The 72,089-nt window shown below is 42.2% G+C and overlaps 1 protein-coding gene and 1 long non-coding RNA gene across 5 annotated transcripts; one reads left to right on the forward strand and one right to left on the reverse strand.

The window, feature by feature from the left end:
- Nucleotides 1–25,982: 25,982 nt before the first annotated feature.
- Nucleotides 25,983–34,384, forward strand: LOC120909078. Of its 4 annotated transcripts, XR_005741222.1 has the most exons (7): nt 25,983–26,312; nt 26,402–26,509; nt 26,904–27,061; nt 29,843–29,965; nt 31,206–31,277; nt 32,194–32,300; nt 34,060–34,384. It is a non-coding gene; the product is annotated as an uncharacterized LOC120909078 (long non-coding RNA). The 4 variants fall into 4 exon arrangements; XR_005741221.1 differs by having other exon boundaries at nt 25,983–26,509; XR_005741224.1 differs by lacking the exon at nt 31,206–31,277 and having other exon boundaries at nt 25,983–26,509.
- On the reverse strand, nt 28,998–34,842 carry LOC120909077. The gene is made up of 5 exons (XM_040320720.1): nt 34,456–34,842; nt 34,054–34,223; nt 33,851–33,919; nt 32,207–32,266; nt 28,998–29,506 (listed from the first exon to the last, which is right to left on the reverse strand). The coding sequence occupies exons 1-5, from the start codon at nt 34,695–34,697 to the stop codon at nt 29,130–29,132; spliced, it is 918 nt and encodes a 305-aa protein (XP_040176654.1). The 5' UTR covers nt 34,698–34,842; the 3' UTR covers nt 28,998–29,129.
- Nucleotides 34,843–72,089: the final 37,247 nt, after the last annotated feature.

Genomic DNA, 72,089 nt, shown 5'->3' on the forward strand with positions numbered 1-72,089 from the left:
AACTAACCCTCCCCCTGTCCACAAGTGTATAGCTACATGCATCCCATTGTTGTTGCCGGTCACAATCTTCTGCTGCTGAAATCTTCTTTTGGCTGTGCTTGTGCAGTCATATAAAGAAAAGTTTTTAATAATTGACTGCACAGACAAAGCCAGTTGAAAGATGGAATTTTGAAGATTGCATTGGGTAAGAAAGTGGCAGTGTGTTAAACCCCTTAAAGGTGAGGTTCTGCTTTTTGGGTACCAGGCAACAGGTCTGTCACTTTGAAGATAAATGTATATGGAAGGTTACACCTACTGGGCTCTTTCTGGGTTAAATGGCACAATGGACCCCTGACTATTTTGCAGAGGGAACAGTCTATAGACTACAGGGGCTTTTTACTATGGGAAGGAGCTCCCCTACAGTGCTCACATTTGTGTTACAGTATCTCACAAAAGTGAGTACAACCCTCACATTTTTGAAAATATTTTATTATATATTTTCATGTGACAACACAAAATTAAAGAAATTACACTTTGCTACAATGTAAAGTAGTGAGTGTATCTTTTGTGTAACAAAGTGTAATTTCTTCAGAGTTGTCACATGAAAAGTTATGATAAGGAGGCGTGACCTGAAGTGAGCCGTGCAGGGCACCTCAGAGAAGAGCTCCGTTATCCCCAACACTTCATCTGCATCCATCCGTGTCTCTCTACGCCTGGAACAGGTCTGGACCCCACAGTTTTGTTAGGCATCGCCCCCTGTACCTGCCCATACCACTATTGTGCTGATTTGGTACACATTGTGGTCTCCGGCCTAGTCCGCGGGCCGCCACCATTACAGCCGATCATGGTGCCATCCTCAGGCTCACAGGGACACATACCTGCCATCCTCTACCCAGGCAGCACTGCATCTTGCCTGCCTTCCTCCCCGCTGTGTAGGAGAGCCTCCGGAGTGAGTGGTCTAAAGCTGAAGCCAGCTCTCCTCTCAGTCACAGCTCGAGGCCAGCCGCCATTTTAATTCAATCCAGCTCAATCCTCAGGACACAGATTAGTGTTAACACTCCATCCTTCTACCAAACTCTGTCACATCATTCCCTGCCCTCATCCACATTGTATGGGAGAATGATCTGTAAATTTGGCAGAGAAATTAAAGTTACCCAAGGCGCACGCACGGTGGCTCCTAAAATGGCCCGTAGTCCGGGAGCTCCGCTCTTCTCCGACACACAATCGCCCACATGGGCATGCAACCTGTCCCATCACCCAAACATCAGGCAGCCCTGGATAGGTGACAAGAGCGGTACCACATACGGAAACCAGGAATGGTTAATAGGCCCCCAAAGGCACAAATATCTCCCGCTGTGGATTCTCCTTAGGGAACCAAGATGGTGGCCGCAACCCAGCCTCCGGCACGGGATAATCAGGGTGAGTTCCCATGCAGCACAGCCCTGAATTCCATACACTTTAGTCCTCTCCCAGTAGCATCAGAGAGCACTCACTTAATAGGGGCTACTTCCCCTGCATCCCCGGAATCATTGATAGGGCACACTATGGAGGACTTTTTATTATCCCCTATGGAAAAAAGCTCTGTACTCCCACATTAAAAGGAGGATCACCATGTCCTCCAGCCTGAAATGCCTAATAACATAGCGGACTTGTTCTCCAGGTTCTCACACATGCTGAGCATTGGACTTTCTCAAACAGCTGCCAAAATTACTGGGGACATTAAAGCGGAACTCCAGACCATAGGATCCTGCATAGAAACAATCGAATCACACCTGGACATCACGATCACCATAACGAATCAAAACACTGATCGTATACAGGACCTTCAGGACTAGCTTGAGATGGCCATGTCTAAGATAGACGACCTTGAGAAAAGATCTCGCAGATATAACTTCAGAATCAGGCTTCCGGATATTCACCCCAGCAAATTGGAGTTGGACAGGGCTCATAGAGCTCTGGGACCCCCCCCCCTGTTCAGACGGACTCCCAAGAGACATTTTGGTGAAACCACATTATTATTATATTAAGGAAGAAGTTCTGCAGCGGACATGTTCTACCACAAATCTCAAGATCAAGGATCATCCTATTCAAATCTTTGCGGATTTATCCCAAATCTACCATCCAAAAACTTGCTTAAATCACTCCTCTCAGTGCTTGCTTAATCTACCATCTGAAAATCGCTTAAATCACTCCTCTTGGTGCTTTCTCAAAGGCACATAAAATATTGGTGGCTATTTCCATTCAATCTCAAGTTCTCCTTCAAGAACAAGTCGTACACCTTCTCCAAGCTTCCGGAGGGAGAAAAACCACTGCTTTGCGGCCTTTTGGAGGCGCTGCTCAATTGCTTTCAATGGGCAGGAGCGCTGTAGGAGCGGTATATTCACCGCTCCTATAGCGCCTCAAAGATGTGGCTGGCAGGACTTTTTTTACCATCCTGCCAGCACAACGCTCCAGTGTGAAAGCCCTCAGGGAGGTGGTTATGCAAATATTTGGGCAATAAATGTGGGTAACATACTGGTTAGTATAACAATAGGTTAGAAATAAATGTGGTTAACATGCTGGCAATTGCAACAATGTTGGCAATAATATATAGTCAATAAAATGCAGATATTCCTTGAATCCCAATCTGCCTTCCCCTACCGCATTGCCTTATATTCCAGGCCCTCCAGCTAGTTACAGATACATCAAGGAAGAATGGATCCGCTGCTCCAGGTGTGCATAATGATCCAAGTAGGAGTGTTAGCTTTGGCCTGCCTCTGTGGAATGCTTGAAAAAATAAGAATTCAAAGGTTCCAAACATCACCCCTTTATTAAAAATCACCAGGATTCACCAGTGACACCAGATATTTAGTCACATAGACACATTTCACACATCTAACCACAGGTCCTTGGTGTATCCTGGTGATTTTTAATAAAGGCACGTTGTTTGGAACCTTTGGATGTGCAGCCATTCTTCATTTTTTAGTTACAGGTACATTTACTCTTGATCTTGGCAGTTTTCTCATACATACACCTGATATACATCACATATCTATGATTGAACTTGCACTTCTCTGTAAAAAGTGATTAAAAAGAAAATAACCTATATATCAAATAACCGATTTCCAGGAAAACCTTATTTGTTTAAGAATCCATTGGCTGTAGCTTAATAAAGGTATATGCTATTACAGATTGTCCTTTTTAGCATTTTTGGTTAGACTCCCTGATTACCTAAACAGCAGTGTAACTATCCCACTGTGGTTTGTTGGAAGATTTTCAGCAATTAAAAAAAAAGGAAAAAAGCACATGGTTACTGGGGTAAAAATGTATGTGTTAATCTCCACCAATGATAGGCCGCATGTGTACATTTAGTCATGACATTGTTATAAACCCCTGGGAGGTACCGTAGCATGTGGATGTATTTTTTCACTTATTGAAAATGTACTTTTTTTTTATATTTTTTACTTTTCTATACATTTTCATTAACAAGATGTAAAAAAAAAATACATGGTCTTGTCCCATCACTAACTATATTGTACAAGTCTATAACCATGACCTAATCTTCTGAACATGTGTGTGGGAAAGGTCCTTACCTTTCCCACACACATGTTCAGAAGATTAGGTCAAGATTAGGCCTTCCTGTTTGTTATATTGCCTCCCTGTATCTGTTCATAGAATACACTATTTTTCGGACTTGTTCCCACAGACAATTAGCCTTTTCAGGTAGACCAAGCTCATCAGCTATTATTTCCATGCATGAGCAGTTTCCGGGGGTTTAGAGAATAGAGCTGTTCTAGTGAACACTGGTACTGAGCTGCATCTCTGTTAACTTTGCTGATACAACTAGAAGCTTATTCAAGTCTGTAAAACTTTTCTCATCATCTTCCAGGCTACTTGATATTGCTCCCATTGACTTCTAGTGACTCCACATTAAACTCAAGTTCATTTTAAGTGGATAGAATTGTAAATCTGCAACATTGTGCCCTGAATTATATTTAGTTGGATTTAGATAAAAAAAAAAAAAGCAATTGCATTCAACCTTGTCAAAACAATATACAGCATAATGACCCTAGATTTCTATATCTCCTAAAGCTGAACTCCAGGGAAAATCATGTTTTTCCTATGCAGTGTTGTTGTACCCACACTGAATGAGTTCACTGCTTGTTATTTTTTTCTCTCCAGGAGAGGAGAGTGGAAAATACTTACTTAATCCTCTGATCCTCCCAGCACAAGATCGGTTCGGCATCCCTGCGCTCCAATGGTCTTGAATAGTGGACTATATCTTGATGTCAGCTCATCATGCCCAGAGTAGGTTCCATAGACCAGTGGTCATCAACCCTCTCCTCAGAGCCCACTAACAGGCCAGGTTTAATGTATTACCTTAGGGAGATGCAGACTAGAATACTGCAATCACTGAGCAGCAAATGATATCACCTGTGATGGATTTCAGTTATCTTACAAACTTGGCCTGTTAGAGGGCCCTGAGGACAGGGTTTATGACCACTGCCATAGACAAGGAACAGTCCACCCCTGGACCACAGAAGAGTGCAGTTTTTTGGAGGATTGAAAGACCAGGTGAGTATAAGAATTCTGCTCACCCCTAGACAACATGAGCAATTATTCCATGCAGTATGGGCATAGCCAAATTGCATGAAAGAGAAAAATATTGTGCCCGGAGTTCAGCTTTAAAATACCCCAATGGTGAAGTTTCTCTCTTTTCTCATCCTCATCATAACCCTATATTATCCTTCATATAAAGAAATATATTTTTGAGTAATTCAACCCACTGCAATTTATTAAAAAAGTTAATTGTTTTGGTCGGCATAACTATTAAAATTCCAAAATATTTCCCACACCTGTAAGTCCAGTATGAGAACATAAAATAGGGTTTTTGACTTAATCTTGGTGTACAGTCAGGGACATGCTGGCCATAGTGCATCCGAACCTCCTAGGCAGAGTAGATACGCATGCACAGACATGCTCCTGTAGGTTCCCATCTTTCCGGGCATAGGCTAATGCAAAATTTTGCGCGCACAAACGCATACGCGCATGCATGCAAATATGTGTGCCTGTTATTGCTGGCGCCAAATGGCCTATATAAGGGCAGCAGCTGCCCGTATTGAGAAATATAACGTGAGTAGGATTCTTCATTTTTAATAAAGCATTGGATTATTTTAATGGATAACACTTATGCCGCGTACACACGATCATTTTCCGGCATGAAAGAAAACGTGGTTTTTTAGCATGTCCAAAAAACGAAGTTTTTCCAATTTCATCATATAAAACGACGTTGCCCACACACCATCGTTTTAAAAAAATGATGAACAAAGCGCGGTGACGTACAACGGTACTCTAGAGGGGAAGTTCTATTCGCCTTTGGGCTGCTTTAGCCGATTCCTTGTTAGTAAAAGACGATTCACGCTTTTTTGTCTGTTACAGTGTAATGAATGTGCTTACTCCATTATGAATGGTAGTTTTACCAGAATGAGCGCTCCCATCTCACAACTTGATTCTGAGCATGCGCAGGTTTAAAACATCGTTTTAGCCCACACACGATAATTTTTTACTACCAGAAAAACAACATTTTTTAAAACAACTTTTAAAAATGCAGCATGTTCGAATTTTTTTTGTCCTTTTTCAGAAACTGAAAAACGATGTGCAGCCCACACACGATCATTTTAAATGACGTTTTTAAAAACTACGTTTTTTTTCATGCCGAAAAATGATCGTGTGTACGTGGCATTAGCTCTCTTTTTATTCGTATTTCTCTGGTGTATTGCTTTGGAGATCTGGACCACCGACTCCTGCTGTACTTTACCCTTTTGAGGGATCTGTGCTGTTGACGTCTGTTAGTTCAGCGGTCCATTTCATAAGGTGAGAGAAGCAAGTATTTTGGGGGTGGAGGGACTGTTACTTCATATCTGTGCTCACAGATTCCTTTTCAACACGTGGATACTTTCTTCCGGTGCTATCTGGGACTTGTGGTTCCCCTTGCCAATATATGGACTTTGTGCTAGGTTCATTTTTATTTTATTGCGCTGCACTTTATTTACTATATACAGAGTTATGTGAAGATCTTTCAGTGTTTAGCTGGCATGCCTTTTTTAGGAATTTTTCATACATGTATATCTTTCATCTGCATGATATCCTGTTGCCAACTTCTGCCTGCATCTTGAATATTTTCTCCCTGCTGTTTATGCTTATACCTGATCCTCCATTGCCAACCTGGCTTGTATGACCCTGCATCCAGTTATTCATCTGTCCTGCTCTGCAAAGTGCCTGGTTATGCTGGTCATGCTGGTCGTACACCTGCTGTGTACCTGCATCTGCTGTTCCTGTTGCCATCTGCTGCTTCAGCCCAGCTCAGGTGATGCATCTGTCACACACTTCTGCAACCAAAGTAACACTTTTGCAGGCACTCTTACCTCACCTGCGCTCTCGCAGCCACAGTCGCAACACCCGTGGCCCTTGAGCCGGGGCTGTACAAGAGGTCTTCCTCTACATGTCAGGCTCTGGCACAAGGTACGTGACATGTACACTGCGAGACACAGGCCACACCAGCCTACTCTAAGCCACTCCCAGTCCATACAGATAAAAACAAACAGGCCTAGCTTCCAGCTAGGCCTGTTTAAATTTACCTGCACTGACCAAAAATCTCACTTCTAGCACCTACCTAGGTAGAGGGTGCTACACTTGAAGTTCTTTTTTTTCTTACATTTTGAAAAACTGCAATTTCACACCTCTGATAAATTGAAATTAAATAATAATAATACAAAATAAAAAAATAAAACATTTATTTTCTTATGTTAGTGCTCTTAATATAGAAGTGAGTTCTACAGAGTTTCCATTCACATATAAAATTATAGCTTTGCTTAGAGTGATATCAAAATGAGCATCAATTTTCCTAATTGTTCTCCCTTTCCTTTTGACCGTGCAGTAATTCAAAAAGTTAGTTCTGTTGCATCTGACCAGTACATTAGCTGAAGTAGAAAAGGGAAGTGAAATTGCTGATTATTGTAGCTGGAAAAAGCTTGAGAACATAAAATACCATATAATAAGCCATGTATTTGTATTATAATCACTGAATTAACTAGATGGTTTGTACGGTACAATATAGAAGCTAAGTGCATTTGATTTAGCAAGAACCACTATGAAGCATGTTCCAGTGATTGGAAAATTCACTAGACTTTTGTGTCCTCCAAGAGACAAAAATGTTGGTATAAAAGCACCGTCTCTGATTTAATGCATTCTTTATTTCATCTAGTTTAGCGGTGTGCCAAATTGTGTAGTGATAATATAAATAATTCATAAGTAGAAAGCCAATGACTATTCTGTAAAGTTATGTCTTTGCATGGGACATTTTAGTTCAATTCCAGTTCCATTTAAATAAAGCTTTGGAGGATTAAGAGGCTTTTAGACAGACATCTCTTCATCAAGATAAGAACCATTCAACTATAGTAAATAGAGATTTAGAAATGCTTACTTTGGCTAAGATGAAGAGTATCTCTATAAAATCATTGCCATTTATCCCTAGCTCTATATGTACAGAAGCTTACTGTAGTTGAGAAGCACATGTACATCCAGCTCATGACTTTCACAATGAAAGTATCACTAAACCCACATCATAAAAAAAAAAAAAAAATACTGTACAAAGGAGACCCACATATCCTGCCCCCCCATGTGAATTGGTAACGGAGTACGTTGTACCCTTACCATTTCCCAAAAAAGTGTAAAAAAAAAAAAATGTACATCCATTCTAGAGCGGAGGATACGGAGAAAAAAAAACGCAGACACGATCCGCTTCCATGGGTGGTTCCCGTTGAATGACACTACACCCGCCGTGACAGCTCTTAAGTAGCAAGTGCGTGGGTTGTGGGGATGAGGCCCTTGTCCCCATTAACAAGGGGACATGGTGCTTTGGGGTCCAGACCCCAAAGCATTCTCCCAATGTTAAGGGCATGTGGCCTGGTACGGTTCAGGAGGGGGAACACTCTCTCTCGTCCCCCCCTCTTTTCCTGCGGCCTGCTAGGTTGCATGCTCAGATAAGGTCTGGTATAGATTTTTGGGGGGATCCCCACGCAATTGTTTTTTTTTATTTTGGCGTGGGGTTCCTCTTAAAATCCACACCAGACCTGAAGGGCCTGGTATGGAATTTGGGGGGACCCCCATACATATTTTTTTATTATTTTGGTTTGGAGTTCCCCTTAATATTCATACCAGACCCAAATGGCCTGGTAATGGACTGAGCTGGAACCCATGCCGTTTTTTTCAATTACTTTTACCTGTATTACCGGGACCCGACAATTGCATTTCATGCAAGTATTAAATTTAAAGGAATATTTCACTTTTATTGTTTCACTTTAAGCATTATTAAAATCACTGCTCCCGAAAAAACTTCAGTTTTTAAAACTTTTTTTGCATTGATACATGTCCCCAGGGCAGGACCCAGGTCCCCAAACACTTTTTATGACAATGCATATTAACCTTTAAAATGAGCACTTTTTATTTTTCACGTTCGTGTCCTATAGATGTTAATGGTGTTTGCGTGTTCGAACAAATTTTTTCACCTGTTCTGCTACGAACCCAACCGGGGGGTATTTGGCTTATCCCTAGATATGGGGGTAGAGAGGGGAACAGGGCAAGGGAGGTAAGGTTTCCATATGGTTAGGTTTTCCATTCCATAAGGCGTCAGAGGTCATGCACACCTAGTTAGACCAAAAGCTTGGAACACTCATCTGTTGTGGTAAAGTGGTGCCAGCAGGACCAATGTTTGTTGAATTTGAAGAGCCTCCTTTGCTTGATGGGCAAGCTCCCCCATTTCCGTGGTTCTTTTTTACTTAGATGTTTTTTATCCAAATAATAACAGTGCCACCATCCATAAACAGAAATAGAAGTAACAATGTAAATTAAACCATGTGTGTTTATTATCACTTTAAAGTCAACCAATTTGAATACTTAATCTGCATTGCCCTTTTCAACATGTTTTAGGCAGTTGCTCTGAAAATAATCTATTCAACTCTAGATTCAACTACTGTCTTTACAATAAAGTCGTTTTGGCAAGGAACCAAGTACAGTGAATCATGTGATCCTCATGTTATCTGGTTTTCAACCTAATTAGGCATATTACTGGACTGCACAGAACATGCTATCCTGTAAAAACAGGAGAACTTACGGCTGCAGATTCTATTGCCATTTTTTTTTTTAAAACATGTTTTTCCTTATCATGTTCACTTGGTAAACTGATTAAAGAATAATTGTACTTTTTGTCACAGTCACAATTCAAATTACCCCCACCAAAGTCTTAAATCCATCCGTCCTTGCTTCTGACTAATCCTCACTCAAATGAGTGGGTAAGGGCAATTAAAGGATAACGGCCCTAAAAGTATTGTTATCCATTAAGAGGACACAAGAGCTTTAAAGGGTAAATCCACTGTGGATAGAAATTGCACAGGTGAAATACTAAATCAAAACAGCAGCTGGCAATTACACAATTACCAGCCGGATGATGTCAGTTATGACGAAACTAGTAGGATGGAGTTATACTAATTCTCACCACGCTACTACCTATGTGATCTGAGGATCATTTTTTACCTTGGAAACTTTTTTATCCTTGTCTGTTTGGACTTATGCTACCTCAATAAACCATCACAGTTTTATGCTATGTTGGCGTTCTTCTTCTCCTTTCTTTTATCATTCTTGGGAGCAAAAAAAAAGAGGAGCCACCTGTGTTGATACCTCTATCATCCTGTTTGTATCCAAAGGATGGATCATCTGTATTACACCACGCTTTCCTATAACGTGGAGTCTAGTCAACTCGTAAGGGCACAGCCTTTCTTTTTTCATGGTGGAAGGTGCACTTTTCGTGTTCAATCGTTTATCATCACTGAGACATGAATATTTAACCACTTGCCGCCCGCCAATGACATATTGACGTCGGCAAAGTGGTTGTAGAATCCTGACCGGACGTCATATGACGTCCTCAGGATTCTCAGCCGCTGCGCGCCCCCGGGGGCGCGCATCGCGGCGATCGTTGTTGCGGGGTGTCAGTCTGACACCCCGCAACACCGATCTCGGTAAAGAGTCTCTCACGGAGACTCTTTACCACGTGATCAGCCGTGTCCAACCACGGCTGATCACGATGTAAACAGGAAGAGCCGTCGATGGCTTTTCCTCACTCGCGTCTGACAGACGCGAGTAGAGGAGAGCTGATCGGCGGCTCTCCTGACAGGGGGGTTCGCGCTGATTGTTTATCAGCGCAGCCCCCCCTCGGATCGCCACATGGACCACCAGGGATGCCCACCAGGGAAGGGCAAAACAAAAAAAAAGTAAAAGTAAAAAATAAAAATAAAAAAAAGTCTGAAAAAAAAAAAAAAAAGATGCAAGAAAAAAAAGATGCAAATCAGTGCCCACAAATGGGCACTGACTGGCAACAAGTAAATCAGTGCCGCCCCACAGTGTCCATCAGTGCCGCCCCACAGTGTCCATCAGTGCCGCCCCACAGTGTCCATCAGTGCCGCCCCACAGTGTCCATCAGTGCCACCCCACAGTGCCCATCAGTGCCACCCCACAGTGCCCATCTGTGCCGCCTATGAGTGCCCAGTGCTGCCCATGAGTGCCCATCAGTGCCGCCCATGAGTGCCCATCAGTGCCGCCCATGAGTGCCCATCAGTGCCGCCTATGTGTGCCCATGAGTGCCGCCTATGTGTGCCCAGTGCCGCATGCCAGCGCCGCCAATCAGTGCCACCTCATTTGTGCCCGTCAGTACTACCTCGTCGATGTCCATCAGTGCCATCTCATCTGTGCCCATCAGTGCCACCATATCAGTGCCCGTAATTGAAAGAGAAAACTTACTTATTTACAAAAAAATTACAGAAAAAAATAAAAACGTAATTTTTTTCAAAATTTTCGGTCTTTTTTTAGTTGTTGCGCAAAAAAAAAATCGCAGAGGTGATCAAATACCACCAAAAGAAAGCTCTATTTGTGGGTAAAAAAGGACGCCAATTTTGTTTGGGTACAGTGTAGCACGACCGCGCAATTGCCATTCAAAGTGCGACAGTGCTGAAAGCTGAAAATTGGCTTGGGCGGGAAGGTGTATACGTGCCCTGTATGGAAGTGGTTAAGAACTTTATTTATGTTGAATTTCTTCACAGATTTGAACATTATCATTTTAGATATTCTCATGGTCTGATCACTGTATATATAATTTGTATTTTGGTTTTATCACCTCCTATTTAAGCGCAGCAATTCTGGGTTTTCTATATACAATTGTGACACAAGTTATATTGTAATTGAATGCCATTTAAAATGACATTTCCATTTCAATCTGCAGCCACTGTAATATTCTGTAAAATGCAATGCAATATGGCTACTGGAGGTACAGAATGCCCCCTAGATATGACATTTCCTGCTGGTGTAATTGGCTTACTTATCTTTACCAAAAGTCTTCACTAAGATACAAATTAGATTTTGAGCATCCCCTGCAACACAAATGTAATTTTTGGTGAGATACCTTCAAAAGGGAAATCACATCTAATGCCGCATACACATGATCATTTTTCGGGTTGTAAAAAATGAAGTTTTTTAAAAATGTAATTTAAAATTATCGTGTGTGGGCTTTAGAGCATTTTTCGGGTTCTGAAAAACAGCCAAAATGTTTTAAACTATGTAGTTTTTCGGGTTGTAAAAAATGATCATGTGTGGGCTTTAACGACATGAAAAACCCACGCATGCTCAGAAGCAAGTTATGAGACGGGAGAGCTTGTTCTGGTAAAACTACCGTTCATAATGAAGTAAGCACATTCATCACACTGTAACAGACAGAAAAGCGCGAATCATCTTTTACTAACCCAAAAATTAGCTAAAGCAGCCCAAAGGGTGGCGTCATCCGATTGGAACTTCCACTTTATAGTGCCGTCGTACGCATTGTACGTCACCGCGCTTTTCTAGAGCATTTTTTTTTTCACGATCGTGTGTGGGCAACGCCGTTTTAATGAAGTTGAAAAAAAAACATGCTTTTTTTCTAGAGCCTGAAAAACATTGTTATTTACAACCCGAAATATGATCGTGTGTACGCGGCATAAGGCTGCTTTTATACTGAGGAGTTTTTGAAGCACTTTTGCAGTAAAAAAAAGCACAAAAAGCTCAAGAAAAATGCTTACCTTTAATTACGATGTATTTGTTCACACTGGGGTGGTACTTCCATTGCGGTGTAAAAAATCCCACTTGCTGCATTTTTGGAGCATAGTTGTTCAGTTAAAAAACGCTCCTCCCTATTGAAATAAATGGGAACAGTTTTTGAGTCTTGTGTCCTTGAAAAAAACACACCGCAAATGCTGCAAAAGCGCAGCAAAAACACTTTATTAAGGCACAGGCATTTTACAGGCAAGTTTAATGCAAACCTATGTGAAAGTAGTTAATGGATTCAGACCCTGTCACTTTTCCAATTAGAACTCTGTAGGTGCAGCGGATGACTGATGATCATAAAACCAGTCCCATGGAGATTCACTTAGCTGGACACAGGCAAACAGTGTTTCCTCCAGAATAAAAAAAAGGTAGATCTCTGCAACAACGTTTGTTAAAATCCTTACAATGTATATAGATCAACCAAAGGGGATTGTTTTTCACAACAAAAGTGAAGTTACTCTTTAAATTCAGTTGCTGGACTTGGTCTAATTTAGACATTTGCCCTGTGGTCATTTAAAACCATAGATGAGCTGGTTGCAGCTAATACACTAAACCCTCAGTTCATACCTTACCCTCTTACCTGCATTTCTCCGTATAAATAAGAAAGGATCATAAGGCAAAAGTTTGTCTCCTGAACCATTTGAATGCCTTAGATACGTGAAAGAGGGTAGTAGAATGTTCATGAAAGGTATGAATCTAAGGTCTTGGGTGCAGCCCAAAACCCATAGGTCTGTGTTAATTACTTTAAAAGCAGTAGAAAGGTTCCAATATAAATGCTAAAAAATTGGCCCCCTGCAGATTTAAGTCATAATGTACTAGTATGCACCACATACCAATACACTATGACAGACTTACCTGCAAACATAGCCCTCCAGCGCTACACTGTCATGGCTCCCCATGCACTTCCATCTTCGTATGGTCTTCCTTCCGGGTTTCATAAGCTCAGCCACCTAAAAAGCCAGGCTGCGGTGGCGTCAATCCTTATTATATACCAATGCTCTATGACCCTGGGTCATTTTGTCTATAAATGGCATCCGTATCTGCTTTCTGGAATGATGAGTGTTTGAGGGTTAGATAATCCTCTGTCACTCAATGAAAGGTACAGATTGAAAACAAAATTGGTGAAAGAATCTATGTTTAAATGGTTAAAACAATTACATTTCCTATAGCAGCTATTGTCAAAATAATCTCATCAGTAGGTTGAAGAAATGAACTCCCACTGAGAACATGACATGAAATTACCCCCCGCTTGGCAATTCTTTTTATTAAACTGTTCCCAGAATGCTTTGTTTTACAAGCTAGAGTTTTTCCTCCTGTTGAGAATCATGAAGAAACAATCATAACAGCAAGAATGTGATTACTGGATTTAAGCATTTATCTACTTTCCTTAGTAATTTATTACTGGTATCTGTCTATCAAGAAAATATACAATCGTCACTAAAGAGAATCTTTGGGAGTACTTAAGCTCAGTGACTAAACTGAGTAGACCTATGACTTCTGACCTGAAATAACATTTTTTTTTTTAATTTGTGTGGAAACTTAAATGAGTTGTAATGGAATTTTTTTTTTTTTTGCTGAAATGACTGTTTACAGGGTATAGAGACATAATAGTTAACCGATTCCTTTTAAAAATGATTAAAAATAGATAAAAATCAATCATATAATGTACCTGTAGTTTCAATTTCGTTTTCGCATGTTTCCTGCTTCTCTGCTGCACAGAGCCAATACAGGGCAGTGATGGTTTGGAAAACGAAACGGATTGGTGTTGAGGGGTTTTAGACACACAGTAATCACACCTCCTTGATTGGTGACCACAGAGAGAAAGCTCCCATGACTTTTTCCATCAGGAAACAGACAACCAGGAAGTGTTCAGAACAGAGAAGGATTAGAGCAAAAACGAACAATGAGGATATGAAACCAGGACTGCAGTAAGGTAAAGGAAGGTAAAGGAAGCTATTTAGCTAAAAAAAAAAATTCTTTAGTTACCCTTCAATGTAGCCAATGTGTGTTCACAGCATAGCCATCAAATGTAAGAGAAGGCTTTGCAAGATAATTTTCCACATAGTGAATGAAGTGACGTGTTGTTGGTTTGTTTCTTCCAAGCATGTGGAAGCAAAAATATTCTTATTTTATTTTCCTTGCACATGATTATGGTGAAAGTCACATTGCAAAGAATGCCTATTCGCTAAGCTATGAGAAAATGTTTTTGAAAAGTTAACAGCCCATTAGTGTTTATTAAATCAACCCCATTGTGAGGTGTCTGTGCCATACCAGAAAAAAAAAATAGGCTTGTGTATATAGCAATCTTTTCTTCATACTTAGAGTATGCTTGTTCCTCATCAGCTATTTATCTCTAGAAACTTTGGGCCAGATTCACGTACAGCGGGCGCAGCGTAACGTAACCGGTTTACGTTACACCGCCGCGATTTTTCCGATTTAGTGCCCGATCCACAAAGCACTTACCTGGAAATTTGCGGCGGTGTATCATAAACAGGTCCGGCGCAAGGCGGTCCAATTCAAATGGGGCGGGTACCATTTAAATTAGGCGCGCTCCCACGCCGGACGTACTGCACATGCTCCCGTCGCAAATTTCCCGACGTGCTTTGCACGAAATTACGACGCGCCAACGTTTAGTGAATCGCAACGTGAAAAAAGATTTACGCCGGGAAAAAAAAAAGATTTAAAAAAAATTCAAAAGCGACGCGGGAAAGACAGGCATACTTTAACATGGTGGAGTACTTTTACACCATGTTAAAGGTGCACTATCTTTGCGACGGAAATCTAACACTTGCGACGCCGTAACGATGGGGAAAATCTTCGTGGATCGCCGTAGCTCCTAATTTGCATACCCGACGCTGGTTTACGACGCGAACTCCCCCCAGCGGCGGTCACGGTACTGCATCCTAAGATCCGACAGTGTAAAACAATTACACCTGTCTGATCTTCTGGCTATCTATGCGTAATTGATTCTATGAATCAGTCGCATAGATAGAAACAGAGATACGACGGCGTATCAGGAGAAACGCCGTCGTATCTCTTTGGTGAATCTGGCCCTTTTGGCCTTGACAATTTCAGCTCTGATGTTAACACTATTCTTTAGATTTTTAATTAATCTATATTCCAAGATATTGCAAGTTGGGCACTTGCTCTATTCTTTCATTTTAAGCATTTGTTTTTTCCTATTTGAATCCTTCATTGGATACAAACCATTTTTTTTTTTTTGGGGGGGGTTCATTTTTTTTTCAGTGTTTATTAGGAGGGACACTTCCTTGCTTATTTTTGCTATTTTATTAACCACTTAATCCCCGGACCATTTTTTTGCTAAAGGACCAGGCCCCTTTTTGCGATTCGGCACTGCGTCGCTTTAACTGACAATTGCACGGTCATGCGACGTGACTCCCATATATCCAGGTTTTAGAGCAGTGTATGCTCAGGCAAGAATGGTAAAACACTCCTCTTCCATACCTCCAACTGGAGTTACCAGATATTTGCAGAATGAAGTTAAAAGAAGAGGAAATGCTGATCCTTGGTAAACATGGACCTTTCCCAACTTTTTTGAGATGTGTTGCTGCTATCCAATTCAAAATTACCTATTTTTTTAATGGTATATTTTTTCAGATTAAATATTTTGATATGTTTTCTATTCTCTCGTGAATTATGGGTTTATGAGATTTGCAAATCATTGCATTCTGTTTTACGTAGATTTTACATGGTGTCTCAACTTTTTGGGAATTGGGGTTGTGGTCGCCATTCATCCAAAATGTCCTTATTAAACACCTCTTAAGAAATAAGCAAGCTCTTCATTTACTTTACCATTTTTACCTGCTATTTTAGCATATTCAGTTCATATTTCCTTGTTCATATGTCCTTGCTGTTACCCAGGCTATGTACTGCTTTCATTATCCCATAATAATCTCTCGCACCCATTCTTCTGATTGTTCTTTTTTGTTTTGTTTTTTGGTTGGGCTTTGAATAACAGTATTTTCTGTGTATCTGAGTTTCCCAGAACTTTCTATGCAATTTGCAGGGCACTAAATAAAAAAAATTGAAATGGATGACATCAAAGTGGATGAAAGGTATTTAATGGGGGACTTATTTTGTCGTAGACTAAATGTATAACGGTTTTCACAAATACTGCAAAATTTACAGGACAGTCCTTGTAAACTCTAGAGAAAATTCTGCAAACAACTTTGTCATGATAAAATATAACTAATTACATATTTTTTAGGCATTGGTAAATAGAAACACATACAATGTTGGTTAGTAGCATAATTCCTTCTCCACATTAGAGGGCCACACTAAGTGCCTTCCTATGCCTAATTTCACCATCTAATAAAAAATAGTTTGTGAGTAAAAAAGTATCCTAACCAGTGTAATTTCCAACATCCCCATCGACCTATAATGCTTGATTACCCTGAGTATCTTGCAGCCTTCATCCTTTTTGCTTAGGTTCAGCAGTCACTCTTGTTTCCTGGCAGGACTTTATCCTAGCAATTGTATTTTTTGTTTTTTATTTTTCCTGTTTGCTGATTTACTGCATATATTTTCTAACTTACTACTTTCCAGGTTCTAGTTAATGGGGTAGATTCAGAAAGGGCGTCCTAACTTTGCGACGGCGTAGCATATCGTGTTTACACTATGCCACCGTAAGTTAGCGAGGCAAGTACATGATTCACAAAGTACTTGCCTGCTAAGTTACAGCAGTGTAGCGTAAATCGGGCGGGCGTAATGGCGCCTAATTCAAATTTAGCTGAGGGGGCGTGTTTTATGTTAATGGACCTTGACCTGATTGACGTAAATGACGTAAATGGACGTAAATGACGTAAAACCCTATTCACGGACGACTTACGCAAACGACGTAAAATTTTCACATTTCGACGCGGGAACGGCGGCCATTAACATTACTATTCCAGCTATTTGATGGAATAACTTTAGGCCTGATAATGCGTTATGTAAACGGCGTATCTGTACTGCGTTGGCCGGGCGTACGTTCGTGAATAGGCGTATCTAGTGATTTACATATTCTACGCCAACCACAATGGAAGCGCCACCTAGCGGTCAGCCTAAAAATTACACCCTAAGATAGGACGGCGCAAGCCGTCGTATCTTAGATAGGTTTAAGTGTATCTCTGTTTGAGAATACACTTAAACTTAGGTCGGCGCAGATTCCGAGTTAGGTCGGCGTATCTACTGATAACTCTTACTGAATCTAGCCCCACAACTGTGCTTAGGACTTCCTCCCCTGATTTAGCCCACTCTCCTCCTACTTTTTTTATCCACCCCCCTATATTTGGATACATGTATGGTTCTATCCTGCACATTGTCTCTCTTGGGTATTCAGTTCCTCCCCTTCAACTTCCATACTATCCGGTTTACTATTAATCACATGCCGACCAGCGCATGACGATATACGTTGGCACAATGGCTCAGCTGGGAAAATGGGAGGAAAATTTTTTTTATATATATTTTTGGGGGATATTTTTTATAGCAAAAAAAAAAAATATATATATATATATATATATATATATATATATATATATATATATATATATATATATATATATATATAATTTTTTTTTTTTTTAAATTTACGCTTTTTTTTGTTTATAGCGTAAAAAATAAAAACCGCAGAGGTGTTCAAATACCACGAAAAGAAAACTCTATTTGTGGGAAAAAAAGGACGCAAATTGTGTTTGGGTGCAATATCGCATTTCCACTCAATTGTCAGTTAAAGCGACGCAGTGCCGTATTGCCAAAAAATGGCCCGGTCATTGGGCAGCCAAATCCTCCGGGGCTGAAGTGGTTAAGCGAGTGGGTTATTAGGGAAAGGAGCTGCATCCTTGTACCTCCTAATGATAAGCTCATCAAGATCTATACCCTTTATAGGAAAAATAAGTAATCTTGTTGGTAGCAATTCCATTTAACTTTTTTCATGGGCAATAGTGAAGCCAACACTGCATAGCTTTAGTTTTTCCTCTCTCCCTCCTGGGACCCCTCAGTCACCATTTGTTTCCACCTTTCAGTATGCTGACGAATACCTTGGTTTTGTATCTCGTCTAATGTGTAAGGTGCCCCCTCCTACCTTTTTTTTTTTACGTTAAACAAGGTGTTTATTGAGTAAAGATGCATACATAGTCAATCAAGGATTCATGTGCAGATGTTACAATATATATGTGTAGACCTGCGCTTAGGCTCTAACTAATGGCTGCTGCCTCCCCTTAATCCGACCCCTGAAAGAGGTAAGTGCTAAATAGTAAATGTGAGAGTGGGGGTGATGGCGATGCCTGTGTCATCACCCCTACACCTAAGTGTGGGTGAAGTATATCGTGATAGAAAATTATGCAGTGCAATTGCTAGGTGCAATAACAATAACTGTTAATAGTAATGCATATAGTAAACAGTGACCAAAAAACAATAATAATAATAATAATAAAAAAAAAAAAAAAAAAAAAAACCATCAGTAAATCCCCAGGTTTAGACCTATATATGGTGTAAATAGGGGCCCACACAGACCTTCCCTGACACCAATCTTAGTCTCCAAGGTCATAAGAAATCCAATATTATAAGTGAAAAAAATCAAAATGCCAAAAAACACCCAATCAGGTAAAAGAAAAAAGAACAAAAGAAAAGAAAGGACAAGCCGCAGCCTGAACTTCAGTGAATAGTCCAAACAATTCAAACAGTTTCAAAAATAGAAAATCAATCGGTGGCATAAAATAGAGGGTCAGTCAATGCCAAAGAGGAAGGAATACATTAGTCTCTAGAACATTTGTTGTATGCAGGTTCCTAATGAATCCAGACCATGGAGCTTGGGTAGGGCTTCTTGTGGTGGAGGAAGTACACAATACATTTGCGGTGATCCCGGTGCTCCCCTCAGGGTTCCCCATTCAACAGATGTTGCTCCCCACCAGGGGTATGAGGCGTGTAGTATAGGCTTCCCAGGCACTGCTCCAGTTCTCTCCTCAACAGGTCTGCAGCTACCCACTCCAACATCCGTACAGCCCCACAGCTTTCACTGATCCCTCAGAGGAAAAAATGCTCTAATAGTGTAGTAGTTAAAAATATAATTTATTACAGCCAGTGGTTGTAACAGATATTACTGCACTCCACACAATGGAGCGGCTAAAAACAACAACAAAAAAACAAATAAAAGAGCTCAGATGCAGCCGTGCACTCTGTAGGTCACCGGGTATCAGAAGCGTGTGTTGCGGTGGTTTGCAGCGTGCGCTCCACCTAACCCGGAAGTGACGTAATATGCCCATGACGTGCGTTTCATGATATCGTCTTAGAAGATGAAACTCTCCTCAAAGAAGGATTTCCCCTTTAAACTGGCGGTAGTCATCGTGGTCACCGTCCATCAAATTGGAAAACCGACCTGTACTCTATCAGTAATAAAGGTTGCAGCAATTTTTGCCACCGGTCTCTAGGCCATTTCCTCCTTACATTGACTTTTTCAATTTTTTTCAGGAAGTCTCCCACCTCCTCTGTAGGTAGCATGGGTTGCATGTAATCTGAGGCACAGATCATAGCACCTTGAACTGCATCCATCTGCTCACTCTTTACACTCAGAGCAGGCTTCTCATACCTTTGCTTTGCTGAAGCCTTGGACAAAGGGCATTTGGAAACTTCATGCCCCCACTCACTGCACTACAAACAGCGCACCTGGCTCTCAACAATTTTCACATTAATAGCTGGCCGGCCTACACCAGCATTGCCAGGGGCAACAGCATGCACTTCGACTTGGTTCAGTGCAGCCAAGTGCATTTTGCACCAGTCTGGGGCTTGTTCTGTCGGTAACAACCCCTCCAGCCACAAGGTTCTGTCTCTCATTTCTGCAATCATTGCTTTCTGTTTGCGTTTTTGACCTCCCCATCGCTGCAAACAGGGCAATGTTTTTTAACACAGTTCCTTTTCGACACAGGAAAATGTTGGTGTACTGTCTCCAAGACTTGAAAACGGCACGCTTTCACATGCAGACTTCACTCTTTGTGATTCCGCTTGAACCATCCACTCACTGGGCCTTCCCAAGTGGATACATCTTCTCAGGCCACGCTGAGCTCACTTCCACAGGTACACCACCTGTATGTAACACAGTCCATCCATTGAACTCCTGTGCAATCCAGTTCACCTGGCTGCCACACACAGCTAACCGCAGAAAACTTTGACTTTCAGTTCACCTTGGCTGCTCATCATAGCATTGCTGCAAAACACACAGTTTCTTTCTACGCACTGTTTTTGGTATGCGAGGATCTGGAACTCTTCCAAAACTGTCCAAAGCAAGACCTCCACCATATGTAAGATTGGGGTTATTAGACTCCAGTGATGGATGCGTTTTCCAGTGAGTACGCCAGTCCAGAACTGAGTTTTTAAGGGCCTGGTAGCCCACTTTTATTTAAAAGCACAAAAAGTTCACAAATACATCAGCAGCCCTCGCAGGGGGTTCCACCATTCCTGTATCTTGCCAATTCAACAGTTTGGCCTCCTGGCTTTCATACTTGCCATCCGGCTGTTTCAGGCCTTTAGCCTAGGCTCAAGTTTCTGTTCCTCAGAACAAACAGTTTCCTAGAGTTAAGCACACACCTAGCTTACTCCTGTCAGCGTTAGACATGTGCAGTTTTTTAAGTTACGAATACGTTTTCCGTTATTTTTCGTTATTTTCGTTGATTCGGTAACCAACGAATGAACGAACGGCTTAGCTAAAATTATAACGAATAACGATATTTCCCTAGTTAACGAATATGGAAAACAACGAATATACGAAACTGTTAAATGTAAAAAAGCAGAAACAACGAAAGAAAAAATGAACGAAAACACAGAATTAACGAAAACACCGAACACCCCCCATAAAATCATAATTACGAAAAAATAAACGAAAATGCAAACTTACTATTACTAATAGTCGAATAACGAAATGAAAACAACTAAAATGCCGAACAAAGAATAAAATACGAAAATCGAATCTAACGAAAAATAACTTACGAATCTTCGTAAAACGTAAATGAAAACAACGAATTTTAATAAATAAGGTAATTTCAGTTTCGTTTCTCCTAAAATACTTCTGGACATTGACCAATAGCCACTAAGCCCTGTCCCTTCCCCTGAAGAGGTTTGTTCCTTCCCCCAATGAGCTTCTTTCTCATTATCTAGTGGCTCCTTGACCTTGTGTCTTTTTCTAGGCTAGACTGCATTTCATTCCATCCAGAGTCCAGATAGGGTGTCTTTGGGTAGGTTGCACCGGTTTTGTGGATCTTAGAGCTAATTTGTAGTTGTTATAGAGAACTTCTTAAGCATACTCTAGATTCTCATTCCTAGATTTGTAATTGTAAATATCTCTGACATATTTTAGTTTTCTCCTACGTCAGACTGCATTCTAGACAGGGTGTGTGTGGTGTTGGATTTGTGACTCAGTGACTCACTCATTGGTGACACTTAGAAATTATACATTTATACTTATTATGCAGTGCTCACTGATTACTATTCATTTTTTCTCATATTTTCTGCAGTTATTTTTTCCCCTTTTGTGAGACAGTGTAGGACTGTGTTTTATTATCTTGCCTATATATTTTTTTTACTTTAGCATAGCCACCAGTGCCATTATAGTCTAGTACTAGGCCAGCCCAGGCAGCAGCCAGTACTCTACTAAGATATAAATGGTGGTGGTAGAAGTTGATTAGTAGAGCTTTGTTGCATTTTAATCCTGACCAATTGTGTAAGGCCTGATAAATCAACAATCATACTCCGTCCTCAATACCTTTATTTTTCAGAATACATTATCATTTGTATTTTTTTCTGAAAAAAAACACAATAATAATATTTCTAATATAAAAAATTTTTGTACTTTTCCCACTTATTCTCACATTCTCACCATGAGGAAAGCAACAGAGGAAAAAGTTGAGTGTGACACAGCAACAACAACTTCTGAATATAGGCCAACTGTAACCCCAGATGTTTTTTACAAGACATGCCGGTCACGGGCAGTTCCTGCAAAGGTTGTTGCTAGTGTCCATAATTTTAGGCAGCCAAAACTTGAAATTTTACAGCTTGAGGAGGAGCAAATTGCTCAGCCTCCAGATGTAAAAACAGCACACAATATATTGGAAACAGATAATAGCAGCATCTTTTTTCATTCTCATAGTTCAGTATCTAATCCTAATCCAAGTAGGCACCTGGCAGAACAGGATGCTGCTAAAGTAGAATTACCTGAGAGTCTGACCCTTGAAGGCCTTGACCTTGAAGGAATTGATTTAGATTTTAATATAGAGGATAATGCACAACTTGTAAACCAAATTCATGAGGATATTATATCTATGAGTCCTTACTCCTCTGCCCCTGAGTCCCCTCTGTTATTTCCCGACTCCTCACCTTCAAAAAAAAAATTGCCTGCACCATTACAAACCTCTTCAGGCTTAGTTGTTTTGCCTAAATGTCTTTCATATCCAAGTAGTGCAACTGCCACCATTGTTAGTCCACCAAATTCCTCCAAAGACACGGAAGCTGCACATACCCATCAGCCAGAGGCAATTGTAAAACAATCCTCACCGGCCACTGGGAACCGCAGATCAAAAATATGGGAACATTTTGTTACTGTTGGTGACGGGCGCATGGTGAAATGCAAATTATGTGGCAGGGAAGTGAGCCGTGGGAGAGACATAGCCCATTTAACCAATGCCGGGATGAATTACCATTTCCGTGCACACCATACACCGGTGCTGCTGAGAGAAGAAAGTGGAGTTGCAGCTCCACCTAGTAAAAAGAGAGGAAGCAGCAACACTACTGCTGCCATTAACCCCAAAAGGCTCAACAAGGGGCAGGAAGATGAAGGGACTTCTTGTGTAGTTGACACATGTCGCCCCATTCCTTTACAGCAGCCCACGCTGCAACAATTTCCCAGTTTCCAATCAAGGGGTATGTCTCGTCAACAGTCCCTTAAAATCACCCGTCTGATAGGGGAACTTATAGCAGTTGGGGGAGCACCCTTTAATATAGTTGAAGGACATACATTTAAAAACCTCATGAAGGTGGTTGCACCTCACTATGTTCTCCCCTGCCGTACTACCTTTAGTAGGAAAATTGTACCCTCTTTATATAATTCCTGTGTTGGATTACTGAAAGAGGAGCTGGGCAGAGCAGCTGGCCAGTCTGTCCATTTTACTACAGACTTGTGGAGCGCTCCCAGTGGGCAACATGCCTTTTTGTCATTGACGGCTCACTGGTGGCAGCCCAAGGAGTCACAACCAAACAAACCAAAAGCAGGAATGAGAAGCACAGGTGCTAAGGCAGCAGAACCTCCTGAGCATGGGCAACGCACATTCTTGTTGCATGCTGAAGTCATGGACGACCAGCACACTGCTGTAAATATTTTACGTGCACTTCAGAAAATGGTGGCGCAGTGGCTTGGGGAGGAGTCAGGCACACGGGCAAAGATGGGCTTTATAGTCACTGATGCTGCAGCAAACATGCTCAAGGCAGTGCGAGATGGCAGATTTGTTGGCATTCGTTGCTCTGCACACGCCCTGCATCTCGTTGTGAAGTCTGCTTTGGACGATGAAAGTGAAACATCAAAATTGTCTGCTATCTTAGACAGTTGTAGAAAAATAGCAGCCCATTTTCATCGTAGTGTGAAAGACAGTCACATACTCAGACTTGAGCAGAGTAAGGCTTGCGTTCCACAGCACCGCTTGAAGGTAGATGTAGCCACCCGTTGGAACTCCACTTTGGAGATGCTCGAACGTATCATGGAACAGCAAAAGCCAATACACGCCATGTCAAATGAACATGTTATTGGTGTAGCAAGGCCAATAAGCAGGGAGGAGTGGAAAATAATTAGTCAGGTGGTGGCTGTGCTTAGCCACTTCCGAGATGTAACAGAAAAATTGAGCCTAGAGAATGCAAGTCTGGCTCAAGTAATCCCTCTCTACATCTATCTTATCACTAAGATGGATGGCTTTCTAAACAAAAGCGAGCCCTTGCCTGGCGGCATAGTTCAAGATGTAGCTGCAATTATAAAGAGACTGAGGGGACAATTGAATAGAAGGATGAACGAGCTCATAGAGGCATGCCCTGAGCTAATGCTTGCCTCTATGTGCGATCCACGCATTAAAGGAAAAATGGCAATAATTCAGAGTTCCCTTACCACCTATAGGGATCTATTAATTCAGAGGGTTTTTGACAGTCACCGAAAATTGTTTAGGCCGGCAGAGGGTGAAGAGGAAGAAGATCAGGAGGAGCCTGATAGTGACATTGTGCCACCATCACCTACTGTTATTAGTACAACCACTGCTGAGCATTCCACTAGAAGACCTGACGTTTGGAGTTTGGCATTACATACTTTAGTTGGACCCACAAAAATGCCCACCATGAAAAGAAGCATTGTGTCAGATCATGTTAAATTATACTTGTCTGAACCCCATTTGGCCTCCACTACAGATCCATTAGAGTATTGGGATGAGAAAAGGGGTATTTGGCCTGCTCTTTCTGTGGTGGCACAAGAGCTACTTTCTTGCCCCCCGACCTCTGTGCAAAGTGAGCGTGTATTTTCTATCACAGGAAATATTCTGTGCCCACAGAGGTCCCAGCTGGCCCCACAGCTGATGGAGCAGATGGCATTTCTGAAAGTCAATCTTCCAAAGCTGGGCTACCCAGAACTAAGCTTTACAACAGAATAATTCTAATTATACTACTTCTTAAGTTCTTATGTTTATCAAATCGATAAAGATATTGTTAATAATTTACCTGTTCCAAGTATAGATGGCGATGCCAAAAAATAAATACAACAAAACCAAATATAGTGCATGTCATGATATACTGTATGTACCAAAAGTAATGTTACATGAATACAATATACGATAAAGTATCAATCACAATGTAGATACAGCAAGCATGAGAAGCTGTGATCAGCCACAGTCTATATAATTCAAAGATTTATTTTTTGTTGGGTGGGCAACATTGATTACCTCAACATTTTATTTACTATTTTTTTTTATAATTTCCTGACCCCAGGCCCCCCCCCAAATAATTCAGAGGTTGTAAACATGAAAAAAGAGTTTATACTGTAAGGGTGATCCTAGCTTGTTAGGCTCTCAATCTCTAACTTTGAGATTTTAGCTTTTGAAATACAAATATTTAATAATGTGGTTGCAAGCCCACTTTAAATAAAATACAAAAATAAAATACGTGCAAGACAAAGGCAAATACCTGCATACTATATCATAATGAGCTAGTATGCATAGCATACTAGCTCATTATGTAATACCACTGATCGGCGAAAACCTCGCTGCGGTGGCCGACACAACGGCTGGCGACATGTAATCCCGCTGTTAAACGTGCAGGTTTAGCGTCTCTGGGCAATCACAGCGCAAAACCCCGAAGTAACTCCGGGCCTACATGCTGCTGCCCGATGATGTGTCGGCCACTGCAGCGGGGGCTTTGATCGCAGGTGAGTATTACATAATCAGCTTCTATGCTATGCACGCAGGTCTGCCAGTCCTGGCATGACCACCTTAAGAAAATGCACGATCGTTCTAAATTATCCCCTAAACCATGAATGGAGGTATTTCAAGCACCTACATACAGGTAAGCATTAATATAGTCTTCCAGGTAGCTAAAAGTACTATATATTTATTCATTTCTGTTGATATATCTATTTTGAATCCTGACATGCACTATGTTTGTTTTTGTTGATTTTATTATTTCCCATCACATCTTACAACTTGCAAACGTTTGAATTGAAGTAGATCTATGCATAAGGGTAATAATAATAATAATAATAATAATAATAATAATAATAATAATTAATAAATAATAATAGTTTTTGTTTACATTCACAAATCCAATATCTACTACCACCGTTTGCAAGAATTTTATCAACCCAAGCTGGGGTTAGTTTGTTTATTTTTCATTCGTTTTTGGAGTAATGTTTTGACTCCTTGGCTCTGAAATTAAGCCACAAAAAAAAAAAGCTACCATTCCATAAAGAAACCTACTCCACAATTCCACGGCTCGCAATACTCCCACAAACACTGGGGCTCTCCTCCTACTGTGCTCTTGCTGCAGTGCAGACTGCTGCCACCTGCCCTCAAAGAAGAAATATTACAGTTCACGTTTGGAAGACATCTCACCACACTATGGATTTAATCCTGGTTAAGTATGTTGCCTGTGGCACCCTTAAACACGTGAGTGGCTTATCAATTTTCCCCTACTCACCTTCCATCATTCCATTAATTATTTCTTCTAATTTATATCCCTCTCTCTTTTTTTGCAGTTGCAATTTACTGACGTCATGTCTCACATGCATGCCTAACATTGGACCTGGATGTGGATGAGGAGGAAGCAAATAGAAAAACACATGAGGTTTTTTCAGCACTTCATAGTAAGTATTAAGACTAAGAGTAAACCCCACTTAGGATGTTATAATGATATACTTGTATGACTTTTTTTTTTAAATAAATCACATTTATTTGTCATTGTGTGTGAGTGAGTATGGGGTTAGTCTGTGTGTTTAAGGGTCAATGTGAGTATGTCTGTGTTTTTCTGTGATTAAGTGTCTGGGTCAGTCTGGCTTTGTTTACAAGGCACTTCATTTATTGGCCAGTGTGTCTGTCAGTTAAAGTGTGTGTCGTCTTTATGGGTCAGTGTGTGTCACTGTGTATATGTATATTTTAAGTGGGTGTGAGTAAGTATATTGGTGTGTGTCATGGAATGCATAATGTGCAAAAATGTTATTTTGATGTATATATGGAATACAGTTGTGTTACTTATTTTAGGTTTTTTGACATCGAAATAATTTCTTCTATGCCATTGTCAGTGTATCACCTCCACACTTCCCAGAGCTACAAATCTAAACTCATGCTTTATCTTGGCCCTGGTATTTTGATTCCATTCTGACCACCAGGGATCTGAATGCTGCTCAGCTCCATGCAAGGTAAGAACAGGGAGACTGGGAACTGTATTATCTTTTGGAATAGTGATTAAAATTCCATTGCAGCGAAAGCAGATATTTTCTCATTAGTTTACCGATCGGCAGGGATGGACTGGCCATTGGGACTACAGGGAGTTTCCCGGTGGACCGATGGCTCAGTGGGCCGGCTTCAGTGACAGCAGACCGCCGCCCCCCTCAGCTCCTCTGTCTCTCCCTACCCACAGCGCTCACCTGGGGGGGAACAAAGAAGCAGAGGGAGGACCAGAGGAGCAAGGGGGGACGACAGAGGAGCATGGGGGAGGGGACGGACAGCTGATTTAACAGCTATGGCCTGGGAGTTTCTCACTTCTGCCTAATCTTGTCCCATAAGGGGGGGGGCACCAAACTGATTCTTTGCCCCGGGTGAAATAATGTCTAGCTTCCCCAGTGGTACTGCCTAATAAAGTAGAACGGCTAGGGGCTAGTGAAGGGGGAGAGGGGGCTTGGGTGGCCGGGGGGGGGGGGTTGCGGGAGTTGTCCTGTCAAAGTGGGCCAGTCTGGATGAAGTCCAGGGCCAAATTTTTGTCCCAGTCCATCCCTGCCGATCGGGTACATTCTCTGCCTAACTCAGCTCTGCTGCATACCATTTGAAGATACAAAATTGCAAAATGCCTCCACGTGTCTTTACAAGATGTGATAGTGGGATACATGTTTTTCCCTAATGTCTACTTATATTGTCCTCCGCTACCTCCCTAGCCCCTCGGTCTATAATTTTTCACCCTGGCTATCTTATTCCAGTATCCACACTCCCACTGCTGTTAGTATCCCCCCCCCCCTGCTTCCTGTGTTGTTTTACTGTCCAGTGTCCACTAACAGTGGGGAAACATTAAAATATAAATGAATAGTTTAAGGTAGACTGTGTGGGCCAGATTCACATAGAAGAGCGGCGGCGTAACGTATCATCTACGTTACACCGCCGCAATTTTTCATCGCAAGTACTTGCACTTGCGATGCAAACCTACGCCGGCGGCCTCCGGCGCAAGGCGGGACAATTTAAATGGGCGTGTGCCATTTAAATTAGGCGCGCTCCCGCGCCGGACCTACCGCGCATGCTCCGTTTCCGAACTCCCGTCGTGCATTGCGCGCCGTGACGTAATTTTTTCGAACGGCGACGCGCGTAGCGTAATTCCGTATTACTGGACGGCTTACGCAAACGACGTTATTTTTAAAATTTCAACTCGGGAACGACGGCCATACTTTTAGACAGCAATACGCTTGCTGACTAAAGTTAGGGCACCAAAAAAAAAAGACTAACTTTGCGACGTGAAACTGTGGGAATGGAGTTGGGTGTATAGGATTTTACTGTGTTTTTTATTTTTGTTTTTTTATTTTTTGTGGTTGAACTGGATGGACTTGTGTCTTTTTTCAACCTGACTAACTATGTAACTATGTAACTATGTAACGCGAAAAACCGCCGTCGATCGCCGTAACTCCTAATTTGCATACCCGGCGCTGGTTTACGACGCAAACTCCCCCCCAGCGGCGGCCGCGGTATTGCATCTTAAGATCCGACAGTGTAAAACAATTACAGCTGTCGGATCTTATGGCTATCTATAGCATAGATAGAACAACAGATACAACGGCGAATCAGCAGATACGCCGTCGTATCTACTCTGTGAATCTGGCCCTTAGAGTTTGAAGTTCGGAATAAAATACTATTGTGTGTGGGAAATGAATACATAATAATTTAGCAGATAATGTGATGATGTATATAAATAAATAATAATAATAATAATAATATTAGACCAAAAATAGTTTTATATTCACAAAAAAAAAAATATTTTCATAGAAATTACAAACACACATGCTGGGTAGGTGTAACTTGGCAGCATAAGAAAACGTTTCTACCAAAATCAAGGAACAGTAAAAAGATCGATTCTGCATAATAATTTGTGATGAGATGGGCAGAGGAAGGTCTAGCCTTCATTTTTCAAAACGTCTTTGTTGGTTATATGTTCATCGTAGCTCCCAGGCATTGGAGCAATGTGTCTGGAAATATCTTCAAGTAAACAAAATATACTCTGTCCAATGCCTAATTGTGTTGTTGGCTTGCCCGGGCCAAAATTATTTCAAAACTCTCAGTTTGCTGCCTGCTCAACTGATGGGTAAGCCGGGTAAGCCTTTTGACCTTTCGTTGTAGTTTTCGGTTGTCACACCTTAATTCTATAAGCTCCCTCAGAATGATCTCCTGCACAGTTGGGAAAGGCGGTACAGCAGTAGGTGGCATCAGGGCATGGGGTGGCTGAATGAATGAACCTTGTCCTCTGTGCTCCTCCTCTGGGCCGGGGGAGAAATCAGGAGTCTGGGGAATGATAGGGGTAATCTCTGGCTGAATCTCCAGCCTCTCCAAAAGAAGAACAGGAGAGTGCGGGCTGCACTGTACTCTCCTCTCAGGGTGGTATTGCTGATCTGAAATAGATAAGATAGGCAAAGTTTGATGAATGATGAAAGCGTTCATAGTAATGAATTTATTCAGATTAGACTTTTATGTAGTAGTAATATTGAATAATGGAGCAAATGAAAGATTGAGTTGGGGAGGGGGGATAAGTTGTATTAATGATTGAGAGAAAACAAAAAATCAATTTAAACTTATTTAGGTAAATCTACACATTGCATTTATATCCTAAAGTTAAAAAAATTTAAAAGGTTATTTAATAAAATAACCTTTATAGAAGTAAATAAATACAATATAAAAATTGCAGAAACAGAAAATGCCTTAAACAGAAAATCTTTTTTCTTTATTAGATAACATATTTATCAGCATATGACACGCACATTTAACTCCTGAAAAGCTTTCTGTTAAAGACGGAAGAAAGAGTGAAGATAATGTTGAAGATAAAGTTCTTAAAGGGTCCCAGTAGGTTGCAGGTAAAAAGGGCATATGTCTTCTAAATTTATTATCGTAGTATTTTTGATATCCTACTGCAAAAACCTTTGTAGCGCTTTTATACCCACTAAAAGATAAAAAAATACCTGTAAAGCAAAGGCATAATGAGCTAGTATGCACAGCATACTAGCTCATTATGAGCTAATAACCTTGTAAGTAATTTAGTGTGCCGTGCTAGGTTTGCAGGGCGAATATCTTCTAAACCATACAGGTTATAGAGATATTATGTATAGATATTATAGGCTTAACGGTAGTTTAAAAAAAAAGCGCAAAAGAGCTGTTGAACACCTTTCAATAAGGGCTACTAAATTCAAAATCATTAAAAGAACCAAAGGCAGAAAAAAAATTTCAACACGGTGGAGTTCAGCAAAAAATCTTTGTGATAGGAATGAATCTCTGACATCACAGCCACTCTCATTTATTTCCACAGTTTGCGCAGTCCTCCTTGATATATCAATCCCCCTTCAAATCACAGTGTCCCTTTCACTTTCACGTTCTAAAGGTATGAGGTGTCATTTTTGTACGAATTTTTAAATTGAACTTTTAGGTGTATTACATGAAAATGCCTATGTGTAAATAGGGTACATGATGATAATGGAGTTAGTGCTGTGTCCTGTTTCTTCCCAGATCATGCACTTACCCTGAGGAGGAGCAATGGTCCTGCCAGAAGCCGATGCTGGAGGGTCTTGAATGCAGCTTTCTGTTAAAGACGGAAGAAAGAGTGAAGATAATGTTGAAGATAAAGTTCTTAAAGGGTCCCAGTAGGTTGCAGGTAAAAAGGGCATATGTCTTCTAAATTTATTATCGTAGTATTTTTGATATCCTACTGCAAAAACCTTTGTAGCGCTTTTATACCCACTAAAAGATAAAAAAATACCTGTAAAGCAAAGGCATAATGAGCTAGTATGCACAGCATACTAGCTCATTATGAGCTAATAACCTTGTAAGTAATTTAGTGTGCCGTGCTAGGTTTGCAGGGCGAATATCTTCTAAACCATACAGGTTATAGAGATATTATGTATAGATATTATAGGCTTAACGGTAGTTTAAAAAAAAAGCGCAAAAGAGCTGTTGAACACCTTTCAATAAGGGCTACTAAATTCAAAATCATTAAAAGAACCAAAGGCAGAAAAAAAATTTCAACACGGTGGAGTTCAGCAAAAAATCTTTGTGATAGGAATGAATCTCTGACATCACAGCCACTCTCATTTATTTCCACAGTTTGCGCAGTCCTCCTTGATATATCAATCCCCCTTCAAATCACAGTGTCCCTTTCACAGTCACGTTCTAAAGGTATGAGGTGTCATTTTTGTACGAATTTTTAAATTGAACTTTTAGGTGTATTACATGAAAATGCCTATGTGTAAATAGGGTACATGATGATAATGGAGTTAGTGCTGTGTCCTGTTTCTTCCCAGATCATGCACTTACCCTGAGGAGGAGCAATGGTCCTGCCAGAAGCCGATGCTGGAGGGTCTTGAATGCAGCTTTCTGTTAAAGACGGAAGAAAGAGTGAAGATAATGTTGAAGATAAAGTTCTTAAAGGGTCCCAGTAGGTTGCAGGTAAAAAGGGCATATGTCTTCTAAATTTATTATCGTAGTATTTTTGATATCCTACTGCAAAAACCTTTGTAGCGCTTTTATACCCACTAAAAGATAAAAAAATACCTGTAAAGCAAAGGCATAATGAGCTAGTATGCACAGCATACTAGCTCATTATGAGCTAATAACCTTGTAAGTAATTTAGTGTGCCGTGCTAGGTTTGCAGGGCGAATATCTTCTAAACCATACAGGTTATAGAGATATTATGTATAGATATTATAGGCTTAACGGTAGTTTAAAAAAAAAGCGCAAAAGAGCTGTTGAACACCTTTCAATAAGGGCTACTAAATTCAAAATCATTAAAAGAACCAAAGGCAGAAAAAAAATTTCAACACGGTGGAGTTCAGCAAAAAATCTTTGTGATAGGAATGAATCTCTGACATCACAGCCACTCTCATTTATTTCCACAGTTTGCGCAGTCCTCCTTGATATATCAATCCCCCTTCAAATCACAGTGTCCCTTTCACTTTCACGTTCTAAAGGTATGAGGTGTCATTTTTGTACGAATTTTTAAATTGAACTTTTAGGTGTATTACATGAAAATGCCTATGTGTAAATAGGGTACATGATGATAATGGAGTTAGTGCTGTGTCCTGTTTCTTCCCAGATCATGCACTTACCCTGAGGAGGAGCAATGGTCCTGCCAGAAGCCGATGCTGGAGGGTCTTGAATGCAGCTTTCTGTTAAAGACGGAAGAAAGAGTGAAGAGTCAAGGTAATGTTCATGAAAAAGTCAACAGCTGTATTTACAATTTTTGCCTGAGATATGTCGTATAACTACAATATTTTCTACTATGAAATCAAATATTCAACCAAAAATGGACTGAGGAAATGTAAAATATAATCAGAAGTTGCTGATGTGTTAAAACAGATGTTACATTTCTGGCAATTTTTAAGATTAACAAAATATATGTAAAATATGCTATCAAGTATCTACATATCATTTACTACAACCCCCATATACATAGTACCAGGGCTAAATTAGCTACTAGCCAGGCCTCAAGGGTTACTAGCCAACAGTTAGTTGCCACACCCAACCCTTAGCTTGCCCCACCCCTAATTCAACCCCTAAACACGCCCTCATAAATTATCTCATTAAATGACACAAAATTGTTTTATGCAGAATAAAATATTAAAAAAAAATATTAACACCAACTTTATCCAAAACCACCAATGAAGCCTGCCTGTGCCCACCTATGTAGCCTGTGCCCACCAATGCACCCTGTGCCCACCATGCAGCCTACATGTGCTGCAGGTAAAGAGCGATAAACGCTTTCATTTCAATTGATGTTTTCCCGCTACTAAACAGCCCTGCCCCATGGCCAGGAAACTTTAATTTACAGATCGCCCGTCCTGGGATTGGACAGGATAAAAGTCCCGGAGGAGGGGATGTATGTGGCAGCAAGCGGCGGGGAACACGGCAATGTCAAATCAAAGCTGTTATCGATGTGTTCTCCTCTCTCTTCCCCCCCTGTGATCGATGAGAGAAGGACTCCCTTTCAAACTATGCTGTTGGCGGAGCTCTCACCCCTTTCTCGGCATCCCTCAAAATCTAGTCACAAAATGAAAGCAGGCAAGTTTGAATTTGGAAGGGTGCATACATACTACTACTATACCCACCTTTTGATTTAAAAATCACATTTCTTACATCAGCTTCCTCAGAAGCTGATGTAACCTTCAGAACCTTCAGAACCTGATCAGAACCTTCACATGACAGTTTCCCCTTCACAATTATGTTCTGATCTGAACCCCCTTCACAGTGGTAAATTTCACCCACCTTCACAGCACATGTGAACAGCTGTGTTCTCTGTCCCACCCTGCAACTTGACCCACCTTCACCTAACAGCCCCACGCAGCTCTGCCCCCGTCACAATTCAGCATCCACAGCTCTGACCTTGCTACCTTGCTTGGGCACACAGAACCGTAGACACAATAAATACTATAGTGGGTGGAGCAGAAGTTGCTGAAGTTATCCAGCATAATGTTGTTTGTTAGGGCCGCATAGCAACCAACCAATCACCTGCTGGTTAATTTTAAAAAGTTCTCTTCAGCTGCTCTATTGCTGCCCACTATTTTGCATTGCTATTTTTTCGGCTCACTGTGCATAACGAGCCTTCTGCTCTCGACTGTGATAGTGAAAGCTGAGTAGCCAGGGAGACAGAAACGGCACCTAATTGTCTCAACTGTGACGGTCTGCATGGCACAGTGACTTGGTCCAAGTAGTAAATAGCAGTTCATTAGATATCCTTTGTGTTGGGTACTCACCACCAGAATGTTGTTGATAGGATGTACTTGGAGTTGGAGCTGATCCTTCCAAGGATGATGTTTCTTGATCTGGAAAACATGAATGTAAAAAAATAAAAATAAAAGTCATACATGTGTAGTCATCATAAACAATAAGATAGCTTTACAAATATATTATAACTGCAATATATATAAATTATAATGATATATTTAATTTTCCTCACCACCAGCTCTATGATTTTGACCCCTGCTGCTGAATCCAGGGACATCCTCTGCCAGAAGGACATCTCTTAGCTCCGCCTCCCACTCTCGCAACTTGATAGGCTTTCCTCGGTTTTGTCCTAGTCGAAGCCTCTGCATCTTCTTTGTAACCGTTGCCCGACAATCATAGAACCTGCAAATGTACATAAACATTACAATTACATTAATAAAAAAACAAATACTTAGATTAATGTTTTTTGAAAACCACATTTCTTTTCACATTGTGATGGTTATATGTATACTGTTCAGCATGTGGCTGTGACAAATAAATTTTTTGGTTACGTTGAACTGTTACTTTTTTGTTATTGACTACAAAACTGTGTATTTTTTACACAAGAGTGAAAGAATATTTTAATATTAATTACCTGTGTCTGACGCCATTGGTGGGCCTGTGAAACTTGGAGACCGCATTCACGGAGTCCCGGACTCGTTCCCAGGCTGCTGACTTCTCAGATGCTGGCACGGATTGGCAGAAGAGTGTCACTTTTTCTTTTGATACTGCAGCAACCAATGCAGCATTCTCCTCTTTGGTATATATGGGTCCCCTTGATTTCTGTCTCTTGGTTCGCTTGTTCTGCTGCACATCTGAGTCCGCACTATCTGACATAGGAGGGGCCACATGTCTCCTTTCTTTGCCATGCTCCCGCTCCACTACACCTCCACATTCCCTTCCATGCCTCGGCTTCACTCCACACCAATCCTCCCCTCCCCGCCTCCTCTCCCCTCCATGCCTTTCCTCCACTACCCTCCTCTCCTCCCTTTCACGCCTCTTCTCTCCTCCACGCCTTTCCTCCACTACCCTCCTCTCCTCCCTTTCACGCCTCCTCTCTCCTCCACGCCTTTCCTCCACTACGCTCCTCTCCTCCACTCCACTACTCTCCTCCACGCCACTCCTCTCTTCCCCTCCATGCCTCCTCTTCTCTCCATGCCTCCTCTTCTCTCCATGCCTCCTCTTCCCTCCATGCCTACTCTCCCCTCCATGCCTCTCCTCGACTCTACTCCTCTCCTCTCCTCCACACCTGTCCTCCACTCCACTCCTCTCTTCCCCTCCACGCCTCCTCTTCCCTCCATGCCTCTTCTCCCCTCCATGCCTCTCCTCCACCACACTCATCTCATCTGCTCCACACCTCTCCTCCACTTCACTCTCAGTCACACCAACAAGTCTCACATCAACACACTGACTAACACCAACATTCTCACTCTCAGTCTCAACACTCACATGTCCATTCTCACTCCTATACATGATTTTAATTGCCCAAAAGATAGCAAACCAGTGAAACCACCACACAAAAACAAGTCGAAATTCGACAAGCCCACCTCTGCCCTGCTCTCTGTTCCTCCCTCGCCAAACCACGCACTCATACACCGTCTCAAAATGGAGTCCAGGGGCGGAGGCTATAAGCCGCGCATCGAAAACGAAAGTAAAGTATGACATTTTCGAATGGTTAAGATTTGCTGCGATGTACTTACGAAAGTACGAATGATTTACAACACACATTAGCAGCGTTAGCGGAGCAATTCTGACACATTGCGTAAAATAACGAATTAAGGCCCGATTACAAATTTACTCAAACAATCTTACGAAAGTAATAATCAGTCAGTATCAGTAAGACCGTCAAGTAGTCTATCGCAGCCAAGTTAGATTTACAAAATTACAATGAGTAGTGTGTTGAATCAACGTAAAATGTATTTTAACTGAATTACGAATGCACTAAGATCTACTAAAGCACGTTTTTACAATCGAATGAAACAAGACACGAAAATACGAATGATGATAAAACAACGAAGATCTATTTCCTACGAAAATACGAATGCGGCACGATGGTAAATATAATGTAAATACGAATCTAAAAAAACGAAAAATATACCAACGTAAAAACGAATAAACAAATAAATTCATTCAAAAAATACGAACGAAGCAGAATACAAAACATAACGAAAATACGAATCTCGATTCAACGAAAAATAAACTAACAAAAAAAAACGGAAACGGAAAAAAGAGTGTTACGAAAATACTAAAGAGTACGAATACGATAACTAACGTCTTACGAAATTACGACTCGTTACGAATCACGATAAACGAACAGAAACGAAACAGAAATAAACGAAAATTTTTGCTGTGCACATGTCTAGTCAGCGTCTTGCTGCTCAGCCATTAATGACATCTGCCTCCTGCAGACATGCATACAGCCTCTGACTCCTCTCAGAGGGATTTGGGAATCCACCTGATTCCCAGGACAGACTTTCTGTCTGTAGGGTGGGGCCCTGAGCCATGTCAGGTCAGACTTGAAAAGCCCAAGACACAGCGGTGCAATTAGTGTGTCTTTCTCTCCAAAATATGGCATAAACCAGCAATCTTTCACATAATAGCAAAGAGTCCCACCCTCACAGATGTTACTGACTATGTGGCTGCCTGTCCAACTTGTGCTGCTAATAAAGTACCCCACACATTGCCTACTGGACTGTTACAACCACTTCCGGCACCTCGCCAGCCTTGGACCCATTTGACTATGGACTTCATTACAGACTTACCCAAGTCCGAGGGCATGACTGCTATATGGGTCATAGTGGATAGTTTTTCCAAAATGTCTCATTTTGTGCAGCTCCCGGGATTACCTACAGCGGAAGCACTGTCCACTCTATTCTTTTCCCATATTGTAAGATATCATGGCATACCTACCAATGTCGTCTCAGTCCCAGTTTGTTTCCCGATTCTGGAGGGCGTTCTGCAGGAAAATGGGAGTAATGCTCTCACTCTCTACCTCACATCACCCTCAAACAGATGGTCAAACTGAACGCATGAACCAGACCCTGGAAACCTATCTTCGACATTATGTCAATGCCTTACACTCCGTATTTGCCTTTGGCTGACGCCAGTCCAGAACTGAGTTTTTAAGGGCCTGGTAGCCCACTTTTATTTAAAAGCACAAAAAGTTCACAAATACATCAGCAGCCCTCGCAGGGGGTTCCACCATTCCTGTATCTTGCCAATTCAACAGTTTGGCCTCCTGGCTTTCATACTTGCCATCCGGCTGTTTCAGGCCTTTAGCCTAGGCTCAAGTTTCTGTTCCTCAGAACAAACAGTTTCCTAGAGTTAAGCACACACCTAGCTTACTCCTGTCAGCGTCTTGCTGCTCAGCCATTAATGACATCTGCCTCCTGCAGACATGCATACAGCCTCTGACTCCTCTCAGAGGGATTTGGGAATCCACCTGATTCCCAGGACAGACTTTCTGTCTGTAGGGTGGGGCCCTGAGCCATGTCAGGTCAGACTTGAAAAGCCCAAGACACAGCGGTGCAATTAGTGTGTCTTTCTCTCCAAAATATGGCATAAACCAGCAATCTTTCACATAATAGCAAAGAGTCCCACCCTCACAGATGTTACTGACTATGTGGCTGCCTGTCCAACTTGTGCTGCTAATAAAGTACCCCACACATTGCCTACTGGACTGTTACAACCACTTCCGGCACCTCGCCAGCCTTGGACCCATTTGACTATGGACTTCATTACAGACTTACCCAAGTCCGAGGGCATGACTGCTATATGGGTCATAGTGGATAGTTTTTCCAAAATGTCTCATTTTGTGCAGCTCCCGGGATTACCTACAGCGGAAGCACTGTCCACTCTATTCTTTTCCCATATTGTAAGATATCATGGCATACCTACCAATGTCGTCTCAGTCCCAGTTTGTTTCCCGATTCTGGAGGGCGTTCTGCAGGAAAATGGGAGTAATGCTCTCACTCTCTACCTCACATCACCCTCAAACAGATGGTCAAACTGAACGCATGAACCAGACCCTGGAAACCTATCTTCGACATTATGTCAATGCCTTACACTCCGTATTTGCCTTTGGCTGAGTTCGCCCTTAATTCCCGTTGGCACAGTGCTCTTTATACCACACCATTCTACGCAGCCCTAGGCTATCACCCTCAGACTTTTCCCCTACTTAAGCCTTCTTCTGGTGTACCAGCAGCAGATCATCGGGTGAAAAATATTCTACTACATTGGAAAAAGATTTGCTCATTACTACGGAAGTCAGCAGGCAATTATGCATTTTTTTTCCAACAAATGAAGACGCCATATACCTCCATATGTGGTGGGGGACAGAGTTTGGCTATCAACCATATCAAATATGTGAGACTGAAACAACCTTCTACCAAATTGGGCCCTCGATTCATTGGTCCTTACAGAATTATTGCTCGAGTCGGGCCAGTCCCCTATCGGTTGAAATTACCCTCCTCTCTCCGGAAACATCCCTGTATTCGACGTTTCCCCCCTCAAAAAAGCAATTTTCAATCGCTACTCCAGAACACAACAGCTACCTCCTTCTGTTCTTGTTGATTGACAAAATTAGTTTGAAGTCTCCAAGATTCTTGATTCTAGAAGACAGGGTCGTGGCCTTCGGTATCTGGTTCATTGGAAGGGATATCCTGTCACAGACCGTTCCTGGGTTCCAGCCAAAAATCTGCATGGTCCTTCTCTTATTCAATACTTCCATGCCTCCTTTCCCACTAAGACCCGCTAGGCCCCCAGAGGTGTCCACTGGGGAGGGAGTCCTGTCATGTACCTGGGTGTATTTGAACCGGGATCTTCCTGGTCCCACAGCTGCAGCCTTACCTGTTGTGCTACAGAGGAGATCTGGACTTTTGGAAATGTCCTTGCAGTGTTAAGCATTACCTTGGACTCACTAGCCCCACCTGGTGCCATCTGTGGACAATTTCCAATCAATGCAGCCCATAAATAGGAATTGATGCTATCACTCAGCGCCCGTTTATGTGGATTATTTCTCTGGGTGTTGTGACTGCTTTGTGATCTTGATTATTGTGTTGAAGTTCTGCCTGAATTCCTGACTACTCTCTAACCTGCTGATTTTGTACTTCACCGCCAGCTCGTGTATGACCTTTGCCTGCCTGACCAGTCTCTGGATTTCGATCGTGTACCATTTTGCCTGATCTGTTGCCAACCTAATCTGCCAGACTAAGTTTTTGCCTGAATCCTCAGCCCACAAGCTCCACTTTGGACACTACCTTTTACAGCAGCGGTGCCCAACCTTTTGAAGATCAAGGGCCAATTAAGCGACTTGGTAAACGGTCGCGGGCCAAAATGAGCGGAGCAGCTGGATGGCAGCCCACTCTACTCTAAAGAGCACACTCTACTTTTTTTTTGCGGATTGGATTGGAGGTAGGCGTTTGTAAACACAAGTCCATTTACCTCTGCCACTCCTTAGAGGTGAATGGATGGCTCGAGTGGGTCGGACTGACTGTGTGAAGGGGGCCTAAGGCTCCTTTCACACTAATGCTCTGTTGTTTACCCGCACCAAGGGTGCAGCACAGTTCACCTGTGGCTCTCCTGTAGGTTAGCTGCACTTTGCCATAGACTTCTATTATATCCTATAGATGTGGTGCACTTTCAGAAAGCACACAAAACTCACAGGTAATAGAAGTCTATGGCTTAGTGCAGGTAACCCGCTGGTGCACGATGAAAAGAATTTTCCCAAATGGGGTTATAGCGCAGCTCAAAAGGAGAGAGGTAATACCATGTAATAAAAAAGTTGTATTTATTCACATGTTAAAAATTGGACAAAAGTGGACAAAAATTGGGTAGCATATATGGATGGAGCATGAGTTGTATCAAGTACACAAACAGCGTTTACATAAATGTATAAGAAGCAGTACACAAACAATGTTTATATAGTCAAAAATGTGCATTGTAGTAAAAACAATCTAACGAACGTTTCGACCTTTGGAGGTCTTCTTCAGAGAGTTTGTGTGGCTGGAAAGGAACATATGATGGTTAGACATCTCATGATCATAATTTAGGTAATAAGAGGTACATTGTTGGTTTTACAAAAAGCCCTTTGGCTAGAGGAGCAGTGTGCAAAAGGATGCAATGAAAGCAAAAAATTAAAAAAAAAAAAATTTTAAGCAAATTCGTGTGCAGCATTGCAAACAAAAGTATCTTGAATACATTCTTTAATTTTTAATTTTTAGTTTTTAATTATTAATTCCTTTACCTTGATGACGTGTCTCAATGATGTGCTGCAGTCCAAACGGCAGCATCAGGCGGTCTAATAAGGATAGCTTCCATCCCAGGCAGAAAAAACAGCTGTCCACATACTGTGAAACGCCCCGCTCAACACCACAAGAGGTCACCCCCAAAAATGATGGGGCCAAGATGGAATGACCATATAGAAACCAGGAGGGGTAGGGGAACGTCGGTGGAACGAGGAGGTTTAATAAAGAAGCCTGTGAACAGAATAGTAAAATTGATATTCTGGATGTCTACATACATATGTAGTGGCATGAGTTATTAAAAAGTTATTGGGGCTCTGAGGTGAGAAGTGACGGTAAATGTAAATAACCGTCACAGGCTATAATGAAAAGAAGTGCTCAAGAGTACTAAGATAAGATAGTAATCTCTAGAATACGGAAACAAGGGTCTCTCCAGAGACAAAAGGAGAATAAAGAAAAGCATAAAAGGGAAAGGGAAAGAGAAAAAAGGGTAAGAGGGAAGAAAAGAATATATATATATATATATATATATATATATATATATATATATATATATATATATATAAAAAGAAATATATAAAGAAAAGAAAAAAAATAGGAGACCCTTGTTTCCGTATTCTAGAGATTACTATCTTATCTTAGTACTCTTGAGCACTTCTTTTCATTATAGCCTGTGACGGTTATTTACATTTACCGTCACTTCTCACCTCAGAGCCCCAATAACTTTTTAATAACTCATGCCACTACATATGTATGTAGACATCCAGAATATCAATTTTACTATTCTGTTCACAGGCTTCTTTATTAAACCTCCTCGTTCCACCGACGTTCCCCTACCCCTCCTGGTTTCTATATGGTCATTCCATCTTGGCCCCATCATTTTTGGGGGTGACCTCTTGTGGTGTTGAGCGGGGCGTTTCACAGTATGTGGACAGCTGTTTTTTCTGCCTGGGATGGAAGCTATCCTTATTAGACCGCCTGATGCTGCCGTTTGGACTGCAGCACATCATTGAGACACGTCATCAAGGTAAAGGAATTAATAATTAAAAACTAAAAATTAAAAATTAAAGAATGTATTCAAGATACTTTTGTTTGCAATGTTGCACACGAATTTGCTTAAAATTTTTTTTTTTTTTTTTGCTTTCATTGCATCCTTTTGCACACTGCTCCTCTAGCCAAAGGGCTTTTTGTAAAACCAACAATGTACCTCTTATTACCTAAATTATGATCATGAGATGTCTAACCACCATATGTTCCTTTCCAGCCACACAAACTCTCTGAAGAAGACCTCCAAAGGTCGAAACGTTTGTTAGATTGTTTTTACTACAATGCACATTTTTGACTGTATAAACATTGTTTGTGTACTGCTTCTTATACATTTATGTAAACGCTGTTTGTGTACTTGATACAACTCATGCTCCATCCATATATGCTACCCAATTTTTGTCCACTTTTGTCCAATTTTTAACATGTGAATAAATACAACTTTTTTATTACATGGTATTACCTCTCTCCTTTTGAGCTGCGCTATAACCCCATTTGGGAAAATTCTTTTCATCATTTTTAATCGGGGTGAGCAGCCACATTCTCTCCACCATAGTGTCCTGTCTCTTTTTTACCCGCTGGTGCACTACTCTGCACCTGTTGATCAGATTGAAACCACTGCAGAACAGATTTTCCCATATATATACACTGATTTTAGTAATAAACTTACCTTTAATAACCGTATTCTATTTTATTACATCCCAGAGCAGGAGGTCGCGGGCCACATCAGAGGGCTCCGCGGGCCACATGTGGCCCCCGGGCCACTGGTTGGGCACCCCTGTTTTACAGGTACCTTACACATACGAATGGACCAAATGTTAATATGGAAATTTCCATAAATGTACTGAAATTTATGATAGACCAAGTATCCCTCACCTCATGGAACAAAAGAGGTATAACATATCTTCATAATTTACACTCTAATGGCTCTTTCAAATCCTTTTCTTCCATCCAGAAATAATTTGACATACCTAACACATGCCTCTTCCAATACCTACAAATCAAACACTTTCTTCACAAACTACCAGACATTTTTCAAACCATTCACACAACAGCGTGGTCCTTCCTGATATCTCCTACACCACTGTGGAAGGGAATCACATTATTCTACAACATCTTCCAACAAAAGCAGACCTTCGTTAAATCTCCCTCTCACATACAATGGAAAACAGATTTACAGCAATCTTTTACACCACTTCAGTGGCACAAAGCATGTAGAATCACTCAAAATGCCTCAAGTTGCTCCACACTGTGGGAACTATCGGTTAAAATAACCCTACGTTGGTACAGCACCCCTGCCACATTGTCCAGATTTAATCCCCAACTCTCCGATAGTTGCTGGAGACAATGCGGTACTCGAGGGGACCTTCTACATTCTTTATGGAGCTTCCCTAAACTTCTATTATACTGGACAAAAGTCTTTAACATTGTATCCGACATTGTCCAACTAAAGGTTCCACTGAATCCAGCACTAGCAAATTTATCTCTGGGGATAATGGTTTATCCCCAAAGATAAAATTGCCAGTGCTGGGTTTAGTGGAACCTTTAGTTGGACAATGTCGGATATGATGTTATGAATTGGTATTCCCCCTCAATCTGCAACACACAATAACCCACTTTTAGCAGCGAGACTAACAATCACCAGAAAATGGAAGGACCACATTCCTCCCACAATATTCGAAGTAATAGACTTAACTCACCTACACTGCACATACAAGTGGATGATGACGTCCTCTTCAGGACGACTCCACGTCTCCCTTGGCCACTGGTCACCTTGGATCTCCTGGTACTTAAACATTGAATTGATACCTTTCCCTTGAGTATTTATATCCATTTCTTACTCCATGATGGAGGGGCAGTGCTCTCTCTTGGACACAGTTTGTTCCCAATGGGGTGTCCAAAGAGAGCTAGGTCCATTAATCTGCTCTTTGCTAACACTTCCATCTGCTGAGATGGAATTCGAAACCATACTCAAAAATCATCAACTTCCAAATCTAGCATGTATGTTTTGTTGCAATGTCACCCTGTACGGTTTGGCATACCACCTATTAATGTATCTTGCTGACATCACTGTGAAATTGTTGTCTATCATATTTATATTGTTAATATACTGAAATATCAATAAAAATCTATTGAAATAAAAAAATACAAATAATCAGGAGTGTTGGTAAAGAGCCATATGAGAACACAACCTATATTAGAATGTCCATTACTAACTGAAGTTAGTATAGGTAAACTGAGGAAGAAAGTTATATTCTGAAAGATCAAGAGCTTCAAAATTATAAAAAGGGATGGGGGGGGTGAAAAAATATAAAAAAAAAAAATAGAGAGAAAGAGATCAGGGAAGAGAAGAAAGGGGAGTCCACCGCGTTGATTTAAAATCCATCATCAGATATAATATGGTCATTCAAATATAATCTACCATGGCAAGAGAACATTTTCATCAAAGGTTGATGGGAAGTGTTATTTTGGGTGCAATAATTGTTCAAATTTGGTGATCTGATCCAGTCTTTCTAAACTTTATCAAACTTGATTCCTAGCTTTCTTGGATCAGCAAAGTATAACATTTTCTGCATCCACCGTGACTGAAATATCCCTTAATATTCAGGGCCTTAACTCTAACTACAAGAGACATCTAGTGTTAAGTGAATTTAGGCACTCCACTAAGGATGTAAACTTCATTCAGGAAATGCATTTAAATAGAATGGGGCGATTTTAATTTTATTGCCTGCAAGTATTATTCTAAAATTGTTATGGCCTCTAACCCAACGTAAAGACAGGTGTAACAATCATTTTTAAAAAGGGCTCCCCATCTCTATTAAAACACGCTGGTAAGAGACCTTGAAGTGGGTAAAATAGAGAAGGCCTTGACCCAGCTTAAAACATATGTTTTATAACAAGAAAAATAAAACCCAAGTGCTCTGAGCATGGAAACTACAGGAGAAAGTTGCTGATACAACCCCTCAAGCAATTAGGTACAAAACCATCACCCTTCACTCTCACTCCTCTCAGATAGTCCACATATTCTTTGACTTTTACTCTAACATATATTAGTCCTGATATTCTGTACACTCCTGCATCTCTCGATTCGATAAAAAAAAGAAGACAAATCATTACCTTAAGGACACACACCTACCCCCCTCGATCGACTCATGCTTGATTTGCCTATCATTAAGAAAACACTGCCTTGGGTAAAACTTTCCCTTTGCATAAATCCCTAGGCCTAGACAGGCTACCTTATGCCTATAATAAAACATTCCTTCCCATACACTTAAAACATGCTTAGTTAATTTAAGGATTTTCTGGGAGTTTCTCCTGTACTTCATGTTAAGCAATCTTTGTACATTATTGTAATTCCTATCTCTGACCTGAAGATTTTCACCAAATTGCTGCAACAGCTTTCATATTTAATAGGCTTCTTCCTGCAATAATCCATTAAAATCAAGCTGGGTTTATCTGGCTATTTTTGCCACCATTGGGCTGGGTTCACACTGCTGCTGGATGTGTCTCGCAGCAGGGATCTGGTGCGTCCCTGTTCTCTGTTTCAGGCAAAAATTTTTGCTTGAATTCTGACCTGAAATGGAGCCAAAGATGCACTCCGCAGCCACACCAGAGATGTGTGAACTGTTTCTATTGAGAGCTGGTCAGTCTTCTGTCATGCAAATTAAATGCGGAAGAAACTCGCATCCAATTTGCATCAGTATGAATCCAGCCTTAGACATATATGACTCAAAGGCAGTTTATTCCCAGCCATTATGCACCTTTTTTCTGACCCTATTGCATGTATCGAAAATACGTATGTGACCTCCCCGCTCGTTCCTATTTCTATTGGCACCCAGCATGGCTGTTATTTCCCCCTCCTCTTTGCTTTATGCATATAGCCCTTAGCAGCATGCATTAGGCAGAATTACAATATTAATGGTATCCCAATGCACAATAGATAATTTAAGATTTTCCAACACTACCTTGAAGATCACCCAACTCCATGTCACTCTTCCTAAACTTCACAAAGAACCGGATCTCTATGGCTTGTTTTTGGGCTACAACATAAATAGTGCCAAAAGAGGGGATCTTCTTCTTAATATCCCCCAACAGGCCTTACACCACTTAACTGTAACATACCATCATCCCTGGAAATCCTATGCGTTTAAAATACTTCTCCCTCTTCTGGGAGACACCTGCTGGTGGACACTGGAACTTCAGCCATCGGCTAAGAGAACCACAGTGCCACCAGCAGGTGAACTCAACCCTGACAGATTCCCCCTTAAGGAGTGGCCTCTGGATGCTCCATAAGGCCCTACCACTGGGGTCTGCAAGCCAACTGAGTACCCCATTGCCAACGTCCGAAGGCTTGATAAAAACCCAGCCACCAGGGTCCCAAAACTGGCTGGGTTTTCTGCTGGTCAGATCCTTTGAGATGTACCATATTCGGTAGTCACTTAAGACAGCAGGGACCATAGGTTATCTGCAGACTTAGTCTTGGGGTCATGTGACAGTACCGGAACCCAGACACCAAAGTGTCTCATCATAACTCTGTAGCTTGCCTGGTTTCCAGGACTTGCTCTGCACATCAAAAAACACCTAGGTCCCTCTGAGGCACTGGTTACCTGACCCGGGTCCCCTGGTACACCCGGAGCTGTGGCAATTGCATCCGGATCATGGCAAGGCACAGATCGTACTCTGCCATTTCCCCAGTTTACCAAGACCAGATGCAGCTACCAGTTACCAAGTGTATATACAGAGCACCAGGCTTTGGCACCATAGGACCAATACAATGCCAGAGGGATTCAATCAAGGAAACTATCAAATGAATCTCAGGCACAGCAGGTGACCCATTAGCAGGTGGACACTCAGCCTTTGCATAACAATCCAACTGAGCAGCTGGAATAGAGTCAATAGAACCCAGCAGGGTGGTAGGGAGAAGATATCTAAAATCAATGGTAGACTTGTCATTGGATAGCAGACCCTCAGAGGCAGGCAGGTTGTTGGGCACAGGATGTCCAGAGGCAGGGAATCAGGGACTGGATCATCAGGCTGGGCAACAGGCAGAGGCACATCACACTGGGCAGTAGCACAGGTATCGGCATAGTCCAGCTGGACGGTAGCTCCGGAATGAGCATAGCCGGGCGGCAGCCGCATAATCAGCACAGCCCTTTCGGACAACAGCCCTGGAATTAGCACACAGTCCCGCTGGGTAGCAGCCCCGGAAACCAGCACAGTCCAGCCGGGCAGCAGCCCCAGAATCAGCACAGTCTGGCTGGGCAGAAGCCCTGGAGTCAGCACATTCTGGCCAGGCAGCAGGCTTGGCAGCAGATGGTAGGTAACCCATGGCAGGCAGCAGCATGGTTGAGGAATGGACCCCATCGGCAAGAGGCAGCATTGAGGAAGAATGGACACCATCAGCAGGCAACGACAGCATGGAGGAGGCATAGACACCATCAGCAAGCGGCATCAACATGGAGGATGACTGGACACCATTAGCAGGCAACACAGATAGGGGAAGAGTAGTAAGTTTTTTTTTTCTTGGGCTTGGATACTGGAGTTGCATGTAGTTGCCTTGTGCTGAACAGAGTGCACTGCTGATGGGAAGGTAGTAACAGTACTGGTAAAAATAGAGGGAAGAGTAACATAAGTACAGGAAGAGACTTGAGACGTTGCTATGGGTAATGACATTGCAGACAGAGTTTTTAATGGATTGCATACAGAGAAAGTGCGTTTACTGGTGGAAGGGTACTGATCTACAGGAAGTAAGGAACACTCAATAGCAGAAGTTGCTAAGGGTAACAGAGGAACATATTATTGATCTTTAGCAGCAGATCTGACTTATGTGACTCGTCTAGCACTGGGAATATGACTTCTGACCAAGCTTGTAGCAGAGGGGGAACTAAAGTTTGTCTTTTCCTTGCTCACATTGCTCAATTAAACATAAAACAGTTTAAAGTGCACAGCAGCAATGCAATCCAACACCACCTGTTTTGAATATGCTAAATACTGCTGGAAAAAACCTGCACAATGTTTCAGGAACCATCCCAAAATTCCAGCTTGGTTTATAGTAAATGGAGGAGTGAAAACATCAAGGCCCTGAGCATGGGCGTCCACTCCATAGCGCAAGGGGGGTCATTTGCCCCCCCCCGGAATCACCAGGGAGAGCCAGGAGCAGGGCCAAGCGGCGACTGCAGCGCTCACCTCCTTCTGTACTCCGGCGCTCGTATAATATGTCATGGAGCTGGGTCTGTGTACAAGGTCTCGCCTACCTAGTTTGGCTCCTCTGATAGTCTTCCAGTGTTCTGCCTATCACACGAGCCGAACTAAGGGGGCGGGACCTTGCACACAGACCCAGCTCCGTGACATACGATACGAGCGCCAGAGGACAGAGGAGGGGAGCGCCGTTTTATATAGTTTACCAGGCCTGTGCTTTGTTTGTTCCACAGGTAACACTAGACCATTTTCTGATGTATTTTTAGCAAGTCTGGAAATGCAGAGCAAACACAACACAGAGTTGTAGCCTACACCATAGTTTCTAGTTGTCCCTTATTTAGAGTGACTGTCCCTCTTCTGGAATCAAATCCATTTGTCCCTCATTCCAAAAGATTCCTCTTTTAGCCCAGGTTCACACTGGGTACGATTTTCTTTCGATTTGAGATGCAATTTCACATGTGAAATCGCATCTCAAATCGGCGGCATTTGCCGCCAATTGTCGGCAATGACAATGTCCTAATCGGTGCGACGCCGCATCTGTGGCGCTGCACCGATTTCAAAAAGTAGTTCCTGTACTACTTTTTGCGATTTCGGGCCGCAATTTACATAGACATCTGTGCAGAAACCTGCACATATGTCTCTTAAATCGCAGCCGAAATCGGGACTGCCGGCTGGAGTGAAATCGTGCGAGTTCAGCTGAACTCGCACGGCTTCACTCCCGCAGCCCAGTGTGAACCAGGGCTCAGACCTCAAATAAATATACTGTCAATATAGTGTAGTGTTTCAGTCAAGGAAAAGGGGTGTTGTGTAATGTAAAGGGGTCCAGAGGTGCAGTTGTGGAGAGGGGTACACAGTAGTGACAAATAGATATTGAAAGATGCAGGGGGAACAGTGGGGTGTTTTTACATTTTAATGTGGGGGGGGGCTTTTAACCCCCACTAGCGGTTGAAGAAAGGGTAAAATGCGACTCTGTATCGCTGCTGCCGAGGCGCCCCCCCCCCCGAAAAAAATTCAGCGGACACCCATGGCCCTGAGAGATACACTGAAATAGTAGTTCCAAACAGACCTGAATCAAGGGTCGCACTTACTAAGAGTGAATCTGCCCTCAACAGCTAAATCATGTGCTGTCAGAATGCTTAACAGCTCCTCCTAAGTGAGATCCTTCCAAAGTGAATGATACAAATCTTTATCCCCTAACGCAAGCTTCACACGACAAATAACCTTCACTCTCAGCATTCTGACAAAGGCAAAAAACTCAAGATAATGTCTTTAAGTTCCCAAGTGTAGCTGATCTGGTCGTTGGTGGGTGTCATAATTATGTCAGGAATCAGTGGCCAAGGAGACCAGACACATAGCTACACAGGATAACTGAGACCAAACAATGAATTTATCCTTAAAGCAGAGTTCCACCCATTTATTAGCTTATTAAAAGTCAGCAGCTACAAGAAGCACAGCTGCTGACTTAATAAACCGACACTTACCTGACCCCTGGTCCAGCGATGAGGCCGCCCCGGGGGCTCGTTCCTCTCACTCTCCTCTGCGCCGTCATAGCAACTGTGGGCACCCAGTCATTACAGCTTATGGCTCAAGGCGGGCGTCCACTGCACATGCGAGAGTCACGCTGTGCTCTGCTTTTGTCCGGCTGATCTTCTGGGACCTATGTTGTGTCCCAGAAGATCACTGGCACAGAGGGGCCGCCTAGGGCGAGAGGAGAAGTAGCTTAAGACGGGCAAACAAAAGGAAGTGGGACAGGAAGTCCCACTAAAAATAAGGTACAAACTAGCCTGCCAAAAAAATTTACATGCCAAATGTTTGGCATGTCAGGGGGCGAGGAATGCTTAAAGCAGAAGTTCCACTTTTGGGTGAAATTCTACTTTAAGGTGATATTTATTTACAGTGAAACACACAAATACAGAAGAGCAAACAGTGAACATAAACAAACCCCAAAAGACAAAATAACAAAATGAACCCAACTACTATTTATATACAATATCTACAATATAATGGACAAAGGTAACAGGGATGAAAGGAAGGAAAACATGACTGGGTAGAAGGGCAGGGAGCAGGAGCAAGGTAGAGGGGTGCAGGATGGATCGGGATACAAGAGGCACAAGGCTCTGGTCTCAAGGGGGCAATCAACAGGATAGTGACGCCCTGGGGGAAGAGAAGAGCAACCTTAAATATCCACATGGCAGCTGGAGCCAGGTGTGGCTGATCAGAGCATGCTGGCTTCTTGGAGACACCTGCTGGTGGACAATGGAACTGCAGCAATCGGCCCAGAGAACCACAGTGCCACCAGCAGGTGAACTCAACCCTGACAGGCTTTGACCTTCCAAGTCTATAGAAATATTATATGGTTGCTAGACTGATACAGCTATCTCAATGGCATGCACCCTCTGTTCAGATATCTTGGCTCCACTTTGAGGTTATTTCCATAGAACCCTTCTTCCTTTCTGGCCTCTTGTGGTCAAAGTTGATTCTCCCTAAGAATATAGCCGCTAGGGATGAGCTTCGAGTCGAACTCATGTTCGACTCGAACATTGCCTGTTTGTCTGTTCGACGAACAACAAACAATTAGGGGTGTTCACGGCAAATTCAAAAAGCTGCGGAACACCCTGTTAAAGTCTATGGGAGAAATCTAAAGTGCTAATTTTAAAGGCTGATATGCAATTTATTGTCCTAAAAAGTGTTTGGTGACCTGGGTCCTGTCCCTGGGGACATGTATCAATGCAAAAAAAGTTTTAAAAATGGCTGTTTTTTCGGGAGCAGTGAATTTAATAATGCTAAAAGTGAAACAATAAAAGTGAAATATTACTTTAAATTTTGTACCTAGGGGGGGTGTAAAGTTAGCATGTGAAACAGCGCATGTTTCCAGTACATAGAACTGTCCCTGCACAAAGTGTCATTTCTGAAAGGAAAAAAAAGACTTAAAACCGGACTCGCGGCTATTATGAATTGTCGGCTCTGGCAATTCAGATAGAATTCATTCATAAAAAAAAAAAAATGACGTGGAGTTCCCCCCAAATATCCATTTCAGACCCTTCAGGTCTGGTGTGGATTTTAAGGGGAACTCCACCCCAAATTTAAAAAAAATGGCGTGGAGTTCCCCCAAAAGTTCACACCAGACCCCTTATCCGAGCACGTTAACCTGGCCGGCCGCAGAAAAGAGGGGGGGACAGAGTGCGGCTCCCCCCTCTCCTGAACCGTACCAGGCCACATGCCCTCAACATGGGGAGGATGTCCCCATGTTAATGGGGACAAGGGCCTCATCCCCACAACCCTTGCCCAGTGGTTGTGGGGGTCTGTGGGCGGGGCTTATCAGAATCTGGAAGACCCCTTTAACAAAGGGGACCCCCAGATCCTGCCCCCCCTATGTGAATTGGTAATGGGGTACATTGTACCCCTACCATTTCACGAAGGAAGTGTAAATAGTTGGAAAAAACACACACACACCCCGTAGAAAAAAGTCCTTTATTAATAATAAAAAAAAAAAAGAAAAAAAATCCAGCGGTGGTAATCCACTCTCAGTCCCAGATTCCTGCTCCAACGTTGTCTGTATCTAGCGACGGTCGGTGATCTCCGGTCCAGCGATGAGAAGATCCATCCATCCAGAGCGCAGCCACGCCGACCTCCTCTCTCGCTGGACACAGCCCAGCGAATGACGCGGCTGAAGCTGTGACATTTCTTATATAGGGGAGGCAGGGCCACCAGTCATGTGACCCCGCACCCTCTGACACACCCTCTGCTACGTCACTGGGAAAGGCCAGCAAGGGGAAGACTGGGTTTCCACAGTGACGTAGCAGAGGGTGCGTTAGAGGGGGCGGGGTCACGTGACGGGTGGCCCTGCCTCCCCTATATAAGAAATGTCACAGCTTCAGCCGCGTCATTCACTGGGCTGTATCCAGCGGTGAGAGGAGGTTGGCGTGGCTGTGCTCTGGATGGATGGATCTTCTCATCGCTGGACCGGAGATCACAGACCGTCGCTGGATACAGACAACGTTGGAGCAGGAAGCCGGGAACGAGTGGATTATCACCGCTGGATTTTTTTAATTTTTATTTTATTAATAAAGGACTTTTTTCTACGGTGTGTGTGTTTTTTCCAACTATTTACACTTCCTTCGTGAAATGCTAGGGGTACAATGTACCCCATTACCAATTCACATGGGGGGGGCAGGATCTGGGGGTCCCCTTTGTTAAAGGGGTCTTCCAGATTCTGATAAGCCCCCCGCCCGCAGACCCCCACAACCACCAGGCAAGGGTTGTGGGGATGAGGCCCTTGTCCCCATCAACATGGGGACATCCTCCCCATGTTGAGGGCATGTGGCCTGGTACGGTTCAGGAGTGGGGGGGCGCACTCTGTCCCCCTCTCTTTTCTGCGGCCGGCCAGGTTAACGTGCTCGGATAAAGGGGTCTGGTGTGAATTTTTGGGGGAACTCCACGCCATTTTTTTTAACCGCTTAAGCCCCGGACCAATATGCTGGCTAAAGACCCAAGGTGTTTTTACAGTTCGGGACTGCGTCGCTTTAACAGACAATTGCACGGCCCAAACAAAATTGGGGTCCTTTTTCCCCACAAATAGAGCTTTCTTTTGGTGGTATTTGATCACATCTGCCGTTTTTAGTTTTTGCGCTATAAACAAAAATAGAGCGACAATTTTGAAAAAAATGCAATATTTTTTACTTTTTGCTATAATAAATATCCCCCAAAAACATATATAATTTTTTTTTCCTCAGTTTAGGCCGATACGTATTCTTCTACCTATTTTTGGTAAAAAAAAAAATCGCAATAATCGTTTATCGGTTGGTTTGCGCAAAATTTATAGCGTTTACAAAATAGGGGATAGTTTTATTGCATTTTTCTTTTTTTTAATACTAATGGCGGCGATCAGCGATTTTTTTCGTGACTGTGACATTATGGCGGACACTTCGGACAATTTTGACACATTTTTGGGACCATTGTCATTTTCACAGCAAAAAATGCATTTAAATTGCATTCTTTATTGTGAAAATGACAGTTGCAGTTTGGGAGTTAACCACAGGGGGCGCTGTAGGAGTTAGGGTTCACTTGGTGAGTGTTTACAACTGTAGGGGGGTGTGGCTGTAGGTGTGACGTCATCGATCGTGTCTCCCCTATAAAGGGGATGACGCGATCGATACGCCGCCACAGTGAAGCACGGGGAAGCCGTGTTTACACACGGCTCTCCCCGTTCTTCAGCTCCGGGGACCGATCGCCGCACTTGAGCGGCGATCGGGTCCGCGGGATCTGCGGTCCCGGAGCTTCGGACCGGGTCGCGGGCGCGCGCCCGCGACCCGAGGCTGGGTACAAGTACAGGACGTATATATACGTATATATACGTGCTTGTGACCAGCCGTGCCATTTTGCCGACGTATATGTGCAGGATGCGGTTTGGAAGTGGTTAATTTGGGGTGGAGTTCCCCTTAAAATCCACACCAGACCTGAAGGGTCTGGAATGGATATTTGGGGGGAACCCCACGTCTTTTTTTTTAAATTGACGGCGGGGTTCCCCTTCATATCCATTCCAGACCTGAAGGGCCTGGTAATTAAATTTGGGGGGACCCATTTTTTTATGAATGAATTCTCTCTGAATTGCCAGAGCCGACAATTCATTATAGCCGCAAGTCCGGTTTTAAAATACTTTTTTTCCTTTCAGAAATGACACTTTGTGCAGGGACAGTTCTATGTACTGGAAACATGCGCTATTTCACATGCTAACTTTACACCCCCCCAGGTGCGAAATTTAAAGTAATATTTCACTTTTATTGTTTCACTTTTAGCAAATTCACTGCTCCCGAAAAAACTGCTGTTAAAACTTTTTTTTTGCATTGATACATGTCCCCTGGAGCAGGACCCAGGTCCACAAACACTTTTTAGGACAATAACTTGCATATTAGCCTTTTAAATTAGCACTCAAATGTTAGAGTCCCATAGACTTTTTTCGGGGGTTCTAAAGTTTGCACGAACATTTGGTGTGTTCGCAAGTTCTGGTGTGAACCGAACAGGGGGGTGTTCGGCTCATCCCTAATAGCCGCACAGAACCAGTCGGTTAGCCAATAATATCACTTATGGTCACTTTATAAGGATACATTTAGCGTATGTTCTTCTCCCCCTCCCTTGGCCACCTATTTAGGGGACCCAAAGTTCCCCCCAGCTTTTAATTTATCTAGTGCCTTTATCAGATGGATTGATCAGGGGTTGGGAATCTTTCCATCATAATGCCACTTTTCTTTCATTCTCCACCCTCCAGCAAAATGCTTCTTCCAGGGATAGAGGCACAATTTCATTGTACCAGTTATGGTACAGTGGAAGGCTGAGACGGGCCAGGACTTCTCAGTCGAGGACTGGCAGGATATGTCATCCAACATGCACAAGTGCACTAAATCTATTGCAATCAAAGAAACTTTGGGTAAACTGCATACCAGGTGGCATCAAACTCCTGTTAGGCTGCATAGAATGTACCCGCTTGATTCGTACATGTGTTTCAAGGGTTGCCCTGACAGGGGGACCAAGCATCATTGAGGGTGGCCCGTATAACGGGTTTAATTATTACGCTTACATCTCACATGGGCCTATTTTTTTCAGATATACCAGAGGTGTTGCCCCCTGACAGAAACAGACTCATACACTGTTTAATGCAGTTCATTGGGCTATAGTCTTAAATTGGGGATCCCTCCAAGTCCCCTGGTCGCAGGTTGTACAGAGAATAAGGCGATAAAACGTATGCAATTAAAAAACACTTGTAAATGCATACATTTTTTTTTTACAGCCACGTGAATGAAGTCAAACTGGCCATAGACCCAAAGCATAGTTTTATTTTATTTTTCTTCAGCCAGCAGTGAGTTGAATGAAAAAAAACAACATATTCCTCCATCTACGCAAGCAAGTATCCTGTCAGAATGGCAGTCTCTGGCCGAATTCTAATCAGTCTATGGCCAGCTTAAATACTGTATCTATAAACAAACTAAGCTGCGCTGCAAGTAAAAAATAATAATATCATATAAATCATGAATTATGTGATATATGATTCATATAACAAAAGTAATCAAGGATGACTGAAGAAAACTTTCTCCTAAATCACAAGATAGATATGACAAAGTGGGCTGATGGATCCTGAATATTAATATCACAAATATTCAGAATAAATTCCCTTCCCAATGTTCATATCACTGTTTATGTTGAAAACAGTACGGGGTTAAATATGGGATCCCCACTGGGTGATTGTGGAATACAGTTATACAAGCCAAACCTTCAATGAAATGGTCCGCGGTGACTTCAAACCAAAAACACCAAAGAAGAAGTGAGATAGAAAATAGATCCTTCACCTTTTATATCAATGCCGCTTATCAGCTGATTTGATCTCTTCTGCTGGGAGATCGTTTCCGCTTGTGGCTATTGTCCCAGCCCTGGGTCTCTATAATGCACGACAGGCACTCCTGAATCCCTTGCACTAGTAATCCTCAGTATGTTCCATAATCAATGATTCCCCATGTAGGTGAAAAAGACTAACATAGTGTGACACTGCATAAAAATGTATTGCTAAAATCAAAGATGTACACTCACAATCAAGTAGAATTAAAATTATATCATGTAACTGAGCCGGCCAGCTCTCAATAACCACCCGTTCCTTCCGGACTTTGCGTTGTTTGCAGTGATGTCAGCACGCCGCACCTCCCTACGCCGTTTTGTCACAGAGGATGTTGTCCAGGGGCACTGTTAAATACTGTATCTCCCTACCAATAACAAAAGGTTGCTGGGAACCGTGACTTTTATAGGGAGGGGGCTGGCAACTTTGAAAATCCCCAAAAGGCAGTAGGAAGGTATATTACCAGAATGAGATAGAGTGGAAACTAGGGGCAATTGAATAGAAAAAAACATAACAGGTCAAATATAATGGGGGGAGGGGGGGCGATCAGAAGCATACATGGTGTGGTTGGTTGAGTCTGTACAGACCAAGCTCAGAAAAGGCACTAGTGAAACAGTACTTTTTTGAGGAAGAGCCTCAAAAAAGTAACAGGTTAGGATCAGATGAGGTACAGAAATGGAGGAAACACAGCCTATGACCAAATAAAGCTAAATATAGTAAGAAAGCGCATAAATAAACATACCATCATAATTGCCCAGGGCAAATATATTAAATCACAAGCTCAGTCTTGCTAGATCCATGAGAAAGTCACTTATTTCTGGCACTTTTAACAAGGATGCCAGGGCAATCCAAATTTGGGATAATGCAAACTGATCACATGATAGTCAATTGCCTAAGCAGATGTTACTGTCAATGAAAATTGACCGTTAATGCATTGCAAAGTCAGTGTAGGAATCTTATTAAGTTTTCCTGTACTGATCCAGTTTGAAGCCTCCATTTTAAACAGTGACACTACCCAACACAATACAAAGCTCATGGGAAAGCCAGGTAGACAGGAGCATATTAACGTTAAGATTAAGGTTCAGATTTGAATATAAAGTCAGCTGTGCGTGTGTGAATGGTTTTATCACAAGCTGCAGGTAGCCTCTGATTTTGATTGTTTCATACATTTTCACAGTTTGAATTGCCAAGGTTTGTGACAGGTTTACTTTAATTATTTGTGAACATCAGAACAATTAGCACAGTTCAGTGTTCTGCAATATCCTTAAGAACTATGTTGCCTGCTAAATCTGATAAGATCACATTCAGTTCAATTCAATTTATTTTGTGGGCCTTGAGGTATTTACCCCATAGAACATTCTAATCACCAATATGTCATTTCTAATAAAAAAAAATAGTGCAAATTATACCATCATAAAAATTAAGCATTTGTTTACTTCAGTATGAATTTCACATTAGTGCCATAACTAAATAGTTAATCTTATCCTAATTATTTGCAAAGGACTATGGCTGTTTATATGTGTTTTGAGCAGAAAGAGAGAAGGGATTTTGAATAAAATGTTTCACTTATATTAAACCACACAGTTCCCATCACAGTCAAAATGGCTGCATTGGCTTGACTCTCCTTCTTATGCCGTGTACACACGATCGGTTTGTCTGATGAAAACGGTCTGATGGACTGTTTTCATCAGACTAACCGATCATGTGTGGGCCCCATCGGTTTATTATCCATCGGTTAAAAAACTAGGAACTTGCTTTAAAACTATCTGATGGTTAACTAACCGATAGGAAAAAAAAAATCGTCTGTAGGCACGTCCATCGGTTAAAAATCCACGCATGCTCAGACTAAATTAGGGGACGGGAGCGCTCGTTCTGGTAAAACTAGCGTTCGTTATGGAGATAGCACATTCATCACGCTGTAACAGACAGAAAAGTGCAAATCATCTTTTACGAACACAAAATCAGCTAAAGAAGCCCAAAGGGTGGCGCCATCCGCATGGAACTTCCCCTTTATAGTGCGGTCGTACGTGGTTTACGTGACTGTGTTCTGACACGATCGTTTTTTTAACCGATGGTGTGTAGGCACGACTGATCATCAGTCAGCTTCATCGGATAACTGATGAAAAAATCCATCGGTCCGTTTTCATTGGATAGACCGATCGTGTGTATTAGTCAGTCTGCCATTCCTTTAAATCAACCTGCAGAACATAAGAATCTAGGTAACAGTTGGAAACTGCTATTACATATGATTAATTCAAAGTTTTTAGCCCATAAAGAAGACGTTGTAAAAAACGTCAGGTCTGCTGTTGTGAAAATTTAAACTGATTAATTAACATGATGAATAATTTGTTAGATTAGTTGTAGATTTTATTTTTTTCTTTGTGTCTTAACAGTCTGTAATTGTGAACTTGTTGCCCTGCAGTACAATTAGAAGCAGTAGGAATTAGCAATCACTTTATTTTTAATGAGTTAATTTGCCTCTTAACAGGTTCTTACTGGGATTCATTTTAATGCAACAAAAAAAGAGTGCACAATGTACACATAGTAATGATGGTTTTAATTTTTATTGAGAATTCATGTTGTTCTTATGTTATGCTTAGAAAAACAGGCCACTTTCAGGATTTGTTATGTTTCCTAAGTGATGTGGAAAATGGAACGCTACATGACCATAAACAGGTACTGTGCTATACACTAACTTGTTCTTAGCAGTTTATTATTAATCATAAAGATAGGATATTTTGAATTTTTCCTCCACCTATTGTTGTTCTTGAGCTTTGTGGGTTGCTTACAGTTTTCTACACCCTTATAGGACATATCAATCCCCTACATATGATATCTAAATAATATGTAAATTATAAGCACATCACTCTTTACTACTACAGCTTGACAAAGCACAGCAAACATATAGGGGACATAGTATACTTGGATTTTGCAAAAGCATTCAACACAGTTTCCCACACACGGCTAATGTATAAGGTAAAGTCTACAGGCTTGGAAATATCAGTTTGAATAATGTATTTTAGCCAATTTTCTATCCAATTTCAAAGAGTAGTGGTTAATGATTTTAAAGCCTCGTACACACGATCGGATTTTCTGTGGACAAAGCGTAGGACTTTTGTCCGAAGGGCGTTGGCAAGGAACTTGTATTGCATACAAACGGCAAAGAATTTTCGGCCAACAAACACGCAACTACATTTTTACACGTTTTTTTCAGCTCTTTGGCGCTACCCTTTGGGCAACTTCTGCTAATGTTGCATTATGGTTAGCATTGCTTCTGAATTGTGTACACACGATTGTATAATCTGACAACACACATTTGTTGGCAGACAATTTTAAAGAATGCGATCCCACATTTGCCAACAATTGTCCGATGGATCATACAACCGGTCGGATTATCCGACAACAGCCTGTCATCACACAATTCCCTTTGGATTATCCGATTGTGTGTACAGGTCTTTACTCTCAATGGTCAGTGGTGTACCCCAAGGTTCAGTGTTGGGACCCTTACTTTTTAGTATCTTTATAAACGATATAGGCTTTGGCATTTAAAAAGTACCATTTCAGTCTTTGCAGATGACACCAAGCTATGCAGTGGAATAACATCATCCATACAGGATGTCTCCGACTTCCAAGCCAGCCTCAATTTTCATTGGAACTATGTGGCAAATAAGGTTTAAAGCAGGATTCCACCCTCAATTTTTTTTAAAAGTCAGCAGCTACTAACACTGTAGCTGCTGACTTTTAATAAGGACACTTACCTGTCCTATGCGCCCGCGATGATGGCCCCCCGATGGCAATTGCTCGGTCCTGGCGCCTCCATCGTGACTAAGGGAAACAGGCAGTGAAGCCTCGTTCAGCGCTTTGTGAATGGGCGGCTGCCTCCTGGGATACACACAGTTGCCAGAAGGCAGCGCGCCCCATTCACTAGAAGACACCGCAACGGAGGATGAGGAAGAAGACGACTGCGGTGGAGGAAGAGGCAGAAGAGCTACTTCCGCATAGCAACAGCCCTTTTGGTGAGTATAAAAAAAAAAGTATTCTTTTTTTTTGATTTTTGGTTCAAAAAAAAAAAAAAATCAGGGTGTAACTCCATTTTTATATTTATAAATGTAAAGTTATGCACTTGGGGACTAAGAATATGCATGCATAATACACACTAGGAGGAGTACAACTGGGGGAGTACATAGTGGAGAAGGATCTGGGGGTTTTGATAGATCATAAACTTAATTGTGGCCTGCAATGCCAAGCGGTTTCCAAAGCAAGAACAGTCTTTTCTTGAGAGGCATGGACTGAAGTGTGAGAGATATAATTTTGCCCATGTATAAATCATTAGTTAGACCTCATATGGAATATGCAGATTCAGTTTTGGGCACCAGTTCTCAAAAAGGATATTAAGGAACTGAAGAAAGTGCAGAGAAGAGCAACCAAACTGATAAGAGGCATGGAGGAGCTCAGCTATGAGGAAAGATTAGAGGAGCTGGATTTCTACTCTCTTGAGAAAAGTAGGATGAAAGGGGATATTATCAACATGTACAAATACAGAAAGGGTCCATATAGTGAACTTGTTTTTTTTTCTGTTTTAGTTTTTAATAAATGTTTATTGAGATTAAAGTATAACATATCAAATATACATTAGGTTACTTAAATTTCTTATCATTGCTAGGGATGGGTCGAACAGACCCCTGTTCGGTTCAGATCTGAAAGTTTGAACACCGTGAAAGTTCAGACCTGAATAACGAACACCATTAAAGTCAATGGGACCCAAACGTTAAATATCAAAAGTGACCATTTTGAAGGCTTAAATGCAAGTAATTGGGCATACAATGGTTATAGGGGTCCGGGTCCTGCCCTGGGGGACATGTACCAAAGCTGGTGTCCCCATTGGAAGACTTCCCCTCTACTACTATTCTGGGGATTTTCTTTTACTGTCAACGATAATGGTAAACAGGACAGCTAGAGTGGATGAATCTGCTTAAAGTGGTAGTAAAGTTAACTTAAACAAAAAAAAAGGTCCCTCCTGCAGGTTTAAGCCATAATGTGCTGCACTGCATGATAGCAGATTAGGTTAGACTTACCTGTAGTATGGATTCCTTGCACGCGGTACAGAGCTCTGAAGGTATGCCATTCCTTCAGAGCATATGCGCCGGCGGTGCCACCGGGTGCTGCTTGCTGGAATATCGCCTAAGCGGTGCACTTTTAGAAGATATTAATTTTACATACAGGTAAGCTTTATTATAAGCTTACCTGTGGATAGAAATGGCACAAAGGGGTTTACTAACACTTTAACGGGGCACAGGCAGCAATAAAAACCTGACAGGTGTTCAAATCCCTCTCCACTCTGTCCAAAACGAATACAAACATGTTGCCTTTAGTTATACTTTAATGTCACCTTTCCTACGAAGAATCTCATGTTACAGCAGACTAGTCATCTCCCTTAAATAAGATGTGCAGTAAGAAAGTCTCAGATCATGTTCCATACTTCAACCATGAGCACCTTGGTTTAAATAAAGGAACGGTGAAGGTAGAGTCTTTAATTGATTGGAACTTCCTTCAAGCGCTCTACAGTGAAGCTCAAAAGGAAGCTGGCAGAGTTGGAAATTAAGGCTAATAAATAACCAACTAGCTTTTGCTTCAGAGTGTGTATGATCTCTCCCTCATAACCAAATAGATACATGCCTTAAAGAAAAGAAAGGACTATAAACCTGTTAATATAGACAGAGTACACACCACTGTCACATCTCACATTCACTCAAGTGATAGTGAGTAAGGAGATAGATTAGAATATTACTGATGAAGATTATAATATTACTGATGAGGATAATAATGATCTCTTATTGGGAAAGAAACGTGTACATCTTATTACTTAGCAGTAGAGATGAGCCTAGTGTTTGGTCCAACATAAGTTCTGACTGAATACTGGCCATCTGGAAATCCATCTGAATATTTGGTGTGGACTAATGTGACAGCTTTAAGTTGTAAATGGTTGCTAACAAAGCAATATGTTTACATAACAAAGGCCTTGGCATTTTTTTGTGAATAAGTAAAAGGGTGATATATGGGGGGCCCCCTTTTATTAAACTGGGCTTTCAGATTCCTAAAAGCCCCCATGCACAGACCTCAAAACCACCAGTCAGGGTTGTGGGGAAGAGGCCCTTGTCCTCATCAAAATGGGAACAGGATGCTTTGGTGTTCCCCCTGGAAAGGCATCCCCCATGTTAAGGGTATGTGACCTGATATGGTGTGTGGGGGAGATGGGGGGTGCATGCTCATCCTGCCCCTTTCCTAGAAAGCCAGACTGCATGTTTGCATTAGGGATCTGTTATGGATTTTTAGGAGGCCTTACACTTTTTTGTGTGGAATCACCCTGAAAATCCATACTTTAAATACATAAAAGCATTGGGGTTTGCTTGTATTTTGGGGGTCTTTGTGGTCTGTGTGCTGTTTATATGACTTGCCATCAGTTTAAAAAAAAAATCACTCCTAAATATCTGGGATCAAAAAAAAAATCTAACTCTCATAGGGTTATTTAGTTTAAACCAACCAATTTGTTTTTAGTTAAAAGTGTGCACTCCCACGTAGAATAGTAAAACCTAGAAGTAGCACATTATATACATGCCATTGGTAAGACTATTTATCTCATCTCACGCCTGGTGGAACATGCCATTGGCTTTAAGATGTGATGTCATTCTGCACATTCCAACAGAAGTGAGATGGAACAGGTAGTCGTATCAATTGGATGTACACAATGCGGTACTGCTGAGTTTTACTGTTTGACATGGAGTGTGCACTATTAACTAAATACATTGGTTGGTTTTAACTATATTGCCTGTAACGTCACCCAGTGTATGAAAGGGGTTAAAGTCGTTTAGGATATTCCATTCCCGAACACAAATGCAGCTACCAACACTCCAAACAGCCAAAGAAGAAACCCATACGAATAATTCTCCCCCAAATACGAGACAAAGCTTTGTGTTGAAGGTCAAACAGGAATATATCAATCTTTATTGAAAGACTACTAGCTTATATACAGAAAAAGAGAATGTGCATACATATCCTGCTCATATTACTCTGAAAAAACACCTGTGAACAGACCTAATTAACATCAGCTCATTAACTAATCCCTCTAAGGTGACTCATAGGCATGTCCTTTCAGGTCCTAGTCTTGCTGCCTCCTAGCTCCCTAACTACAATAAACATTATCATAAATACACATTCACACAATTGCAGGGTCAATTAGCACAGGCAACAATGAGATGCAGAGCAGCCACACTAGACTCCTTTACATTATAGAAGGCAACAGACAGACAGGTGGCTGGAAGTGATGACATTAGCATTTCCTTACAGTATATGTCCCAACAGTATGAATTAGTCACTCTTTCTAATATGGCATATATCCTGGGAGATATTGTGGATAAATATTACTGTCCCATTTTAAGTAATCCAAGACATATTCTTAACCACTTAAGGACCTTGGCTGTTTTTCAGATTTGGCGTTTACAAGACTAAAACAGTTTTTTTTTGCTAGAAATTTACTTAAAACCCCCAAACATTATATATATATTTTCTAACACCCTAGAGAATAAAATGGCGGTCATTGCAATACTTTTGTCACATCGTATTTGCGCAGCGGTCTTACAAGCGCACTTTTTTTGAAAAAAAATCACTTTTTTTTTTTTTTTTTTTTTTAATAAAATTTTTATTTTCGTCCATCAGACAGGATAAGAACGGTTACAAGAACAATGTAACATTCAAGCAAACAATATTCTTGCGGGCGCAGCCGCTTCCACATATGCAACATAAGCAAAGCATTAGAGTATACTTGGGAGTAATATAACCATAAGCCTAGTGGACAGAGTGGATGCCAGTGGGCTGTATTGCTAACATTAGGCAACTGACGCAAGTAGCGAAACTGTTGGGCAACTGAAAGCCCTTAACTTCACAGGTGTACCCCCGGGTGTGGTAATACCTGAGGTGGGTCTAGTGGGCAGTCCTGATTCCTGCTTAAGGGTTCGAGGGTTAGGGGGGAGGGGGGGGGGGGTCGAGCCGCCACAGCTCGTCGACGCATGAAGTTGAGAGAGCGTTGTGTGTTGATCTCCTGAGATAATGGCTTTGTAGTCATCCGACAGGGTAAAATGCCGCCAGCAGGCCCAAGTCTCGTTGAACTTTGCCGGCGTGTCGTTACTCTGATGGATCAGTTCTTCCATCTCCATTATCTTTTGGAGGCGTTGAAACCAATCGGACATAGAGGGGGGTTTTGGGGAGAGCCAGAAAAGTGGGATGCACATACGCGCGGCGTTTACCATGTGCATAGCCAAGGAGCGGCTGTATTTCCTCGGGCGCGATTTGGCATGATGGAGAAGGAATTGGGCAGGCGCGAATTCTAGAGTATCGGTGGTTACATGTGTTATGTATTTATGGACCTCAGTCCAGTAGGGTTGGAGTTTGGGGCACGTCCACCATACGTGGAGGAAGGAGCCCGTCTCCAGATGGCATCTCCAGCACACTTTGGGGAGTGCCGGATTAATTCTGTGTAGCTTGAGTGGGGTTTTGTACCATCTGGAGAGGAGTTTGTAGGCGTTCTCCTGCGTCTGGACATTAATCGAACCCTTGTGGGCGAGTCTATATATGTGTTCCCAATCCCTGTCCGATAGGTCCAGCGAGAGGTCATTTTCCCACTGCTGGTTGGCCCAGTGAAGTTTAGGTGATTGTGAAGAGAACATTAGACCGTATATCATTGAGATCAAATGTCTCAGTGGCGCTGTAGAGTTGCACAGGTTTTCGAAGGGGGTGTAGGGTCTGGACCATTGTACACCAGGCTCTTTTTTGTCTAGGAAGTGCCTAATCTGGAGGTAAGTCCAGAAAGGGAATTCACTCTTACTCATTTTGGTCGCCAGTTCTGTTTGCAGCAAAAGACGGTCTGCGGAATAAAATTGACCTGCCCTTACCGTTTTGTGGGGCCAGCCATCAGCTAAGAAGGTAGGGTTCATTCCCGGCGGGAAATTGGGATTCAGTCGCAGGGGGGTCATGGGACCGGTCCGGTCTGCTATTTTGTATTTGGCGCAGGCCGTCCGGAAGGCCAGTAGGGAGGGGCGTATGAGGGGGTGGTCACCCCAACCTTGTAGGGCGTTGCACTTTGCGATCCATGGCAGGTGTGTTAGGGGCAGAGCGGAGAATGACTGCTCTAGGTCTACCCAGTTCTTTCTCACCCCGTTTGTTGTCCAGTCTACGATCCTGGACAGCCCACAGGCTAGGTTGTACTTGTGTAAGTCAGGCAACCCCAGGCCTCCCTGCAATTTAGGGACCGTGAGTCTCGCATAGCTTAAACGAGGGCGGGTGTCCTGCCACACAAACCTTGTGCATGCCGATTTGTAGGATGAGTAGAAGGCCGGGGGGAGCCTGATGGGTATGGCTTGCATGGTATAAAGAACCCGGGGGAGTATGTTCATCTTGACCACTGCTACCCTACCGAACCACGATAATGGTTTTGGGGACCATTCTTTCAAGTCCTTTAGTATGTTTTGGAGCAGTGGGGTGTAGTTAAGTGAGTATAGGTCTGTTAGAGAGGAAGGGAGTTGGATCCCCAAATATGTGATGGCGCGGGCGGACCACTTGAACGGGAAGTTTAATTTGCACTGGTCGTAGAGAGTCGTAGGCAGAGATACATTTAGGGCCGATGATTTGGAAAAGTTGATTTGGAGGTTGGTCAGTACCTTGAAATCTTCAAAGTCTTTCATCAGGTTGGGGATGGTCGTTAGGGGGTCTCTGAGAAATAGGAGAATATCATCCGCGAAGGCGGCAATTTTATAGGTCCTCTTGTCAATAAAAAAAATCACTTTTTTTGAATAAAAAAATAAGACAACAGTAAAGTTAACCCAATTTTTTTATATATTGTGAATGATAATGTTACGCCGAGTAAAATGATACCCAACATGTCACGCTTCAAAATTGTGCCCGCTCGTGGAATGGCGTCAAACTTTTACCCTTAAAAATCTCCATAGGCAACGTTTAAAAAATTCTATAGGTTGCATCTTTTGAGCTACAGAGGTATAGGGTTAGAATTATTGCTCTCACTCTAACGATCGTGGCAGTACCTCACTTGTGTGGTTTGAACACCGTTTTCATATGCGGGCGCTACTCACGTATGTGTTTGCTTCTGCGCACAAGCTCGTCAGGACGGGGCGGTTTAAACATTTTTTTGGGGGTTTTCTTATTTATTTTTATTTATTTTATTAATTTTTACACTGAAAAAAAATAAAGGATCACTTTTATTCCTATTACAAGGAATGTAAACATCCCTTGTAATAGAAAAAAGCATCACAGCTCCTCATAAATATGAGATCTGGGGTCAAAAAGACCTCAGATCTCATATGTAGACTTAAATGCAAAAAAAAAAAAAAATATGTTGTCATTTGAAAAAATGACAACTAGAAAATATTGCTTTAAGAAGTATGGGTGGAAGTGATGTTTTGACGTCACTTCGGCTATGCTATGGGGATGGGTGGGGGCCATCTTGCCCTCACGTGTATCCCAGCTGACCAGGGGACAGGACCCGATCGCCTCCGCCGCTACCGGCGGCTCCGGTAAGTGGCGGAGGGCTTGGGAGAGCGGCGGGAGGGGGAGGCACCTCTCCCACCGCCGATAATGGTGATCTCGGGGCAAATCTGCCGTGGAGAGCATTGTTATCATTTACAGGACTGCTCACAGTAAAGATGGATATCTCGGTTGTGGCAGCAGCTGCTGCCGTTACCGAGATATCCATCTTTAAAGTACCGACGTATATGTACATGAGTGGGTCCTTAACCACTTAAGGACCGCTGCACGACGATATACGTCGGCAGAATGGCACGGCTGGGCACATCAACATATATGTACATTGCCCTTTAAGCCCAGCCGCGGGGTCGCGGGCACGCACCCGCAACCCGGTCCGAAGCTCCATGACCGTGATCACGGGACCTGCGGACCCGATCGCCGCTGGAGTCCCGCGATCGGTCCCCGGAGCTGAAGAACGGGGAGAGCTGTATGTAAACAAAAAAAATCACTGATCGCCTGCGCAAACCAATCGATAAACGCCTATTGAGATTTTTTTTACCAAAAATAGGTAGAAGAATACGTATCGGCCTAAACGGAGGAAATTTTTTTTTTAAATATATTTTTGGGGGATATTTATTATAGCAAAAAGTTAAAAATATTGCATTTTTTTCAAAATTGTCGCTCTTTTTTTGTTTATAGCGCAAAAAATAAAAACCGCAGAGGTGATCAAATACCACCAAAAGAAAGCTCTATTTGTGGGAAAAAAAGGACGCCAATTTTGTTTGGGAGCCACGTTGCACGACCGCACAATTGTCAGTTAAAGCGATGCAGTCCCGATTTGCAAAAAGGGGCCTGGTCCTTTAGCTGCATTTTGGTCCGGGGCTTAAGTGGTTAATGTCCATTATTTTCTTGCTCACCCTGTGCCCCTAATAGACATAGGGTGATTTAGACATAAGAGGTGCATGGGGAGCTGAAGCAAGGATATCCCATACTTTCTAAGGGATTCTGGGTTCCACGGGCCCTCCCGTTACATTCGCTTTTTCTCTCGTTGTTCTTTACTTTATGTGTTTTATAGAGGGAGAACCTGAGAATATTTCCCAAGATACATTGACGTAGACACTTCAAATTAATTCCACATGTGCTGTCTGATCATTTATTTCAGTTATATAGTTTGGGTTATATAGTTATTGTTAGATTAGATAGTTAGTCTAGCTGAAAAAAGACCATCTAGTTCAACCATTAAATGGGAAAATACTAAATTTGCAATCCTGTATACACAATTCTATACCCACAGTTGATCCAGAGGATAGCAACAAACCCCAGCAAAGCATGATCCAATCTTCCAGCAGGGTTTCTTATCCCCCAAGAGGCAATTGAATATTCCCTGGGTCAACTTTACCTATAACTGTTAGGATCCAGTTATATTATATACATTTAGGAAAGAATACAGGCCTTTTCTCTTTGCTAAATAAAAAAAGTATAATATTTAAGTAATTTCTAATTAAAAAAAATACTAATTTAAACATGCTAACAAAAAGTTCCAGAAAAAAACAGGGGCCAGATCCACGAAGCAGTTACGCTGGCGTATCTATTGATACACCGCGTAACTGCTAGGTTGCTCCGGCGTATCTTTGTTTTGTATCCACAAAACAAGATACGCCTGAAGCTGGGCTAGATCCGACTGGCGTACGTCTTAGTACGCCGTCGAATCTAAGGTGCATATTTACGCTGGCCGCTAGGTGGCGCTTCCGTCGATTTCCGCGTTGAGTATGCACATTAGCTAGATACGTGAATCCACAAACGTACGTCCGGCGCATTTTTTACGTTGTTTCCGTAAGGCTTTTTTCGGCGCAACGTTACCCCTGCTATATGAGGCGTAGCCAATGTTAAGTATGGACGTCGGGCCAGCGTAGAATTTTCCGTTGTGTACGTCGTTTGCGTAAAACGTTCGCGAATAGGGCTTTGCGTAGAATGACGTTCACGTTGAAAGCATTGGTTTGTTGCGGGTTAATTTGGAGCATGCGCACTGGGATACCCCCATGGACGACGCATGCGCCGTTCAGAAAAAACGTCATTTACGTCGGATCAAGACGTATTAACATAAAAAACACCCCTATCTCATCTATTTGAATTTTACGCCCTTACGCCGACACAGTTACACTACGCCGCCGTAACTTACGGCGCAAATTCTTTGTGGATACGGGAAATACCCTGTAAGTTACGGTGGCGTAGTGAGATACACTACGCCGGACGTAAAGAAGCGCCGCGCTACGTGGATCTGGCCCTAGGTCTCCAAGTGGTTAAAAAAGGCCTGGATTCTTTCCTAAATGTATATAATATAACTGGATCCTTGGAGACCTGGTCTTTTTGGAACTTTTTGTTTGCATGTTTAAATTAGTATTTTTTGCTAGAAATTACTTAAATATTATATATTTTTTTAGCAAAGAGCCTAGAGAATAAAATGGCTATTGTTGCAATATTTTATGTCACACGACATTCAATTGTGCAGTGGTCTTTTTAAGAGCAATTTGTTTGGAAAAAATACACTTTAATGAATAAAAAAAAACACACAATAGTTAACCCATTTTTTTGTATAATGTGAAAGATGATGTTATGTTGAGTAAATAGGTACCAAACATGTTTAAAATTGTGCACGCTTGTGGAATGGCGACACATTATGGTATTTAAAAATCTCCATAGGCGACGCTTTAAAATGTTTTACAGATTACCTGTTTAGAGTAACAGAGGTGATCTTGCAGTAGAATTATTGCACTCGCTATAATGATTGCGGCAATACCTCACTGGTGTGGTTTGCACAGCGTTTACAGCCTGTGCATGGAGGGATGGAGATCTTAAAAAATATTTTTTTATTTATTTTACTTTTTATTTATTATTTTTATTTTTTCAATGGAAAAAAAAGTTTTAAAAACAGTCGTGAAAAAAACGACTGTTTTCAAAACTTTTGTTTCCATTGATACATGTTACCTGGGGCAAGACCCGGGTTCTCAAAGACGTTTTCACAGGCATACTATAGACACCCAGCAGGTACAATATTTAAAGGAATTTTTCATTTTTTTATTTTTTTCATTTAGGCATCATTAAAATCACTTCGGTAGATTCACAACGAGTTAGGCCGGCTTATCTACAGATATGCCGACCTAACTCTGAATCTAAGCCGACCTATGTTTAAGTGTATTCTCTAACAGAGATACACTTAAACATATCTAAGATAGGACAGCTTGCGCCGTCCTATTTTAGATTGCAATGTTTTGGCTTACCGCTAGGTGGCGCTTACATTGCGGCCGGCCTAGATTATGTAAATTTGAATTTACGACGATTCCCGAACGAACGCGAGCCCGCCGCAGTCGATTAACGTCGTTTCCGTACGCGATAGGCCGCCTAAAGTTATTCCACCTATGAGGTGGAATAACAATGTTAAGTATGGCCGCCGTTCCCGCCGCAAGGTTCTAATTTTTTACGTCATTTGCTCAATTCGTCCGCGAATCGGGATTTACGTCGTTTACGTACGCGTCGAAATCAATAGGCCCGTACGGCCTACTTAGCCGCAATGCGCACTGGGAAATGTAGTCGCCCGGCACATGCACAGTGTAAAAAAATGTCAAAAAACGTGAGGTCAAGCCTTATTTCCATACTACACGCCCCCCTCCCAGTCATTTAAATTAGGCGCGCTTACGCCCGCTCGTTTTAGGCTACGCCGCCGAAAATTTGAAGGCAAGTGGTTTGAGAATCACTAATAGCCTAAATAATTTACGGCGGTGTAGCCTAAAAAGACTAGGCTAGGCCGTCCTAATTTTAGGCCATTGTATGTGAATCTACCCAACTGTTCCTGAAAAAACGACTGTTTTCTAAAACTTTTTTTCCCATTGATACATGTTCCCTGGAGCAAGACCCGGGTTCTCAACAGTGTTTTACGACAATAACTTGCATATTAGGCTTTAAAATTAGCACTTTTGAATTCGAACGTTCGAGTCCCATAGACGTCAATGGGGTTCTAAATGTTCGGTCCGTTCGAAGGTTCTGGTGCGAACCGAACGGGGGGTGTTCGGCTCATCCCTACTCACTAGCCCCAAATGCTGCCAACTGTGGACATTCTACAATCAAAGCAGCCCATAAATAGCAGCACTTCATATCTCTCTGTGCCCGTTTGTGTGGACTAGCTCCATGAGTGTGTAATCGGTGTCTGGCGCCGTAATGCGTTCCATGCTGAACCGCAACCCGGCGGCCGTGCGATGACGTCATCGCCCGGTGCTGTGTGTGTTCCAGCCTGGAACTCGGAAGTGTTGAGCGCCATCAGCGCTTAATATGGCACGCATGCTTCTCACCCTTTAATAGGACAGCGTGTTATACACACGCTGTTCTATTATTGTCAGCCGTAGCCGGCCACGCTACACTACAGGCACCATCGATTCCCCAAAATACAAGCTGCCTTGCTGCACTCTATGGACATCTAACTACTAGCTTCACTGCATCCATGCTGCAATTGTCGGGGACACCCTAACAGATCTTCCTTGCTGACACCCTGCACTACGTAACACCTGGCTTCTAAAATACAACAAGTCATGACCTGCAAACGGATAAGTAGCAATTGTTTCATTTGTAGTGCTTCAGGATTAACTGCTACACATATTGCATCTAAACAATTGCTGTATTTAACTCTGGCTTGCTAAGTATTAACATACTGCTTCCGACTGTCTGTTGTGTCTTTGGCTGTTTGCTGTGGAACATCTAAAAAAGTGACATACACTCTCATATTAGCTGAGCTATATTTGCCTCTCCTACGCAACTATTAGTTGTCTTCACTATTCCTATTTACTACATGCTTGACATAAGTTGTTACTTGTTTATGGGCCCATGCCCTAAGTTACTGAACATGTGCACATCAACTTTTCTATGCTAAGGTTTGAAGGTATTTCATACCTGCTCGCTTAGTGGCCTAATGCATTTCCTTATGTTAGAGTGATATGATGTAGAGAACCCCCAAACTCCTGTTCTCTGATTGGAGTGACTCCTGGGGTCCAGTACTGATAATCACTTGCATACAGAAGGGAAATTGGAATCTTCACATGCATTGTATTCTTTTAACGCTGGGGGTTGGACGCATGTTGTAATTCGTCCTCCCTTAGTGGCTCAACACATTCCATTATGTGAGAGAGAGATGTTGTAGAGAACCCCCAAACTCCTGTTTTCTGATTGGAGTGACGCCTGGGGTCCAATACTGAAATCTCACATAGAGAGGTGCATTTAAATCTCTGCTAACCGCAGTTGTGGTTCACTCCGTTCACCATAGTTTGTGACAGAGTGTTGTGACTGCTTTGTGACTGAATACCGTATATGAACTTCTGCCTGAATTCTTGACTACTCTCTAGCCTGCTGATTTTGTACTTCACCACCATCTCGTGTAGGACCTTTTGCCTGCCTGACCACTCTCTGGATTTCGATCGTGTACCGCTTTGCCTGATCTGTTGTCAACCTAATCTGCCTGACTAAGTTTTCACCTGAATCCTCAGCACACAAGCTCCACTTTGGACATTACCTATCACAGGTACCTTACAATGCATTATGTATGTATTTATACATGTTGATCATATCCTCCTTAATGTCCTCTAATCAAGAGAGAATAAATTCAGTTCTGTCCTCATAGCTGAGCTCCTCCATGCCTCTTATCAATTTGGTTGCCCTTCTCTGCACTTTCTCCAGTTCCTAGATATCCTTTTTGAGAATTGGTGCCCAAAACGACATATTCCAGATAAGGTCTTACTAATGATTTGTACAGAGGCAAAATTATATCTCTCTCTCTGAAGTCTCTACCTCTCTTAATACAAGAAAGGATTTTTCTCAATTTAAAAAACACAGCCTGGCATTGCATGCGGATATTAACCAGTTCCCGACCCCCGCATGTACATATATGTCCACAATATGGCACGTACAGGCACATGGGCGTACATGTACGTCCTTGCCTATTAGCGGGTGGGGGGTCCGATCGGGACCCCCTCCGCTACATGCGGAGGTCGGGTCCGCTCGGGGAGCGATCCGGGACCACGGCGTGGCTATTTGTTTATAGCCGCTCCGTCGCGATCGCTCCCCGGAGCTGAAGAACGGGGAGAGCCGTATGTAAACACGGCTTCCCCGTGCTTCACTGTGGCGGCGCATCGATCGCGTCATTCCCTTTATAGGGAAGACACGATCGATGACGTCATTCCTACAGCCACACCCCCCTACAGTTGTAAACACATACTAGGTGCACCCTAACTCCTACAGCGCCAACTGTGGTTAACTCCCAAACTGCAACTGTCATTTTCACAATAAAGAATGCAATTTAAATGCATTTTTTGCTGTGAAAATGACAATGGTCCCAAAAATGTGTCAAAATTGTCCGAAGTGTCCGCCATAATGTCGCAGTCACGAAAAAAATTGCTGATCGCCGCCATTAGTAGTAAAAAAAAAAAAAAAATGCAATAAAACTATCCCCTATTTTGTAAAAGCTATAAATTTTGCGCAAACCAATCGATAAACGCTTATTGCGATTTTTTTTACTAAAAATAGGTAGAAGAATACGTATCGGCCTAAACTGAGGAAAAAAAATGTTTTTATATATGTTTTTGGGGGATATTTATTACAGCAAAAAGTAAAAAATATTGCATTTTTTTCAAAATTGCCGCTCTATTTTTGTTTATAGCGCAAAAACTAAAAACCGCAGATGTGATCAAATACCACCAAAAGAAAGCTCTATTTGTGGGGGGAAAAAGTACGCCAATTTTGTTTGGGAGCCCCTTCGCACGACCGCGCAATTGTCTGTTAAAGCGACGCAGTCCC

This window comes from Rana temporaria, chromosome 8, assembly GCF_905171775.1.
Source record: "Rana temporaria chromosome 8, aRanTem1.1, whole genome shotgun sequence".
Lineage (NCBI taxonomy): Eukaryota > Metazoa > Chordata > Amphibia > Anura > Ranidae > Rana > Rana temporaria.

Coding starts and splice junctions, on each gene's coding strand:
- LOC120909077 (XM_040320720.1), bottom strand. CDS start 34,697: ATGTCAGATAGTGCGGACTCAGATGTGCAGCAGAACAAGCGAACCAAG. Junction 33,920..34,053: donor TCAAAATCATAGAGCTGGTG/GTGAGGAAAATT, acceptor CATGTTTTCCAG/ATCAAGAAACATCATCCTTG. Junction 29,507..32,206: donor GACCATTGCTCCTCCTCAGG/GTAAGTGCATGA, acceptor TATCTATTTCAG/ATCAGCAATACCACCCTGAG.